The sequence below is a fragment of the Anopheles gambiae genome, chromosome 3, assembly GCF_943734735.2.
Source record: "Anopheles gambiae chromosome 3, idAnoGambNW_F1_1, whole genome shotgun sequence".
In the NCBI taxonomy this organism is placed as follows: domain Eukaryota; kingdom Metazoa; phylum Arthropoda; class Insecta; order Diptera; family Culicidae; genus Anopheles; species Anopheles gambiae.
The window spans coordinates 49,977,359-50,049,447 of record NC_064602.1 but is presented as its reverse complement, the minus strand read 5'-3'; the positions used below and the strand labels follow the sequence as shown (position 1 = coordinate 50,049,447).

Here is a 72,089-nt window from a genome sequence, read left to right as displayed (position 1 = left end):
TCCCAGTTTGAACCAAGTCCGTCATTTGCTGTGCTATTTTATGAAAAATTGAATAAACCTTTTCTATATTACCAAAAGCCTTGATGATAATGTATACAAATAAGAAAACTTACATTACTAAAACATCCTACGAAACTGAAAACAGAGATTTGCTATCCGCGGTATTACATTTCGCTAGTTGTGTACAAACAATTATGTATCAATCATATTGTTTTACTTTCTTTACTAGGTAAATCATAAACAGTAATAAACATCGTTTAAGATAGGATACGTAATCGCGCATGAATTGAATTGGCGTTTGCTTACATTTTTGCAAGCAGAAATAGTCTAGGCTCAAATTCTGAGGCTAGTTTAATGTATGGTTTTGTTTGGACTGTTGACAAAACATCAGCCAGCTAATGTCAAATTCCATGGAAAAAAAAACCAAACGTCTAGTATCGTGATTTGTTTCATAATCATTGAAAAACGTATTTTAAGTTACATCGAGTGCGATTGATTTTTCTCGTTCACTTGCTCGCAGTTATCATCGTTGCACAGTTGCAAAACTACTAATTTGCCTTGAACGTACATGTGCCAAGGACAAAATTTGTCATTCATTGCTATTCCTTTTCTTTACTCCCACATACATAAATTCATCGCTTATCCTTGCAACATTGGTGGCCCTGCCATGAGGGCATGAGAGTCCCAGAACGGAGAATTGACATTTGAGAGTCAGGACCGTTGTAGAATTTCACTGCAAAGCTAGAATGTGACGGTTTGGTGATGGAGAAATGTGTATCCCATTTACTACTTGGTTCAAAGGACTCCAGAGCATCACAGGCATAGTATTTCAAGATTATGTTTCATCCAGTATGTGCCAGTCCGGCAAATGTTAGGGAAAAAGGCAACCATGTGTAACAAGCTATCGTACAAGTTTAATGAACTAACCAATCTGTGACTACGGTGACGATGACTAAGACCGAGTGTCCTGCTAACTGTTCGACTGCATAACGACAGTCCTTCCGGTGGTAGTACTTGTGGCTATCGAAACGAACCCATTGTTCCCTCGACCAGCCTATGCAAAAAGCGGCCCACCACTAAACTACGCCTCATAACGGCCCACTGTGGCGAAATGTTTCGGTCCGGGTTAATCAGAGCTACAGCATCTACTGGCATTCAACAAAACGTGTAATCCTGTAAAATTAAATGAAAATCTCCATGTCTTCGATGAATCTGTCGCGTGTGGTGGTGCACCGCTCCAAATACCTGGCCAATCTGGGCCTGGTTGAATCTGTCACCAGGCCCGGCTTTGCATAGTCGTTGTTCCGCTCTGGCAGGTACAATACGTCCCAAAACCCACCGGGGATAGCAACCGCAGCATTTCGATTGCACAAAACGATACCACGTGTAAATAGATTCAGCAGCATATTGATGCTTATTTATGCATCGGGTCTAATGGAATTCTACCATCATAATCATTCGTTGGCAATTTCTCGATACTTTAGTCAACATTAGGGAGGCAATGTTGGTCGTTCGATCAGCAAGGGGAAAAAATGCTTTGCAATGCATTGAACCGAAAGAACATCTCACTTCGTTTGTATTATTTCAACACACACACAGAAATACTTTTCAAATGCAGCTTCAAATACATAGAGCTGCAATTAAACAGCTTACAGGGTAATAGTTTTTTCAGCTGTAAAACAAACCCTTCAACACAGAAACAAGACATTACGTAATGATTTCAACTACCTGGTTTACTTCATTTGAGATAACTTTTGCTAAAACTCCATTGCAACATCATGCAATTTTGATAGGATGCTTAATTTAAAATGCAATTCTAAAATACGTTCTGGATGATTCTAGCCACAGCTTGAAAAATAATATTTCATTCAAATATTTTGAATTAAAGCTCTAAGCCGTGTTAACTTTTCTACCAAACATACTTTTTTAATCGATTCACAAATCAAACTGACTTTCACTGGCTCAAGCAATTTCAAGCTCCTAAAATAACACAATCAGAAACGAATAAAAATAAGTTTAGTTTAGTTATGTTTCGATTAGTTGCAAATTCAAAAGTAAATAAATATTATTGGCCTTTCGTTAACATTGCCTGATACATATTTTTCAAAATTTTCGTTTCGTCTAGACACGGTGTCAATCATTCTAACGTACGGACACTAACTGCTGCACCCTGTAATTGTGGTTAAAGTGTTATGAAATGAGGGTTTGCTTAATTGGTTAATTAAAACAACAAAATCTAAATGGGATAAATAATCAATCAACATGGCACGATCTCAAACACATGCTTTATGTTTGCGACACGTTAGGGCAATTAACGTTTACCTTTTCGTGGCATTTTGCCTCCATGTTTTCACCAATGAAAGCGGAGTGTGGTAAGTAAAGCTGAAAACAGTTTTTAGTTCAATCGCACCGTACGACTAGTCTGTTTCTAGTGTTACGCCATTTGTGGGCAGCGGAGTTGTAGCGTAGTTTCGCAAACACGATGTGTAGCATATGGCCATTGTTGCAGTACAAGTGTCACAATTCACACATGGTCCCATTCTAAACGGTTTCCGCTCACCACACCCAATAAACGCCAAACAGGAGTGGTACCAACACAACCACTCTACTTTAAGGCACAATCTGTGTTCCATTTCGAACGAAGAACCGCTACGGATCACAAAGGTCAGCGATAGTGTCTAAGCAGGGCGGGTGAAACCGAAATCGCTGTAATGCTAATGAAATTAATTAATCACAGCGTGACAGTGGAAATAATTTAAAATTCTGCTTGATTTTATCGTCGTTTTGCTTTGCGTTTGGCCCCTAGTATGGAAACCGACCGCCAACAAACAGCAGGATCTCGAAGACCGGAAACGTTTCCCTAAAGCATGAGCTACAACACATTATTCCTAACCAACACATAGAGAAAGATTTACACATTCTAATACGATAAGCGGAAAAGTGGTACATTCATGCAATGTAGCAATTCTTGTGATAATTTCCATACGAATCAATGCACACTCCTAGACGTAACACTTGCAAAACAAAACGCTCGAATGCTTGCACCGTCAGTTTCTATATTGGTAGTAGTATAAAATATAACCGTTTCATTTGAATCGAATATAATATTTTTCTTGAATTCTAGTACATACGGGTAATTTAATAAAAAAATCAGGGTAAAAATTTTCTTTATCAATAAACTATAAGACCGAATCATTGCTAAGAAAAATATTTTTACTTTTTATTAAACATAAAGATATATAGTATGATTTAGAATTGATTTGTTTTGTTTCGTTTATTTCTCCATACATAATTTCAAATGCGAATGGCTTTGCTTTGATTATTGTATAACTGTTCGCATACTGTTTGCATAATTTTAAACAAAGTGATTCTCACACGATTGCAAATATGAATAACAAGCTTGGGTACGATTGTAAGATGTGCGTTGAATTTGAAAACAAATCAACAATTGCTTTGTATAATGCTTTCACCACGCCACCTTACGTGACTCGATACAGACGCTTTAGATGTATGCTAGTTTGAAGTTTCGTTTGCTACCATAAGAACTGCCAGGAAGATTCTAGGATGCCCACAACGAAAGATAGCCCGAGAACTCACAAACCATCCTTCCCGAAAACTTCTCGCCGTCACCAAAGTCAACGGCAACATCGGTAGCCGCACTGGTAGCAGAGGCAAGTAGCAGCTGCGGGAAATGAAATTAATTTTATCGGTTTCTGATACTTCTGTTGCGGAACTGCTCGGGGCAGTCATACGGGTATAAACATGCTCCGTGCCACCTACGGCACCTGGGCTTGATTCTCGCGACGCCATCGATTGAGCGAAGACGAACATGTAGGAGCGTCGATTCGTATGCGCACCAAAGTTAACGTTAGTCCCAAAGGCGACGCCTGCTACGGAGACGCAACGGCTGCTCCGTCACAGTAGATGTCTGTATAGTAGAGACGCGGTAAATAACTCCAACGCCACCGGAAATTGGATTCTCATAATGAAAGCAGCTCCAAGACAAAGTTCGTGGAAGTTGAATTACCGACGCGCAAACGAGCTAATTTGCTTAACAGTGCGGCTTGATATTTCGCTCCGAGCTGACAACAGATCTGATCGGATAGATGGATGGATGGATGGATGGATGGATGGATAGGTGGAACTTATAAACTGTGTTTGACGAATCATGTGTACATCCTTGTTTATGTATCTTTGCCTATTATCATTGCTTACGAGGCACCTGCTTTAGATAACTATGCATTCTGTCCGACATAAGGCAATGTTGAATAAATTGAGATAGAGAGAGAGAGCGAGAGAGAGAGAGAGAGAGAGAAACATAGAAACAATGTAAAACTTTCAAAACTACTTCTGTTGTCGTTGAAATTGCAAAACGACCTTTCATATCATCATAACAAAATATAATATTCATGAAATGAACACTTCTAAGATTATCCAGTTTACTACTTAAAGATATCCTCGCAGGTAGAACCGTTCTTGGCAACACTTGCATGGCTTTATTTTAACACAATCCCATTTGCTCATAGTTTTCCTGTTAGATTATCTCAGGAATTATTTTGGGTGTGTACTTACTAGCAACCAATCGTTTCATTAACTCCCTGCCTTAATTCCACACCTTAACGAAGAACTACAGCAAATCCTATGAGCATCCAAGCAACCAATAGGGGATGAAAAGGAAACCAAATTCATGGAAAATGCAGAACCACCTCTTAGCCATAAAATAAAAAGCTTTTCAAAATAACACACAAGCACATAGGTTTACGAAGCAATCCTCCAAGCGCTGGTTAAATCGAACGATATCGAACTTTCATGGCCAAGAATGTTCATAGACCTTTCCCACATTTGTGTGCCTTTTATTTATTTTTCCACCTTTGGGCTATCGCTGCTGATCGTTTTGAGGTGTTTTCTAGCACCGATTCAGTACAGTTCAGTTTTTTGCTTCGAACACGAAACGATCTTGCCCAAACCACATACTGTCTGCTTCCCATGCTACGCGAAGAATCGGTAACGAATGCAACTCTACCCGGAAATAGAAATAGTAAACGTAGTGTATTGTGCTGAGGGAACGATTGCATTGCCTTTAAAATGGTTCAAACCGACCGAAAGACGAAGCGTTAATAAATAATGCATTTCAGCCCGTTTCTAACGACAATCTTTAGGCACTGAATGCATTTTAGCATCGCTACACCTGACCCTAGTACATATCAGATTTTTTGTTTGTGCGGTGACCTATCTTTTATCAATAAAACCTATGGTTCTTTAAACGTTTTCTCACTTTACTGTACCATATTCAACATGTAGGGTGTAGCAAAAACCTTCTTCCTAATTGTTATACCCTTACAGTTTCCTATCCTTGCATGAACGAATAAAAATGTTTAAGTTTCCACTAACAAATGCATCGATAGAGCTTTGTAAAACACAAATCAAACAAAATGTCATCAACTTTTAGTATTTATTATGGAGATTGACAATAAAATAAGGAAATGAAGACGCCTAACATCAAATTCATCTTAGGTGATGACTAAGTCCGATTTTAAATTTGTGTTAGTTGTTATTTTATAGACAAATTTATTCTGTTTCAATATTATTGCATCGCAAGTTCAGATTATTCAGCTACTTTTTTCAGTATTCGTACCCTCCTCCCCCTCCATTTCATAACAAAATTATACATAACTAACACTTCAAATGTTTTTTTTTCTTCCAGATTTGTATCGCTCCATAATGATTCTGAGGATCTCATCATCAGCTACGCAATAATTAAAACAAATAATAGAATTGATACAAATATATTTTTATTGTTTTAGGTGCAACGGGACACATCATACCTCATAAAAAATCGGAATATTCGTTAATAACGAAGAGGTTGCCACGATATATATGTACCTTTCAATGCCCTGTGCTTTTCTTACTATATATTTAGCTACCCCCCATTGTAAACATTGTAAACAAATGTATAAATTTGTTTAAATGTCAGTGAATCGTATGCGATTAAAACTAAAAAGATTAATTTCATGAATGGACACTTCATTTTTCACAACAGCACCAGTACTAGGGCTAGTTTGATTTGGTAAACAATGAGGGTAGCCGAGCTCCGATCGATGGGAAAAGGAAATAGAAATGATTTGTTATAGAAAATATTAACAAAACGTATTAGAGTTTACAGCCGGTCTCGTAGTACAGTCGTCAACTCGTACGACTTAACAACATGCCCGTCATGGGTTCAATCCCCAAATAGACCGCGCCGCCATACGTAGGACTGACTATCCTGCTATGGGGGGAAATCAATTAGTCACTGAAAGCCAAGCCCAAAAGTGGGTACAGGCAGGCCTCGACCGACATCGGTTGTTGAGCCAAAGAAGAAGAAGAAGAATAGAGTTTACATCAACAGTACAATAATATTTATTTAATGTTCTGGTTAAGTACTGTTACCTTGTTATCACTAGAACACACACAAGAAGAACCCAAGACTCAGGTCACTGTAGGCATTAAAAAAACAGAAAAAGAAAATGTATCAATATTCAGACATCCCTTCAAGAAGAATCTACAGAAACACTGAAACATTACAGATACAGAGATTTTACGACCCTCGTGACTACGACGGATGGTCATCAACTTTAAGGAAGCGTTCACGTTACATAAAAGCGATTTTAATATTAAGTAAATAAGCAAGAGTGAAAACCTTTCGGATTATTCGTTCGAGATATTTATAAATAATAACAAAGGTTTATTTTTCCATTTCTTATAAGAATCTAGTTTTAAAATTCCACTAAAGAAAATGAACAAATCTAAATAAGCTGTGTACAACTTTATAACTGAAAATGCTTATCAGCTTATATATTTAACTAATATAAACTATCAGAAATCCTTCTCCTTTTCTTTTTTTATATTAAATTTCGCAAAAAGTGAAAGAATGACTAAAATCTCGGAATGAACAATAAGACTTTTTAGACCATTCCCCTTGAACAATAATGAAAACATATAACATAACATATAAAAACTACATTTATTTGTCTAAACAGCATCTTTATGAGAAGTAATAAATCAATAGTACTCCACAACGTCAAAACATATCTAATTAATCCTAAGTCCAAACCAAAAACAGCATACATGTGCAATAATGTATTCATTTAGTAACAAATTTATTCCATTAAGCAAGGCGGTCGATGCTGCTTTTCTCCGTAAAAAAAATCCATCAAAGAATTGCTGACTATTTTATTCAAATCTTTGCATCGCACTACCACAAGTGCTGGGCATACCGATATATATCCTAACTACTGCCAAACAAGACAAAGAGCATTTTGTGTTACATAAAACAGATTATTGAATGAATTTTACCATAAACCACTGACCTGACGCTTTTGCGGGTAAACACAATAGGTGACCCAACAGAGAGTTGAATGACGATAACTTTGTTTGGTTTTTCATCGTTTGCTTGGACTTGCATCCGGTCTCTCAATATGCTACAAATCACCGCCTCACTTTTTTATCGGATATGCATGCATGCATACATTTGTGTTTTTTTTTTTGTATAGCGCTTTTCTGAGTTTGCGAATTATTTTCATACACTAACAGCTACAAACGATACAATAAAATGAGAGACGGAATAAAAAATGATGAGCACATATTCATCTCCTGAACAGTAGGGACAAAACTGATGCTGTGTAACAGAGTTGAGATTTCACCGTTAACACTATATTGATCAAGTGATGTGTAGGTCATGAGGAAAGGAAAGAGAAGGAAATGGATTACAATGGATAAAAAAGCTAGCTGAATTTCAATGAATTGTTCGATTATTGACTGAATAATTGATGATTTAGCTAGTAGAACTTTTTTGTTGCTTGGACTGTTTTCATTATGAATGCGCTTTTTTACGACATTTCAAATGATTTTTTTTTTAGTTTTTGAAGAAAAAATGCATGATTGCTCAGGAATCGGCTATGATGTAATACGTTTGTAGAAACGTTTTTCAGTATAACAACACGTTATTCAACAAAACATAAAATTAGTTACAAAAATGACATATTGAACATATTATAAATTGTTGTAAGTCTGACATCGACTGTATTCATTTTATTGAGTCTCATAGCTCTCGGAAAGCCGATCTCCAGAGTTTTAAATATGAAATGCACCATTTTTATTATTTGTCTCATGCAGGTAGCCCTTAAAATAATAAGTTAATGTTATTTTGGCCTTTTATTTCCAACAGTCGCACTTGAATGAATTGCGATCATTTTTTAATACTTTATGTTTTGTTGCTTTTTCAGCAATTTCCATTCCATCGAAAATCCTGTTTGGCATACTATTGACCAAGTTTATTTTTAAATTTTACTTTATTCAATCTATCCAATATAGAATGTATGTCTATTAAAACAGGGAAATTGCCATATCTTTGAAACATGCCCTTATCGTAATTATTTTCTCAATATCTCCTACCAGATTACTTACTCACTCACTCACTTACTTACTTACTTATCCGGTGCTACAACCGCTTTGCAGTCTTGGCCGGTCGCAAGAGTGTCTGAAACCGCTCACGGTCTCGCGCCTTCGTCTGCTAGTCCATTAGCCCGACGTTCATTGCGGACGCTTCCTCTCAATATTCCACCTCAATTTGGGCCTACCACGCCTCCTCTGTCCTTGTAAACGGTTTAAAAAGAACTTTGCTGGCTGGGTCGTCCGTTTTCATGCGGACAATATGGCCAGCCCACCGGAGCCTGTACAGATAGAGAGGTCGCCGTACATTTCGTATAGCTCATCATTATAGCGGCTCCTCCATTGTCCTTCCACACTAACGGGGCCAAGGATGCTTCTGAGCATCTTTCTCTCGAACGCGGCTAGGAGGGTTTTGTCAGATTTGGACATTGTCCATGTCTCAGAGCCGTATGTGAGTACTGGTACTATATAGGTACTATATAGTCCCAGCTTCGTCCGTCGCGACAGGTTCTTGGAGGTGAACTGCTTTTTCAGGCTGTAGAATGACCGGTTGGCAGTCAGCATCCTTGCGCGCAACTCAGCTTCCATGCTATTGTAATTGCTGACCTTTGCCCCAAGATAGTTGAATTCTGGGACGACATTGCGTTCACCAATCTGTATATCACCAATCTGTTCACCATCTGTAGGTTTGTATTATTTATTGGTAGGCCCGCTGATGTTGCCACCATCAGTTTGGTCTGTGCCCCGTTTATATGCAATCCGAGGTTTTCTGCCACCTGCTCGATCCCTTGGTAGGCTTTTGCTACATAGGAGAGCCAAAGACCAATGATGTCTATATCTTCAGCGTATGCCAGGATCTGGGTTGACTTATAGGAGATGGTCCCCGTAGTCTCCACCCTCGAGTCACGGATGACCCTCTCTAGCGCCAGGTTTAATAGGAGACAGGCAAGCAAAAGGCCCTGAGAGTTTTCCATCCACCTTCATCTGGCGTGTGACGTCGGTGATAGTCATTCTAACTAGCCTTATCAATTTGCCCGGGATTCCAAAAAAGCTTATAGCATCGTATAGTTTTACCCTGGCAATCTGGTGCATGGTGAAGATCTCATCAATAGTTGATGTTCCGTTTCGGAATCCTCTTTGATAGTTTCCGACTATCTCTTCGACGTGCGGGACAAGACGATCCTGAAGGATCAGGGAGAATATTTTATAGGCGGTATTCTACACTATAATACCCCTATAGTTGTTGCAGTCCAACCTATCTTCCTTCTTGTATATGGGGTAGATGATGCCGAGATTTCAATCACAAGGCAATGATTCGCTATCCCACACCTCAGTAACAATTCGATGAACCTCGTTTTCTAGTCGTGCCCCTCCAGTTCAGCTGCGATTCCGTCGGTTCCGGAACCCGGGTCCCTTGTTATGTTTTAGCCAACGAATATCTTTTTGGGTTTTGTCAATATTAGATGGCAATAGCATGATACTAGCTGGCATCGCGAAATAAATAGTTTAAAATTAACAGTCGTTAAAAATTAACCAGAGTCGTTAAAAATTGCTAGAATTTGACATCGCGCACGCATTGAGTTCATTTGTTAATTTTAACGACTGGTCCTATGCCGTCGTTAAACAAACGACTGTCAAGAGCGTATGCGATACAAATTAACAGTCGTTTAATTATACTGCTCGAATTTTTTTCCCCGTGTTAGCCTATATGGGATATCGAGCAGTCGTTAACTGTTTTGACGATCGTTAATTTTAACAGGAATGAACAACAAATGAACTCGGTTAAACCAAAATGAACTTTAAACGACTGTTAAAATATGTTCATTTATTCGCGATGCCGGCTACTATCTACTGGTGGAGCCTCTAGCTGTTCATTAAACTGGTCGTTGGGTAATTCATCAAAGTACTAAGCCCACCGAGCCGGTCTCGTAGTACAGTCGTCAACTCGTACGACTTAACAACATGCCCGTCATGGGTTCAATCCCCAAATAGACCGCGCCGCCATACGTAGGACTGACTATCCTGCTATGGGGGGAAATCTATTAGTCACTGAAAGCCAAGCCCACAAGTGGGTACAGGCAGGCCTTGACCGACATCGGTTGTTGAGCCAAAGAAGAAGACTAAGCCCACCGCGAGGAGCCCTTTGGCTGGTTACTAACGAATTTCCATCCTTGTTGCGTCAGCAGGTTTCCTTAAGTATAACGTTGTTTCGGTGACCTGCCATCGCTTGGTAAAACTTTCGTGTCGGTCCGTACGCCTCTCTGGTTTGCTCGAGTTGCCGCATGTTTTGCTCTTCCAAAGCATGCTTCTTGGAGCGGTGAACTCGTTTCTCTTCGCGTCTGAGCCGGGTATATTCCTCGTCACATGCCCACGTTCTATGCCGTTGCTGCATTGCTCGGTATGCATTGCTCTTACGTTCGGTAACTTATCTGCATTCTTCGTCGAACCAGCTAGATTTGGTGTTTTCACGACGTGGTGGCAGTATATTTATTGAACAATTAATTATTTTTGGTTTTCGAGCATTCCACCTCTCGCTCGCTCTGGCTTTCATATCTGTTTTTTGGCAGTAGAGACTCGTCTAAAGCGGTTTTGAATGTTTGTTGGACAGATTTGTCCCTTAAAGAGTCCGTGATCAACCGGGAATTTCTACCAAATTAGGATTAATGATTATAGTAAAATGTGTTAGTAGAAAGAAAATGCACAGAAAATATACAAACGGTTTTCCGGCTCTGTGAACAGCATTATTAAAAACTTGTTATATGTTTTTCAACAGCTATTATTATTTGTGACAGCTGAGCTGTTGAAGAAACGTGAGGCAGTTATTGGAGAAACTGACACTATAAACTGACTCGAAAAACAGTGTACAGCAATTATCCGCAGTACACGATACTCGATATACGCGAATTCGCAATACGCGATTCCTCTAAATTTGACAGCTCCATGTGTTTTTTGCAATTATTTTAATTCTTTGAAATATTGTATGCTCTTTTTGGATTTCTTTAGTGTTCTTAAAGCATTTTGCATTAAATTTGTGCAAAAGATACCTGTTTTACAACAAAAAACATTAAAGCATAACTCTCTGGGGATATATTTCAACCCTCGAACCGGTAGTGTACACTATTTTTCCATAGGAATCCGCTATACGCGAAAACTCGAGATTCGTAATTGTGCTCGGTCCCGTACGATAGCGTATATCGGATAATGACTGTATATAACCATTTCTTTCTAGCACACAATTTGAAAAACTTGTTCTCTGATGGAAAAAGCTAATAGCAGTAGTAACAGAAGAACAATAATATATCAAATAAAAACAACGGTTTTCTTTTTTGTAATCTTGCTTGCACTTCACGTTGTTTTTCTATTATAAATCAAGAGCATTTACCGGGCAATTAGAAAGCAATATCTCGAATCAACGAAATAGTTATTACTGATATATTAGGCTTTTTAATAAACTTTTATAAAACAGATAAAACTTCCATTCGTTCAAAGTTGGTTCGTTTGATACTTTTCCGTTTGTCTCAGATAATTGGCGGATATATCGCTTCTGTATCGTATCATTTTTCGTACACGGCCGTACTAAAAAACAGAATTGAGATGGTCCAAAAAAGTTATAAGCTTTGCAATCAGGAAATTAGGTTGGACAGACGTATCAACGTTAGCATCCTACAATCAACGCTGGCTACGTCTGGGCCTAGTCCTTAGAAACTAGACGCTGTAGGCTCAAGTTTGCTTCTTAGATGGGTTATTGTTCAGAACGATTGATGATCCGTATTTAGTCAGTAATCTACGTTTTACAGTCCCGCGTATCACTTCGAGGTATCGTCAAATTTTACACGAAAATCGCGTCAACACTCTGTATAGCAGTAACGCATCACTCAACGCATTGATTCGTAGATTCAATCAACATCCCGGGCAGTTTGACTTTACCATGTCCATACCCATGTTCAAAAACTCTCTGCGAATAACACAATTTCAAATATCCCTCGTATACTCATCACTGAATCGTTTGTAAATGTGAAATGTGTTTGTATCTAGAATTTAATTTATACTTAACATAAGCTTATGAGACATAGACACTGTCAGAATATGGCCGCATTGGAAACCCTCTTGGCCGCATTCGATAAGACTCTTGGCCGCATTCGATTCTAGAAACCCTCTTGGCCGCATTCGATAAGAAGATTCTAATTGTATGATGAACATTGATTCAAATTTGAGTAATGACAATGAAAGATCCGCTACAACATAATAAATGTACTGCGATCTCACTACCGTGCGCGCATCAAGCTCGTCAGCATCCTTATCGTCAGGCTGATCATTTTACACGTATCGAACCGGCGACCCAGCTCGTGAAGTATGTAAGGTCGTCCACAAGAACAATGGGGGGTAGTACGCCCAATATAGAATGGCAAGTTGGCATCACCATTAATGCCGGAATTACGAAATGGTACAGCGGTTGTATCGCCGAATAAATAAGAATGTAAAAAGAGCAATTAAATTTTCTTTTTTTATTGGATTTATAAATATCCCTTCCACTAAATAGCCTGTCACTTAAATCACGAATCCTAGATGTTTTTCAGTAAATGTTTTCCGTATGAAAATTTAATTATTTGTTATGTTATAATAAGAGCTTCAAATAAATGTTAAACTTCGATCATTGTAATCATTATATCATTGTATCATTTAAATCATTGTATAGTAACTTTATTTAATAAATGCAAATTTTACGACAGCTACATAGGCATTACCTGTGACTTGTTGATGTCAACCAACAGGTCAGTCAGTCGTAGGAGTTCGTCGTAAAAGTTGTCGCCGATGAATATGAACTTAGCGATAAAAAAGCAAAGCGGAAAGATAAAAAAAAGAGCTAGTTCAAGGACGAAGTGATAATTTGAATGAATAAAAATAACTAATATCAGACCAGGATTAGAGCTAGGAACTCCGTAGAATAGTAACGTACGTTAAAATATTATTTCTATTGGCCGCAGCCATTAAATACATTAGGACACCTAAGAGTAATTAGTGGTTTTAGTAATATAGGTAGTAAGGCTTAAAGTGTGTTGACATAGACATAAGGCAAGTTGAAAAACAAGGGTGAGGGTATTATCCATAAGGACAAAGCATATAAGAATTTGAGGATTATGAAAATAAAATTAATAGCAAGGCTTTCCTGAAGCGATTTAATACAAGTAGTTCCGGTATTCTCTAAGCACAGTGTAGAAGTTATTCCACTTGTACACTAGGCTGCGAACCCGTCAATGCAAAAATATGTGAAAAACATATCATTGCTATGACTGGATTGTTATAAGCGTATTCACATCCGCGGAACCGCGTCGTGTATTTGTGGCCTTATACTTTATAGTCTTTGTAATGAAGGATTTTAAAAGAACTATTCAGAAAGAATGTTCAAGATCAATCTTCAAGACAAGGAACAGGAGCTATATCAATAATTGACATACTACATCTAGTAAGATAACCCCCATCCCTTACCCTATGGTCGGAGTGATCTATGGATTATCATGCAGCAATACCACTTTCCTGGTAAGTTAATCCCTCAATCTCTTTCGTCTGCTCTTCAACATCGCTTTGGAAAGTGTTATTCGAAGCCCGTGGCTAGATACCGACATCCATGGCACGATATTCTATCGGGTTTCTTCAATTTCTTAGCTTCGCGGATGACATCATATTATTGGCGAGATGTTTGCGAAGGTGAGTATGCCTCACTCACATGCAGGGATGTACCAAATCGGGTATTTTCAATTTCGGGAAAAAAATCCACGGGTATTTACCCGGTAAAATCTGTATTTTCCGGGGTTTTTTCAATCGCCCAACAGCTAATAACAGTTTTTGCATAATGGATGTAATTGTTATCTATGACATGGCTACGATGGAACGGTATCCAAAGGAAATTTGAAGTGAGAGTGTCAAGCATGGATGCACGAAGTTTAAGTGATTCCACTAGAACATATATTAAATGTAGAACATAGAAAACATTAAAAATACAACGCCTAACAGAAAGTGCTTAAGCACTTGTATTATTGGGTGGGTGGGTGTGTCAACACAAACCTACAGGGCCGGAGCCACACGTAAGCGACCCAGAGTCGTACGAGTCGGCCCGATACGACCCGGAGTCGACCCGAAATATCAGGTAGGTTCAGTCGCTTCAATGATGCACCAATGATTTCGGATCGAGTCGGGCAAAGGGAATCAGTGGTGAGTCCAGCGAGTCCGGGTTGACTCGAATTATCAGTAGTTGCGAGAAATAGGTTTAATACCTTACGCGAAATCGCAGTCGATGAGAATAAATTTTTTAATAGTGTGTATCACTAATTATTTCGCTTGCACTGCACTGTAAGCTAAAACCCAACCAGTAAACGCCTAAAATTTTAAATTTAAAAATCCCTGCTGTCAGACCATGTGTCCCAGAAAGATGACAAAGTGTCCGAAAAAGTGTGCCGCAGTTTTCCGATCAAATCCGCAGATTCCGGTATCGTTAACGTTTTCACGTATCGTCCCGCAGTCATGCAATTGACTCCCGCCGAATCATCAAAGTGTCCCGCGGTATTGAGTTCTATCAGAAAACCCTGTATGAAATCCTATACAGGCTTTTGACACTTAATTCATTACTACGTAGCCGGATAGTCTATCCTTGCTACGGGAGGACGGTCCATTCTAGGCTGTAACCCGTGACGGGCATGTTATTGAGTCGTTCGAGTTGATGACTGTACAACGTGGCACTACCTTCTACTAGATTTTGGGGGATACCAAATGCAACGGATAAAACGCTTTGATTAACCACGATTCAATTTATTGTTTGAACAATACAATTTCAATCCAAAGAAATTGTATTTACTCTTGTTGATTGAAGGCGTGGAAAACATTGTGAAATATAAAGTCGTCCATTTGAATGTTTTGATAGAACAAATCATTTGCACAACATTTTAAATGAAAAAAAAGGTGTTGCATCTCGCTAGCAATAAAACAACATTTTTTAATATTTTGGTAAAGCAACCTTGTGTTAGGCCAAAAGCATTAAAAATTTAATGCAATCGAAAATACCCAATATTTACCCGGGTAAAAACGGAAAAGGTACAAACCCGGTAAAAACTTAAAAAATATATACCGGTTAAAAAGGTATTTACCCCACGGTACAACACTGCTCACATGATATCGATATCGTCGGCGAAATAACTGCGAAGGTGTGTACGCATCACTGTTACCATGTGATCACAGTATACATAGACATGGGTATTATTGTAACCGGGTGATCAGAGTACACATGGATATGTGAACAATAAATTCAATTGTCGATCAGCCTTCAAGCTTAACAGTTGTGTTTCATTTGCTCAATTTGTACATTACAATTCTCACACACCCCGACACAAACAAGAAACAGCAATAATTGGATTGAGGATCAACGTAGCTGCTGACCCGAGATTCAACCTCATTGGGAGGTAATGTATTACTTGTCTGCGATAATCTTCGAACTTCAACATCAGCAGCGAAATCCAGAGACGAATTTTGCAAGGAAAAAGTGCCTACCATAAGCTGTACCATTTGATGAGAACCATCGGAGGGTCCTGCGGTACTATTGTCAACTCGGACGACTGAATAACATGCTCATCCTAGGTGCAAGCCTTGTCCTTGGACCCAGGACATGATATTTGTATGAACTTAATATGTATCGAAAGGCTGTACAGGCCGGTACGGCCCGTTACCCTAAAAGAAAGTTATTTGTTTCAGCTACCTTTTTGTAGAAATGTTGATGCGGCGTTTTCATACCTCCGGTTCTACAGTGGCGGCCACATAAAGCATCTATATTCTGGCTTTGAGGCTTCCTGGACAATTCCTCGAACCAATTATTAAAAAACTTTACTCACACGTGATGACATTATTTAGCTTAGCAATCTTTCAGCCAAAAATTTGGCCAATATATGAACAAATATAAAAAAAGCATGCAAAAGCATGAATCTATTGAATTCTGACTATAAAGTGAAATCTCGTTGAGATGAAACCGACAGCTTAGAGAGATATTCATGTTGAGAAAAAATAAATTCAAATGAAGGTGTTGCTATGAAGTATGGATAAAAAACAAAGTCTATAAAATACAGAGGTCGATGCATAGCTCCATTTTGGTCCATTAACATAGGATTTTTTGACAGTTGGATGAAAAAGTGTTTACGAAAATTTGCACACAAACAAGCACTTTGGTCGAAGCCAACTAGTCGTTTTCTGGATAATATCAACTACAATAACAGGTAAAAATATACATGATCATCTCATGAACGTGGCATGAAGTAGTTTTTTTAGTAGTTTATCACTTAAAAACTACCACACTCAGGAAACTAGCCTCTTAGTCTTGGTCTGCACATGACTTCGTCATTATTTTGGGCACTCATTTTGTTACAACCGATAACTGCACAATGTTCTATCTTTTCTTGATATTTGTAAATCTCAAATAAATTTCAGTCTTAACTTCTTTAAGATGAACATTTTGAAGGTCCCGTCATATTCCATATATTTTGTGTCTCTATAAGATGAATGTCTCTCTAACACTGCTTCTAGACGACCAAAAAAATCTTCCGCGAAAATGTTTGGCCACACTTTCCATCTGTCAAACCAAGATCCATGAAAGCAAGGTGGATTAATTAGATCAGGTGGTGGAGTCTAGTGCATTTTGACAATTCGTCGTTTACATTTATTTTATTTAATAATATAATTTATAATTTATCTACCACATTTTTTCGATTCTATATACTTTAAATTCCTAATTCGTGATTTCGTTAATTCATTATATAATTAATTGTGTTTTCGATATTTTTGAGGATAAAAACTAAAAAGTCATTTAGTTTTCCAATTTTTACATTTATTCCTCATTATTTACGAGCCGCATGAATAATTTACGTAAGATTAGAACTCGTGCTCAAATGATTTTACACTTCAACCTAAACAAATTATCAAATCTTTTGTTAATATATCTCATTTTTTAATAAATTCAATAGCCACACAAAAATGCACGTATAAACAAAAAAATCTTTCCTATTTGTGTGTGGAAACCATTAGTTAACGGTTTTAAAATGACGTAAAGTGCCTCAACTATGGCGTCACCCCCAAAGGCCCTTATCCACCACTTGATATTTTTAATCCACCTTGCATGAAAGAGAACAGGTCGATGTGTTTAGAACAAATTGACAGAAAGCTATGAGAAAATCTTGACAGTTAAATTAAACATTGTGTATGGTCGTTGCTATGGAGCAAATGGGAGTCTTTTTTGCTGATTTGGACTCATTGTTTGCTCCTGATTGCAAATATTATTTGTTCTATGGCTGATTTTATTCAAGGATCTCTTTTATCATTCGCCGGTTTATAAGCAAAGGGCAGTAAGCAAATTGTGTGTACCAGTGTGTGCCGATTGGATGTTTCATTTTACTCTCTGTGTTTAATTGAAAGTAAATAGGACATGTTTTACCCAGCTGGAGCATGAACTGTGCTGTTTTATGCCTCTTAAACTATTCGTTCCTCCAGCAGTACCGTTGCAAACGGTAGTGATTCGTGGTCACGGAATGGCAATGAGGTTATCTGAATACAAAGTAGACTGCAATTACTTATCCTTTATTCTCCAGAACTGATTGGCCGCAAAAAATTTAACCAATATAATCTTCCTAATAGTAAATTCGTCCACTTTTGCGTGTTAATTATTAGCCGTTTGTTTGTAAACACTTTTTTATGAAACTGTCAAAAGCGAGCTAAAATGGCAACCTAGCAACGGGCTTTGCATCGACCTGTTCTCCTTACAGGGTTTTCGAGGACATGTCAATGCCTACTTACGAACAATTCTATATCTCGCTGAAAGAGTCTATTATATGGCTGAACGAATCTACAACTCGCTGAACATGTCTATATAATCCTCGAAAACCCTGTAATAGATCTTTTGGTTTGGATGACAGTTAACAAAAATATTGGTCAACGGATGCAATGTTTTTCCCGCGGTTTCTGGGATACTTCATAGCACCTGCATTAACTTTCCTCAACATGAATATCTCTCTAAGCTGACGGAAGACCTCGAAGATTCACTTCAGAGAGATTTCACTGTAAATGGAAAAACATTGTAAAAATGACCGATAATGCATGCAGGCTTCTGCGTGCACCACAACAAAACCTCAATGCAAACTTCGATAAAACGATTGAAGCTTTTTCATCAAACTATTAAAACTTTCCAACGGGTTTCGATGAAATGTTCTGGATAACACGGCCTCTTTATTAAATATACTTTGGGATAAAAACCAAAGTGTATGAGACCTGGTGGTCTCGTAGCCTGTTTTTTATAACCAAATTTGAATGTCACTTTCGACAGGACGGGTGAAAACTTTTCCTCAATCAAGCTTTCTGGTGACTTACCTAATACACTCTTCGTTATTTTTACTAAAATACCTTCAAAAACACATAAGATCAAATTGAAAGCTACATCAAATCTGAACGGTTTAAAATTCTTTTTTGTATCAAAATAATACCGTCGATGAGGAGAAAAATATATACTACGTATGTGATGCTATGAAAAGCGAACCATTCCTATGGAAATTCACAGAGTGTATTTAGAACAAGAGGTCGCGTCTCATACAAATTGACAACTAATTCCGTAAACAAAAAGCACCTTTTGACAAAATGGGTGAAATGAATTTCCATAGGAACGGTTCGCTCTGTTCCTCAGCGCGGTAAGGAAGGAAGAAATTTGAAAGTTTCGGTTTTGTTGATTATTAGTGATTGCCTTGCCTTATCAACAATATTAAAGTAGTACACTCACAGGTATTTTTTATACAATTGCATAAAAAAATGTTTTGCTCGCACGTTTTTTGAAAACGGATCACGTGCAGCATTGTTGTCTTCGCCGGAAAGCAAAACTGGGACAAAATAAAGGCAGCGCCGTGGACCCCGAATACCATGAAAACTATTCGAAATGAGAAGGAAAACTGGTTCAAGAAGACTTTGGTGAAGATGAAAGAAATATTAGTCTAGCAACAATAAAGAGCAATTATTTTCGAAAATTATCATAATTATTAGGGTATGCGGTCCTTCCCAGGGTGTCCTTCGGTGGCCAATAATCGATGCCCAGGACGAATATTTCAATTGATTTCAATAGATCGCCTAGGAAACTACATTTTCTTTTAAATAATCATGGTTTTTTTTACATGTTCATGTCTCTTGCCGTAGGTAACTGTCAAATTACAGGTACTCGGAACACGCAGTAGATACAAAACACCCCTTTGAGCTACAGCCTGATCATGTAGTGGCAAGACGCAGATTGATCTATTATTTGACTCGTGACTCGTTATCTATTATTTGCTGGATGACCCTCTCTGTACTTAAACGTTCTATTGCTCATTTACAGGGTTTCAAATCATATAATGGATTATTTGAACCGCTCGGTGGAATATTTTATATGATTAGGGGATGTGTGCAACGTTGCTATGGAGGTTTGCAAGCCTATAGGCGAATAAGTCAAACGCTCAGGGGAAGATTTAAAACACCTATGGTTTTTTTGCAACCAGCGCGCGGTTATAGCACTTAGTTTGGTTTAATCTAGTTTACGTAATTACAGAAGTACCTATCCTGTGGAAATGATGGATAACTGAGAGCTCAACTTGTTCTTAAATATCTCTTCCTTACAATCTTAATGTCACTGAATTATGATAGTAAATGGGCAATGGATCCCAATAACATTGCTCTGATAAATTACCGTTTTAATATTAAGTGTTAAAAAAACGCTAACAAAATGAGCCTGAAGGCGGTTGATCAGGAGATCACCTCCGGATTTAGGAGTGGGGTTTGGGCTTAGCTCTCGATTTATTGTTAGCATCCAGAAATTATTTGGATTAAATTAACTAATTTGAATTATTCAACAATGTATTGAGCGTTGCTCAAAACTAAAATTTCAGAAAATTGAAACAAAATAATTTGCTTGAAAAATGTTAGGATAATGCAAAGCAAATCGTTGAACGAATCCAAACATATTAGGAAGGTAAACAATAAATCACGAAATTTACCAATTCAACTTTATCAAAAATCTGGAAACAACCGGAAACCCATGTAAAACCCAGTATACGGTTTTTGTCGTTAAGCACATAGACGATCGAAGTTTCGCTAATGAAGACAGCAATTTTAGCTTGGAGCTAGGATTTCTTGCAAGCTTGCTTTTGTAATGTAAGTACAGGCGTCTCCCTAGTTACGACCCCCGCGAATTACGATGATTCGCAGATACGACGATTTTGATTTTGACAGTTTAAAGATGTCATTGAGAAGAAATTAATGTATTTTTTGTTTGAATATCTGGGCTGATAATCGTTACACTCACATTTCCAAAGATTACACAATTACCCGATCTTGAATATGTATATAGTGTATACGGCGTTTGGAATATAATAAATACATTATTGAACATTCTTTTAAATAAAATACACGATATCATAGATTCAAACTCTTCAACTTCAGTTATAAACTTTATATGCACAGATATTCGACGTACGACTTTTTCGCCTTACGCCTTGCTTTGAGAGTTTTTTTCGGTCCCAAATACAGTCGTATCTCGGGGGACACCTGTATTTTGCTTTACGAATTAAGCACGGTAGCAAAACGGATTCAATAGGAGCCATTTGGTTTCGATCAGAGTAATCCAGATTAAATTGGAGTCAATTGGACCTGTATTCGCTCGGAGTAGCCGGATTCGAAGCCATATTTATTTTGGAGTCGGTTCCGGATTTAGAATGTCGTTGCCGGAGTGGATTCACGAATCCAATTCGGAGCTCCCATCACTAAATTAGTTGTTTCTAATTGTCATATTTTTACAGCATTTAGTACCATTATTTCTTCATGTAGGTGATGTACTCACTAATTGCTTGCTTAAAATTCAATACATTTTGATTGGAAGAAAAATTAATACAAGTTAATACTGTCATGGCTGAAATTGTCTTGATGTGGCAAAAAAACAGGAGTATTATAACATTGTTCAGATGATAGCACGACTGATCTCCCATGTGGAATTGTACAAAAAGGCAAAAATCTTAAGTCATTTCTTCAATAGTCGTGGCTATGCATGTTTTTGGTCTGAACACTGGTTGCATGGTTTATGAGTTACTACAGAATAATCTGTTACCTGAAAAAGTTTTAAAACTTCTGGTAACTGGTATAGAGAGTGAAATTGGAAAGCTTTTTGTTAAATTTGAAATAAGATGCATTTGAATGTTCATGCGAAAAAACATTGTTCAGTCAAAAGCAGTGATGTTTCATAAAAAAGAAAAATGCCTTTCTGGTTTTTGTAAATATAAGCTTTCTTTGTAAAACATGAAAGGATATGATGTATTATAATTAACTCATGGAACTATACAAAAATATGAAGTTTAAAAAAAATCATCACCTTATTTTTGAAATCTGCATTCAGTCAACTGCGGGTTATCGAGCGTGAACTGTAATTATGCAATTATCATACTTTGAAAGTTTGTGGATGAGACGACAACCTGCTTCTGTGAGCTCGATATGCGTATGCTGGGGATATCGAGGTGTGTGATACCCTATGTGGATCGTGGCAAAAGAGATGAAGCGCTTATATTCTACCCACCAGGAACAATCAATTAAAAACGGAACAGTCGTGAATGTGTGAACGATACCCACCGATAGGTATACCCCTCCAATGAAGAGGGTTTGTAAACGGATACGTCTTCCACTAAAATCTATTTGACACTGATCCTACCTGTATTATGTCGTTTTAAATATCTACTTCTGCTTCGTTCACTATTAAAAAATTCCAATCATTTGTGACGAGCTTTAGTTCTTGCAGGTGGAGAGTATTTTTTTAAGTTATAAAGGGCAAGTTTTTGTTACAGCCCTCGCATTTGCAAGAATTACATTATATCACTTAATGCGTATTGTTTCGTCTTTCTATTTATTTCCATAAAAATATTTTATTCTATAACATTTTACCTGACAATAAGCGTTACAATTCGCTTGTGATAAGTTCCAGTTCCTTGTTACCTACATTTCCTCAATATGATACTCATGTACGCTTATAAAGCCGATGTGTCATGCATTTTTGTAATACAAGCATTAGATTTCGGTTGAGTTTTTCTTACTTTATGTTATTCTTTACTCTAAGGATATGTATCGATGTTGCTTTTGTTTGTTGGTTTGGATGTAACTTATTATTGATAGCTGCATATTTACAATTACTAGCTAATTTTCTTTTCTAGCGTATATTTCCCTACTATATTTTCTTTGTATAGTTTGTAGCAACATGGTTTGAATCATTTAAACATATTTAATCAAATAATCTGATCAAATCAATTACATACAATGATAGCTTTCAACAGAAAAATAGCATCTGCTATGCCAAACTGAATCTGAACATTCGAAAAATTTGTTTTACTATTGGATAACTGTACTATCTCATTCTAAATGTCATGTTGCTTCTATTTTCCAACCAAAAAGCAAAACAGCTACAGTTATAATAGTTTTCATATTTATGAATATCATTTCTTTCAAACACACAGCCCCACTGACTCCAGTTGTTGATATTTCGTAGCTGTCATCATTTCGATTACCACCTATTATTAAATCTGCATCCAAATTCGTGAAGAATATGAAAAGAAAGAATATGCATTATTTATACAACCAAAACCATTTCAAATTACAATTGTACGATTTTACCTTTTCTTTTGCTATTGCTATCCATTTCTTCATCGATGAAATCATTAGCTTCATAAAAATGGCTACCTTTTCGTGATTTATCTAAAAAATAAACAGTATAAAAATTAATCATTTTTCATCATTTTATGTGTAAATATACAATTTGAGGAGTTAGACACCCAATGGTTAAAATAAATTATTTATTATAAAAATTGGTAAAAATATATACACATTTGCATATCATTATCGGAATGCCTTAACCAAATGCTAACATTGAAACTATGTGATGTTTTTATTCACACAATCTACGAAAAAACACAATATGTCTTTTTTTTGTTATCAGTCCGGCCCGCGAGAGGATTCGACTGATTTTGAAAGAGAGGAAGTAACTTTTACTATACAAATTACTAAAAATCTTTTAAAATTAATTGTTTACCGATGTATAATGCAACTCTTATAATTACAATGTGCAATGACGGGCCAAGCAGTATGGTTGAGCTAGAGTTCAATATTCCCATATGTAATAAAAACATTATTTCAACAAAACCCTTAAACATTTCAGAATGGAGGAAGTGGCATACGAAATTGTGTATAAAGATCATAAACCAAAGTCTGGTTTTGCATGCGACTTTACTACTTTCGCCAACACAATACATCCAAGACAAAAATTGTGTAATGGTGAAAATAATTCATGCATTTTTGTCGTGATAATATTTTTTTCTTCCATTAGTTCTTCTAAATTTCACACATCGAAGAACAAACTTGTCTTTTGCCCGAAATTTGACCAATTTTTTGACCGAACATAAACTTTTATGTTATGTCTAAAAGTCTTTTAATATTTAAAAAAAAAAAAGTTTTTAAATTCACAAATCATTGAAAACTAAACAACACTGATTTTTTTTATTTTTTCATTTTAGAGAGCGATTTTTTTATGATTGGACTCGATTTCAATCGTTAGTCGTATATCATAGGAAAGGTAAACATTTTTCATACGTTTTATCGTTGAAATTAGCTGCGGCCATCTGTGACCCCGCAAATTATTTACCTTCTTCTTGAAAAGAGCTCGAGCGATTTTGACAAATGTTGTTGTAGGAGCCATACACCACCACCATGTAACTGCTAGGCAGAAAATGGTATTTGAAAAAAAAAAACCAGGCATAAATAAAACAGTTTAAAAAAGGACTGAGGATAGAAATCAGCTCTTTTCAAAACCAACCGTGGGAAACTCGGTTTTTTTAGCGCATTATACATTTAAAAATCGTTTTTAGTAAGAATTGTTCCTTATTCCGTTTTTGTTTTGATTTCTAATAATTGTTGTTGAATTGAATGTATACAAACGACAATAGCATGAGGAATTGATTTTCATTCCGGCGTTTGTGTGACCGTTGCCCACTGTGCATTGCAAACAGTGCCATACGGTTACCACACTTCTTTTCCATTTGGTGCTTCTAGTGAAACCAACAGCTTTACTGATCTTAAACAGCTCAGTATATGTTGCTGCTGCATGAGAGAAATCCTATTGACTTCTAATGATAACGTGAGTAAATGAAACATCAAATCGGCACACACATTTACAATATGAATAGTGACCAATACTTATCAAACGGATAACAAATAATAATTGAGGTCATCGGATTGAATCAGTCATATGACATCTAGTTAATTTTAGAAATCGAATTACAGAAAATACAGACTGTCTCCGACCCCCTCGAATTTCACTGTTTCCTACCAACATAAAACTAAATGTTCGTGTAATGGTCCTTAAAGTGGTAGGTTTTACCTTGAAGTGGTAGGTTTTAAATTAATCATTTGAGATGATTCCAACTGAAGATTACAACGTGGTCAGCCCACCAGAGCCTGGCGAGCTTGATACGTTGCACAATAGCTCATTTTCTTATAGCTCGTCATTATAGCGGCTCCTCCATTGTCCTTCCACACATACGGGGCCAAGTATCTTTCTGAGCATCTTTCAAACGCAGCTAAGAGGATTTCGTCAGATTTGGACAGTGTCCATGTCTCAGAGGCACCTTTACTATATAGGCTATATAGTCCCACATTCGTCCATCGCAACAGGTTCTTTGAGGTGAACTGCTTTCTCAGGCTGTAGAATGAACTGTTGGCAGCCAGCAACCTTGCGCGCAACTCAGCTTCCTTAATATTGTCGTTGCTAGCATTTGATCCGAGGTAGGTGAATTGTTGATCAACCTCAAAAGAGCGTTCACCTATTTACACGTCATCCCTACATAAATTTGGATTTGGCTCTAGGAACTATTAAATCTAAAAAATCGCGTATCTCGGTGACTGTCTCTAGTGAAACAATATCTCATTTGTTACATAGCAACCTACACTAAATATGTCTAAATGTAAAGAATGTTTAGTCTAACTGTCTGAAGATTCTAGCGGTGTTCTCTCAATTTGTCCTATATGCGATCCATCATGTTGACCACTTGAAACCACCTTTAGTTTGATTAGTCACTTTGGTTGCATCATACATTTGAAAGTTATTCAAGAAAACAACAGTAACAGTAGTAAAATTGCTAGGATCTAATGCCAATCCTGTGATACAGTCGTCAACTCACACGACTTAACATCATGTCTGTCATGGATTTAAACCACGTATTTTATGTCCCCCGTATCAAGCACCTACTATTCAACTGCGCGGTATTTAAAGACCTTTTTAGGCCGGCATACCGCGCTGTGAGTCCACTGAGTTCAAAAAGTCTAGCTGAATGTTTTACAGAAAAAGGCGAATTATGGTAGCAATACGTATGGGTCGGTAATTTGAAGGAAATTTTGAATAGAGTCATAAACAAATAATACTACATTTAATTCATGTCTAGGTAGTGTTTGGCCAACGGAAATGAGTCAAAAGCTAGGCAGACGAGTCGTTTTCGCGCCCGTCAAACGACTTTTTTCTAGTTTTTACATGTTCATTACTTTAATGCTTTTTATTAAAACGAACTTAGATTATTTTATCATACCTCATCATTACTTTAACTGACCCACGCCTATTGCGACCATATTTTACTTTTGCTCTGTAAAATATTCAGCCCTTTTTGAACATGTTTGGCCCGTATGGATCTTACTCCCGATAAAATAATAAAATTTGGCTGACTAAACATAATTAACTAAACACGTGTTATGCCATGATTATTGAGACTTCTGGTTGTAATTAATTGCAGAAAAAACTGTAATTACTTGTGGTAAAAATTAACTGTAATAATATAAAACCGTTAAATAGAATATTTTCCGTAACTTTTATCTGATAAAAAGCTGTATATAAAAAACTATGGTCTCCGTTTCAATCAGCTAATGCAAATTTTTGACTAACTCTTTCGTTCAGTAAAAACTACCAAATGAAAACGCTCATGGAAAGGTGTTCGACCAACTCATTATGGCGGAACGAATGTACCGAGAGATATAACGATACCATGCATGGAATGTCCTATATCATCGGATATTAGAGATGCTTTCGTTTCTGTTTTTGATAATATCACGTCAACATACATTTTTATATAATGTTTAATTCTTCATTCAAAAACAGCTCACAAAAAAGTTTTCTGCAAATACATTCTCTATTGGCTGTTGTTTTCGTATAGCAATAGCACTTGTGAATTTCCTGGATTCTTACTTGCATTATCTTGCTTTACTAGCCTAACCGGTCTTTACAATATCAAGTCAAGATTTAACAAAGACACACTTTATGGTATAATTGATTAGCTTTTCCACCATAGAAATATCAATATTACTAAAACAAAAAAAAATAAAAGCACACCCCAAATTATCATCCAATTTGCTACGCTCATCTTCTACACAGGAACATCCAATTGGATTTGTGTCAGATTTCAAGTTTTCATTTAACAGCACAACACATTCTCCCGATTAGTTTTTCCAGCCAAAAAAACTATAAAGGGCTAGTGCTGGTTTTATGTCTCGTTTTATTCGATGGTCGGAAAACAAATTTTACTCTGTCTGCAAACCATACCATAAGAAAATGGTAAGACATACATGAGAGACCTACGAGAATGCCTGCAAATCTCACGGGAGTTGTTTAGAGTCGCCTTCAAACGAACCTTGTTAAAGGGGACCAGCATTTGGCGAATTGGAACCGCCTTTTTTGTTCACAAACAAGAAAACACGTAGCACTGATTTTGTTGTTGTTGTTCTTGTTCTTTGACATTACTACAATCGTCAAATATTACACTATAACGCTTAACTAAGGCAAACAGTGGTTTTCAATACAACTGTTCACCACATCAAAAAATATGCAACCTAAATGATTTCTATGCATCTTTAATAACTTTCGTTTTTCCACATATACATCAATAGTCACATAACAAAAATAAACTAATTATATATAGACAAAACTTTTTTTAATTCTCAACAGCTATATCCGCTAAACCTCTGAATACACGCAAATTATTTTATATATATACACACATATATGCACAAACAAAGTAAAAAAAATCTAAAGAAATTAACGACAAATAAATTGTTAACAAGTATTTGATTTCTTTAAGAATGGCTTTTTTATTGTTATGGATTTTTTTTTCTTCCAGAAAGAACGGAAAGAATTGTTTGTGAAAGCTTTCTTAGATAATGCAAAATTATTTTAGTATCTATAAATAACAGCATTCCGGTGCTATATCCATACGTCGAAACAAATCGTCGAAAAAGGGCTCAAATCAATTGGTTTGCACACAACTGTTTTTGGATTGCGTTTGCCATACGTTTTCGTTTTCTCCTTGCGACTGTTTGGCATGGAAACAAACAAACGGCAAAGTCCAAATGTACATGTAGATACGTAAGTTAATACTGACGGAAGGCCTTTGTGACCTATGAAGTCATAAAAAATGCTCCACATGTGTAAAGCCGTGTCTAATGAGTATTATTTCACAAATGAGGTTTGGCGTCTTGCGCCATTCGACTCCCGGAACCGAATTGACCTTACTGCACAGAGAATTACCGAGTTCGTGTATGTGTGCCCAGGCTTCTTTTGCTGAGCGTCTAGCGAAACAGAGCTAGCCGGCGGCAATCACAAATAACTTGTAATTTTCAACAATCGTACTATGCGGTCAACATGTACCTAATTGTTAGCCATAATCATTTTTGCTACAAAATGTGCGCATATGTTTTTGGCTAGCCAAAACAGTCGTACACAAAAAAAAACACAGGAAACAGGAAATGTATTGAATCCCACTCCACACACCAAATTGTTCTAGAGCATACGATCAGCTCCAGTAAATATAATTAGACACGTCCTTTCGCTGACCTGTAAGCCGATAGAGTTCGTAAGATTTTACAGGTCATTTGCATGTTGTTTTTTTCTCTCTCTCTCTCTGGTAACGTTTCCTCGTCGCGTCTATGCTGCTAAACCAAACTACAAGACTTGTATAATTTGTACGATTCATTGCAATATTGCTGACGGTAAGCTCTTCGCAGAACTATTCATAAAGAGTAGGGAAATGCAAACCCCTGGTACCAACATTTGAGATTTACAAGGCAAACCATGTGTTTCAAACCCGCTGACCATTATTTGGTTTCGGTACGTGTTGAACAATTGCCTTTCTCCTATAGAGAATAGAATTTCAACCCTTCGGCTTAGTGTACCACAGTAAAATATACACAATTCCCTAGGGGTGTAGCGTTTAAACGCCTTTTCTACTTGACATTGACACCTCCACCGATGAAGGTATACCTTTCATTATTTTGAAAGAGGTTGCGGCTTTGGCTCTATTACTTTTGCTTCTACATCCCTTGCTACGCCATCGGTGGCTAGTAAATTTTACTAATTCCCCAACGAACCACTGCTGAGTGACTGTATTTTCTCAACGCCGTGCGATTGCGTTCCACTCTCTTAACGAGTAGGGCTTTTATGTGCCATTTCACTTTCACTCAATTTTGCAGCGATAAACAATAATACACGCCAGCGAGACGCTGATCGGCTAGGCGTCGATTCACATTTTTTATTGCATAGCCTAAACGCGTTCAGCGAAACAAACCTCTCCCTCAGCAACCACCTAGGAGTGCTTACCTTACCCCTGCTTACCTCACAATATAGTGCTGTTGAGCATTATTTCATTAGGATGACTATATTTCATAGCGGAAAATCTCGTAAAACCAACCACTGTTTTGGTTTAGTATCAAACGAAAATACGTCATGCAGATCATAAACGCTATGTCTGCCAAAGTTCTGGACGATTGTTTTGATCATGCAGCACATGCGAGCTCAAATAAAATGTCTTGCAACACAGACGCGTCTGTTGGGTGAAAAAAAACCCATTTGCACAGTTCAGAATTATATTTTTATTGTGATTAATGATGAACTCGGTGGTTAAATCACTGCGCTAATGCTCCTGGATACCAGTCACTATACATTGCACACACAAATATCGCACACGACAGTCAAATGAGCATTCGCACACTTCCTCTCACTACACGCGCTTTGTAATTTGAACCCAATTTTCCCACACCGTGCGACCGATCTGATGGCGGAATAATTGCTTTGAATTATTATAGAAGGAAACGCACACCAACGGCATCAAGCCGATGAACTGGTTGATTGCTCAATCACAATAGTATGTTATCATCATTAATCTTGATTTGGTTAATGACTATTTTAACGCTGATTAGTACACTTTTTGCCAAATATTTACAGCAGTTTTGGCTAGTGAAGGTTGTATCAAATTATAACACTAATGAAGGTTTACATCAACTTCAACAGGTAGACATTTATTTGCTTTTTAAAACGTTCCACTATTTTTACCTTCCCTATCAACCCTTCCATAAAAACTAAAAAAGAGATGATTTTTTTAGTACGTGACATAAATATTTTAATGTTAATACTTACTTCTTCGTTTGCCATCCACTGTTTCCACTGAGTTGATAGCACTTTTTGGTAGCTCTGTTAAAATGAGAAAAAAAATTGATAATTTTAAAAACAACACTTCTCCTGCATTTCAGAAGAATATATTAAAGCCTAGTCAAAGCAGAAAACGATCATATTTATTCGAAACCAGACACAGGCATTTCTGCACTATGCGATTATTATCACTAATTCGATAAAATGTTCAATTTGAATGTATGAAAAACAAATCAACAAAAAAGTCTTTTGTTCTTACACAATGCAAGCTCTTGTTTGTTAGGTACGAATAACACTATCAGAAATTGTGTTTGTTGCCTGAATGGCGAAATAACGCCAACCGGAAAAGAATTGCTTAAACGGTCTACATAACAAGATTCACCATAAAAAAGAGGGACACTTTCGCTAGCGAACGAGGCTCTTTGCTGAAGCAGTTAGAAAAGGAAAAGAGCTTACTGTATAGTTTGATGGTTCCGTCGGTTTCCCCTAGGGAATTTTTGGCGATACATTTGTAGGCACCAAAATCGGCTAGGCTCACAACCTTGATGCTAAGCTTCATCACCACTTTGTAGGCATTGTCTATCAGAACCGGCTCGTACTTGCCACCTGGAAGAGAAACAGAGAAAGAAAGAGAGAGAAATTGGAAACACAAACAAAATCACTGCTTCGTAGCAGAGAATACCAAAAATGGTATCAAAATCGAAGATTCAGACGTACATGCTAGACACAAACTACTGTTTTTCACACCTTCTGTCAAATTTGCATAATTATTCAAGTTGGAGTTACCTTCTCTGGATCTGTCCAACTATCAACTAGGATCTTTGGCTCAACTGCGAATAATTTGTTCATAATACATCTGAATTCGCATACGTGTCGTAAGCATGCTAAACGTACATATTTGGGTGTCATAAATGGGTACCTGTTCGTATCCTACTTTCATCTTCTTCGTATCCACAATCTTTTAAAAAAAGAACATAGCTGCTACTTGAATATACACACCGACAAATCCGTCTAAATCTTATAATAGTGACACCCTACATATTTCTTACATCAACGAAACATTCGTCGTATTTAATCCTTTCGCTAGCCATTCGCACTAAAAACGAATTCGTTGCCTTGCAACGCCACGTAACGTAACCACCCTTGAAGGAGTCTAATAATGTGGCATTAACCTAATTTCAACCCAATTAAGATATTACTTTCGACACAACCATATACCGCTTTCACGGTATTCTGACGATGGAGTGAAAAGGTTGAAAATGAAAACGCAAGAAAAAACCAATGTCAAACCGCAACCACAATCTGGTCGAATAGAACAAGGAAGTATCGGAAAACACAACGGGCATAAATTATGCTTATCAATTCATTTATCCTAAATCCAGTCGCCTGAAGAAGGTAGCCCTAGCCTGGCGTATTCAGTTGGGAGGGTTAATCTCTTTTCGTAGCAAACTTCACAGCAAGCGGAATGGAATGGTTTCGAAGAAGTCAAAGGTTCGAATCAAAAGGAATTAGTTGGGATTGACTATATTTTGCTGTCGTCATTAACACTTGTTTGATTTAAGTCGGACTTTTCCAAGTATTGTTTTGAAATAACACCTCAAAAATACGCGAAACAAGCCTAACTGTCATGTCTTCCAATGCTCTAACAGCAATAAAAATACAGGCTCAATGCTGTTTATTAACTATATCAACAGTCGTTGTGTGAACACGTGTTATTCTGGACAATGTATTATGATGCACTAATATACCCAAACATTCAATTGCTTGTGGGGTTTTGAACCGAAACGCAACTCCAAAATTGACATTTTCAGTCCGCGTTATGCCGAGTGTTGCCCGTTGTGCAAATTAAGCCTATATTTTGGAAACATGCATCGTTTCGCTGTCGTGTTTGTGGTACGCTTTTATACTAAATTATGTTAGTTTCAAATATTATTCTATAGCTACGGTTTCTGAGTGCAAGTATCAAAGATTCCATTCATATCTTGTCCATCTAAGTTTCACACTGTCACACTTCAAATACGAGCCAAAATTCTTCCTTCACCATTCCTTACATAGAACAGCCGCCGTCATTGAAAGCACGTACCCCGTAATTGTGTGTTACGGTTTCATTTTTCCCAAGGACAATAAGAGCAAAACAAACCGACCTCTTTCCCTACAGCTCACCTACATGCTGTTAACATTCACTTATCCTCTTATCACTACTGTGTAGCTACAGCAATACCTGCGCTTTGCGTATCTTTACCCAAACAGTGATTTTCGTTCCGCTATTCCCCATCCACGAACATTCGCTCATTTTACGCTTTTGCTAAGAAAGTAGAGCTCCGTTCATTGTTTCTCCCTCAGCACGTAACAGATACGTAATCAATGAAACGTGATATGTAAAAATTATGATAAGAAACTATCTGACGCAAGCTAAATTTTCATTCTGTGTGTTGAATATAGCTCAGCACCAAGTACGCCAACAAACTGCATCGAGTAGATACAGCCAATGGTTTTTTAAACTCAAAAGGAGATTTCATACTCTTGCAAAAATATTGTACAAATTATATTATTATATTTAACACTTACCTTGGGGAACAATATCTCCCTTCTCGCGGGTCCAGTAGTTAATTGACTTAGGGTATGCTTCCGAGTGACACTCAAGAGTCATCCGTTGACCTTCAACCGCTCCAACCAGTTGATTAGGTACCCATATCATAGGAGGAACTACGAGCAAATAGGGGAACTGAATTATTCCAATCCGATTCACCTCAAGCGCCATCGCATTCCGTAATCGCCATATGGTATGCGAATACAGATCGTATGATACTTACAGTGTACGATCAACATTACCCGTTTGCTTACTGATGGTGGTACTCCATTGGACGCAATGCACAGATACGCACCCATGTGCAGTCTGTTGACTTTTGGTATTGTAAACGTTGGACCTTCGACGGATGATACTGAAAGCGGACAATAATTTAACGTCAAACGAAATCAATTAATGGAGCCTCACATATCACATTATATTGTTGTTCATTGTAGTACTCAGAAGCTTATGTAAGAATTACCAATCCTAGTCGCACCAAAGCAAATATATATTACTATATGGCTTGATACCCGGTTCGTTGAAATGCTTATCTTTCTTGTTTTATTCCTAAATGCGTTCACATACTCTTTCAAATGACAAAACAGGAATGCGCCCTGAATGCACCGAAGGTGCAAATAACAACTGGAATTTTCACACAACCGCAACATAACTCCTAAGGCCAAAGACATAAGGTGAAGAATTCGTAACAGCATGCGTCTTCCTGTTGCTGACTGAAGCACCGATGTGTAAGGACGGAAAAAGGGCGCTTACTTATACTAAGAGGTGCTTTCAGTTCTTCTCTCAAGGGTAGGACTGGTGTGAATGATAAATTTTCAATTGGCTGGAAAATTGGATCTGGGAAATAAAGTTGTCATAAAACAAAATTATTTTTCTGTTTCGTACGCTGTTTGGATCAGCTTTGCCATTCGACACTATTGTGTGTCTAACCCTTGCTTTGGGAGAATCATATTCAACTTTTATTTTGTTTGCTATCTAATTCGAATAGAAAAGGGAATTTTCTTTACTAGAATATGAACCAACATGCCAAAACACCAACAATTGTTAAAAAAATATCATGCTTAGGTCATTTGACAAATTCCTACATAATGTGTGTAAAGGTTCAACAAAATACTAAAATTGGTTACAAAACTTATTTTTCTCTTTAAAAAACACTTTGCATTTTATTAGCTTCTCGTCTCTGGCTTCTTCAATCATCACCCATCACCAAACTAGCCACTACGAATATCTGCATGAGACAAGCATGGGAAAAATGATTCAATCGATTCCAAACAACACCACTTTGCGACCTTCATGTAGAAGGTCTCACGTTTATCTCTCGTTCCGCTCCGCCTATGGCTGATTTTGTATATCGGCCAATCCGCATTTGGTTATATCTTGATCAAATAACAAAGATCTACAAATATTGACAACACTTCTTTCGAACCTCTTCCTTTCCGAACAGTACCGTAACGAATGAGCTCGAAGTTTATTTCACTTACAACGAGTTTTCCACTGTTATCCACGGTCATGGCTCATTGATCCGTCTTTCACGCGTGCAACCATGTTACACAGAATCGACCACGGTTGTCCGGGCCAAGTGGCAACAATAAAATGTGAAAAGTATTTGCCAACTGTCGACGGTAAATTAGCCCAATTACACCCAATCTCACCTTTTGCCTCCATTTCCGCCAATGTTTCCGTATGCATGTTGGGCGTTGGGTATCCATGGTTTTGTGCTCGTGTATCGCTTTGTTTGCCAGTCATGATGCTTCCAGCTACATTTACCAAACAAATAATTCATTTGCACCTATTCGTTAGCTCGTCTGATGACCGATGGGATTGTGGAATTGGTTTCGGCATACTGACAACGATTAGGCTGACTTTCTCGTTTCCAATCACCGAGCTTTCGTTTTCAATCAAATCAAACTTAGCATGATTGGCGTTCTGAGTGTACCCGTGGTGGTTAGTTGTTTATTTTTGTAGCATTAATCTCTTTCTTGTCTGTTGATTGTACAAAGCTTTACTAAAAACGAATAATAAGAGTAGACTGCCAACAAAATTCATTCGTCGAGGGAATTTTGTTTGCCAAACGTAACCGCTTGCACGTTTGCTTCCCTACCCTATACCTCCCTATTTCCACTGACCGTAAAAAGTTCACAAACGCAACGAGCTATTATTGAAATTAAACTCATCTCACCGATTCGTATATCACTCACTGGTTGCAAACATATCTGAAGTAATTCGAGCAGTGGTGCTACCATCAAAGACGAGTGGAAGGAGAGTAGGTGGTGATAGGGGGGGGGGGGGGGGGGGGAATGGAAATAAAATGCCATTGATAAACAAGCATGATGTACGCTCTTGCCAACTCCCTCACATTGCAAGTCAATAAATTATATAGCCCATCAAATATCATTGCTTTACATCTCGACGCCCTTGTAGCTTCCAACTCTCGTTTTTTATTCCAGACGATACGGTTAAGCACATCTTTATTTTGTGTACTTTTTTCAGTTTTAAGCTCACTCATATGTTTTACACTCACTAGAAACTACGAGTATCAACTTGCTCTTTTTTTTTTTGCTCAACATATGCCAAAAGTTTCAAATTTAATGGCTGTGTACATAAAAATACGATACAGTTTAAATTTATTGCAAACCTTCACCAACCAATCGTACTAGTTGGCGGGGTTCCTTCAGATCAACTTTGCGGTGGCTCTACGGTTTATTACGCCCACAACTCTGTACTCAGCGCGGCATGTTGTTTTATCACTCTTGTATCGCGCACAAACACATTGGTAAATCATTTAGTAGATTTATACTCATTTTATTTATTTGTGTGTTGCACCTGTTGGGATATATGATGAGAAGGAGCATCAGCTTACCTTGTTCACCGTCTTGAAGTGAGATGTTATCTCCAGCCTCACGGCGCCACACAATTGCAGGGGCAGGTGATCCTACAGCAGCGCATCGGAGCGTCACGTTGCTGCCTTCTCGTACCACCATGTCGGTGCTCGTTGGATAGTCCAGTATGTCCGGTGGCACTAAAATTCCCAGAAAAATACCACCATGTTATGGTTATTGACAGGATCTTAACAATATACTTTAAATCCTCCGATTTCAATAGTTCTAAGGCTATAAACTGTTTTTTCGCAACTTTTTCTACTAATCCTTTTCGATTTCGATCAATTGACTTTTTCCTTCAATCTTTTCATCTTCGTGTCATACCGGTAACGCTTTACGACTTACTGAAGTTTAATTTTAACACATAGCCTGTTAGTCAATCCTTGCTTCCGCAGCACAGTCTGAATGCGAATCGATCCTCGTTTGACCTTTATATGCATTGCTGCTTCAATCACTAATGGTCAAATTGAAAAGAAGCGATGCAACGAACAAAAACCAAATACAAACACATGTACTCTTTTTGTTCCCATTTAATTGTCTTATTTTGTTTGTATGCAATCATTTGAATTGTATAATTCTTTAACCACCATATGCGCTTAGGCCTAACACAAAAACATTATCGTGTTGCCATAATTGTAACTTAAAAAACACACGAGTAACTTTCCAAAAAGCGAATTCTAGCAGCAACCTTCTACATAACCTTTTCTCGAGGCTGCACTTTTTCATTTACACAAAGAAAAAACAAAATCACTTTGATGACAGTGCAGAGGCGTTCAACACGTTTAAACGTCACAAAATGCATAACTCATGTACTTTCGTGAAAAATGGCCGCTGTGCCTGGATTCGTTTGCTTCATTGTATATGCCTATATGGGTTTTATTTATCAATTACGTAACACGTACATAAAGGAAAGGAGGTATCGTCATACGTTAGTTCTGTTTTGTTTGATCGAGTGGATCGTACATTTCGATTTTTGTGCTAACATTATTTTCAAAGTGCTAACAATATCACTGTCAATGCACTAAGAGCTACCGTTTGATATGTATTGCCATCTGGTACAATAACTAAAAAGAGGAAATCAAAGTGTAAGACAATTCAAAATCTAAACATAAAATGGTATATATTTTTGCAATAGGAGAGAGGAGTTCGATAAAATACAATTTGAATATAACGTTATTGAAGACCGTTTTTACCGTTAGTTGTTTATTCAACTATCTGCGAGAAGTTTCCTTGTGCTTTTAATGCTTTCGTCAAGACTGCTGGTTTCGTCAACAAAAATGGGCTGCTCATGAGATATTCCCGTGGCATAAGGTGGCCAATTTAAATATATCGTGACTACACGTAGTAACTCGCGGTGCATAAGTAGCGTCCTGCACATTCCAATTCATTCTTAATTACAATTCTCTTTCGATAAATGCACTGCATTCGTTTCATTGGCGGAAAGCCGGTAACGTTGCAATTCACATTACATTGTGACTCACTGTATTATTTGAATATGGCTTGTATATTCAAAGAGTCCTCGCATTCGGATAATGTTTAATAACTTAACGTATGAAATAATTTCAGCACTAACCCTTGATTGAAAATGTAAATTTGGTGATATCATACTTTCACAAACTTTTCATAAATATGTACCTACAACATCCAAGTAACCCATCTGACTTTTCATTGGATCCGTATTGATTTGGCACATATACCATCCTCGATCTGTTTCACGAATGTCCTTGATGCGTAGTTGCCAAGTTTTTTTCTCAGTGTATGTAATTCCAATGCGTTTGTTTTTCGTAATGACATGATTTTGGATGGTAAGGATAGTTTGCGTGTCGACCCGTAACCAAGCGACCTATTAGCAAATATAATGTAAACAATATATATTAGATAAGTAACTATGATATGGTATATAATTCTAAATACAATTGAAAATTATTAAATTTGCCAAATATATAATATGCATTAATTTATCATTAAGCCCAGAATCGTTTGAGAAATCATAAAACTTAAAATCTTGAATTTAACTGATATTGTATTTCATAACAACCATTATTTAATTATACTAGTAGTAATCAAACCTTATAAGCACCTAAATCATGCACTACACATGTTAAGGTCGCTTCGCGTCCAACGGCGGCGGTAACATTAGAGATGGGTGTACTGAACTTCGGATCGGTTATCACTGAAAGTTAATAAAAAAAGGGATTTTATAGGAATTTTAATTATTGTAACACGTGAATATGATAACCGACAAAATAACTTATCATAAAATTTTATATATCTTTAAATATATAATACATATTAAATATATAATATATCATAGAATATATATAATTCCGAACCATAACATAACATAATAACATCTCGACCGTTCTATATTCGATTCTGGTCCAAGACCCAGCTACCCATACAGGGGGTTTTGCTTTGGGTTTACTTATTATTCACAGATAATTAGACCTATTGTTGGACAAAGTTGGTCTGTACTATACAACAGCATTTCAAACCAGCTGTATGATAAAAACAACTACAAAATTATCTGTTTAGTTCTCTTTACATTTATCATACCACGTTCATTTCAATATGTTTATGAGTTTCACGTATATTTTTTCCCGTTTAACAGACCAGACCGTGAGTCTTTTCTCCGTAGTTTTTATAGGTAACATTGACGAGAAAACGAGAAAGAAGCTACATCATCACGCAGCTGACAATCTATTAAGTAGTCTAGTGGTGTATTGAACCCAGCTAATGAAAATCGACGTTTAAACGAAATAATTGAATACAGAATGGATGGTGCCATATACGCTTTGAAATGATGCAAAAACCAACCTACACCTAGTATGGTTTTCTATGACCTCAGTGGGATTGAAAAAGAGAAACATCATCCACAGCCCGATGCATAGTGGCTCGACTCGATAATTCGAGTATCCATACTTTGCATACACTATTTCATCTGCCACAGTGAAACTCACGCTCATGCCGATGAATGCAAGGAGCTATTTGATTTTCCCACATAGCCCATGTATTTGTTTGTCTGCCAATATGCAAGCAGTGGCCTAGCTAAACTACACTTAACACAAGCCAATGCTTGGGTGCACCGAAACCGAATAGTGTGTTCCTATATCAATTGCGTTCCAAATCTCGGAAGTATGAATTTGGGTAGCGTTCAGTATTCTGGCACTGCAATTTGTGTTATCATGATGATACAAATGCCGTAGGTTTGCACATTGTACAAATAAACATTTAATGACACTTTTCGGATTGAATTTGACACTACGCGTTAGTAAGCGTAGTTTTTTCTGTGAGTACTAATTAAAACTATTTGCTAGCAATATGCTAAAGGTACATATCAAACAGTTTAATATAGATGTATCAAGTGATTTTTATATCATGAGGTGAAGTATACGTTTGAAAAACTTTTACTCTTTTACTAAAGATTTGTTTTACACTTTTACTTTTTTTTTTTTGTCCATTATAAGCTATCTCTAAATTCCGAAGCCATCAGGACTTATTCGTTCTTAATTGTGTAGTTTTCAAAAAGAGTTTCTAATTTCCATACTTTTGCTCCCTTACCCCTTTTCAGCCTGATATTATACTTTTGTTTTTTTGCGATCATTTATCGTTTTTATGTTCTTCATTTGTTTGAGCTCTGTAAGCAAGGAAAAACAAGTTGAAGTGTAAAAACATATCCAAATGTCTATTTCATAGCTTTTTTCATTTACTACCTAAATGATTCATACTTAAACACCAAATTTAGGTTTATATTTCTTGTTTCCAAACTAAGTCAATTTTAGGGCTGTCCTGTGGTACAGTCGTCAAGTCGAACGACTCAATAACATGCCTGTCATGGGTTCAACCCTAGAATGGACCGTTCCCCCGTAGCAAGGATTGACTATTCGGCTACGTGGTACTGAATAAAGTCTCGAAAGCCTGTATAGCCCGGCGTGTCCGCGTAGGACGTTACGCCAAATAGTAGTAGTAGTTGAGAGTCGATTTAAATTTAACGTGGAAATAACCCTCATCTTCGTAAATACTCGTGTCGCAAATACATTTCACTTTTCTCTCTTGTAATATTAGAAAAATTATTAAATAAATCATATTCAACTAAATGCACAAAATCGTTTTTATCTCCAAACAAACAAATTAATTCCGCTCTACAATGATTCTCAACCTGATGAACGATTTGAAATGCTATGAATTGTTGAACAGACCATTCCAAAATTCGCTTACAATTTATAAACTCTGCGCTTTCACACATGCTTTGATGGACATAAAAACGGTGCTAACAGATCATCTCTGACACAGCGCAAAGGGTAGCAAACAGCTGCAGGACAGAATTATTTTACAACCCTACTGCATGCATGGTGGTCAGAGATCACCGTAAGGTACAAAAACAGCAATATATAATAAACTGAAAAGCAAAAATCTGCCCTCAATTTATGTAATGGATTTTCTCTGCTCTATATTCTCTCTTTTGTCAGCCCATTCATCTTTTTCCATCCGTGGGTAAGCCTTCGAACAACTGGACGGCTTCTCCTAACATTATGAATGCGTCCATACAGAATGCGCTTTGCAGATTCACTCTGCTACTCGTCGGTCTGTTGTTCTTTGAGTGGAAAATTCTACCAAACATTCCATCACTCTCACTCCTGTCATAGTGATATGTTCACAACCTTCTCAGTACCCTGATCTGCAAGCGTTCAGGTGTAGTTGCATGCGTACGTGTATGCGAATCGGAAACTTGAGCAAGCTACCTTGGACCATCAAAAGGCTTAACCAGTGTCTCTCACTAAAACACGAAATGCTTACGGGCGCCCAACGGTCAGTATGCGTTAGTTTTTAATCCCTGCCACAAAACTTTACTCTAATCTGTGGTGCAAGGATTTTTTTTTTACGTTCACTACCAATAGCGACCTACACTGACCACATGCGACAAGGTACGCCGTTAAACACTGGACCAGACAACAATTTCATAACTGCAGCTCATTCGACGATCGCACAAAAACAGTTTTTGTGGGGTCATGTGAAATATTATCCAAGCTCAACAGCTCCAATACTGTCCTAAGGTAAATAAAACTAATCATATTAATTAGAGCGTTAGGTCCAGCTTCTCTTACGCCATCGCTCTACTCGTCATTGCTAAATCTGTTCAAACGAGAAATCCTGTTACAATGATTTATTTTATGTTATAATGTCGTGCAATGTTTCCATATTCGCCTCTTATCTTAGGGGTTCTCTTAGGTATGAGAACACGTAACGAAGTAAAGTAAAAGTATGAACGATTCTTCAGAACGGTTTTAAAGCAGTGTCTCTTTCCATCTACTTTCCAGCAGAAACAGATCTACAAAAATCTACAAGGTTTAGGTTTGCAAAGATTCTTTCAAGTTCTTTTTTATTCAAATTATATAGCCGACAAGTGTGCATGTTTTTTTCTGATCTACAAAGTTTTAAGAAGTTTTAAGTTCTAATTTAAGGAAAAGTTGTTTGGTTTTTGGGAATTACTTCCCTACACTACAAATTTTACGTTAATCTAGGTTAACGTTAACTCTTAAGTCTAAAACTTCCCTAAGTGTTGCATTTTTAAAATAACTATCCCATAGATTTCAGCCTACACCCATAGAGTAGTTTCTTACATCTCAGCACGACGGTCAAACCATATTTACGGTATTAATGTACTGGAAAATATTAAACATATGTTCGCGTTGCAACATAAGTACAATAAAATAACGTCCATCCGGTATGATTCGGCGAATGAAATGTGTACTAGTGATTTTGTACTTATTGAAATTATCACACATTTAACAGGCACAGATTGATGCAGTAAATTGTGGAATTATCAGTTATGCATCAGGGAAAACCACGACGATGTATCATCTCTTCTATATGTGATGTATGTTCATGATGGTAGTGTAACCAGTCAAATGGAGACGGCACCTTCTATAATCGCAATGTGCGGTTTTATGTGGACTTTAGCCAGTAGTTAAAGCTAATTTTCTTCTCCCTTCACCTCAACCAATACATCCAGTATAGCCGAAGTGTAATATTCAGATATTGTGTCCAACATATCTATTCCCCTCCAAATCGACCAATTATTATTCGGATCCAGACGAACTATATCAATTACAGAGGGACAAGAAGAAACGTCAATACATTGTTTTACATTCATGTCACAAAATGTGATAAGAATGTGTACACATTTGCATTTGGCTGCACGAAAAGCTTACAGCGGCATCGGAAAGCATTGCTGTTTTCTACGTATGTGCAATTAAATATATGCCCACTACGCCATTGCTGGCTGCGCAGTTTCAAATCAATTAGGCTGTTCGTAAAATGCAGTCCTTGTATCTTTCGCAACAGCGATGCCAACCAAAAACCAAATGCAGTACAATGGTTACAACAGAATTGGATTTGTCCATTTATTTTACATGTTCATTACCACACTAACAGTTCACCACTCAGTTAAATATATTGCAACACATCACGTTCTTCAATTTGGCTGATCAGAAGACGATGAACAAAATTGCAATATTTTTTTCAATTTACTTCCTGACCGCTGTGATGTGATGTAGTTTTAAAGCGTTAAAGTTTTATAATCAAATAAAAAAATTATAAAAACTAATTTGTGCGTGTTTATGGGTATTCCTAATATTAAATATATACGGAATGTAATAATTAATTCTTTAAGTTTGTGTCTTATTTAAATAAAAATTCGTTTGCTTTTTTCCATCATTTATATCAAAAGAATAATTTGGTTATTGTTTTACTTTTAAGATACCTGTGAGGCCATTATACAGCATTACTAGACTTAATTCAACGACAGTTAGATAGTTTATGTCCTTGGCGCGAAAGGTCGATTTAAATGAGAATCAAATAACGATCAGGTTTTGCAAGAGCTGTAGCAATCATTATTGGACCAGTGCACAGCGGGCAGTTTGGATCAATTGTCGAGAAAAAACGCTGAGAAAAAGGATACTTTTTACATGACTCTTATAATTTTTAACTTCGAAACTATTCGTTATATAACTGCAAAAGTTCGGATTTAACTTAGTTTAATCCTCAGTTATTGAAAAAATCAGTACTTTATCAAAATGAAATTCCACCAAAAGTGACAAATACTAGAACTAGAATACTAGAAGAACACTCAAGAGGTCAACGGAAACCATACAAGCCATACAAATGTGTGAAAGTAATGTTAAAAATATATTTTTTTGGCAATTCTCATATATATATATATATATATATATATATATATATATATATATATATATATATATATATATATATATATATATATATATATATATATATATATATATATATATATATATATATATATATATTATTTACGTTAGCTGATATATTAGGGAAGTTTTAGACTTAAAACTTAACGTTAGCTGTGTAGTGTAGGGAAGTAATTCCACAAACCAAAAAACTTTCCCTTTAATTAGAACTTAAAACTTCTTACAACTTTTTAGATAAGAAAAAAATCATACTTATTATACATCATATTAAACAATACTAACCTGTTACTTCGGAAAATAATGCTGGACGAATAAATATACAAACTAATAATATTAGCCAAAATGTATTAACTGTAACGCAACAAAGCATTGCTTTCACACGCATCAAGTTCGTACTGAATAAAGAATTAATTATACCAAAACACTACACTGATTTTAATAAATTCACATAACCACATTTCACTTCGATGATAACATCGTGTCTTAGGTCACCAAAAAACTATTCCTTTTGAAGCTTGATAATACTCAGCCTCCAGGGGTTTCCTTGAGTTTTTATACAACATCGTTTCACTTATTTGAACTACTCAATATGATGTCACTGCAAGTACAAATAAACATAGTTCATTACACTTGGTTAACTCTCTGGCGATTATTTAAAATATGAATGATTATTTCATACGGAGTTGTCACTCAACTTAAAATACATCTCTACTAAGAAAACTTATTGCAAGCTAAATATTTAAAATCCAAACTAAGTATATTTCTACAACCTAAAACAAGCCAAAAGTGAGTGTCGTATGAGGTTTCCATATTAGAGAGGTTTTAAGTTCTTGCGATCGTGTAGGGATCATTTGATTTTTTTAAAGAAAGGCTTATGGCAACACATATTGTTCCAGTTTTTCCCACAATCAAAATTAAATTTTCTACAGGCATGTGTAGAATAAGATTAATTTTTTTTTTTCAATATTTTTGATTAAAAAGCTTTGGTTTTCCAATCCTTTTTTAAGCCTACTATATGCACTTAATACATGCACTTAAAATCTGTGGCCGCGGCACATGAATTTTCAAAGACAAGTGGTCCGTGATTCTTAAAAGGTAAGCGCGCACTGATATAGGGGATTGAAGGGCTACAATTGAAACATATTGTGACTTTACGTTACTCTGCTACTTATATGATACATGCAATGCAACCTGGATTATACAAGCAGGTTGAAACAGAATAAATTCCAAAGGAAAAATTGATCAAAAAATCGTATTATACTAAATACAATTTGATTAAAAAAAACTGGTTCCGTGGTAAAGTTGTCAATTTGCATTACTCAACAAACATGTCCATTATGAGCTTAAGCCCCGTATGGAGTACATGAACAGGTTACAGCTAGCTTAGCTCCCTTACCCAGGCCTAGACTGACTACGGTCATTGTGTGCATCCAAACGAAAAGCGTTTCACATAGAAAATGTTCAACATTCAAATTTTACCTGTCATTTGAAGATAATCGTGTTTGAAGATGTAAGTATTTAATCTGCATTATTTATAAAAAAGTTTCCCAATTCTTTTGACAAACATAACAGTTTCACACATTCATCCTATCCTCACATTCTCTGACCGCATCAACAACCGATATTTGCATATATCTTCCTTGTTCATCAATTGGCTGCACAACGTTCCCTTTTAGACATCCTGTGGTTCTCCTACTGCATACTAACCATTTGCTCGCCGTCCATGAATTAGCCAAAGGACATGCGTTTAACGCCAAGAATGTTCTGCCATTCCACTTATAAAAAAAATCTAACACTGCAGGTTGAAAGCAAGTGCTAATCTTCCTAGGGGGTCAATCTTCTTCGCACTTAGCAGCGCTATGAATACAACTAACCACACTACTACTAATACTTGAGAAAGTAGCATTCCACATGGATGCGTATAAGCAATCGATATAGCACAAAACAGAAAGCGTGTTCTAGCATCGATCTACCATCTGTCCAATAGCTTAACGTTTTCGAGTGCAAATCATCCTCGTACCAGGAACATAAATGACACACCGGGCTAACTGCTAACGGCTACGGCAATCAACACTTCCAAAAAGGTGATTGCAGGTGGTATAAGAAGGTCAGGCTCGAGGCCAATGCGCTGGCCTTTAGCTCCGACACTAAAAAGGGTCCGTTTCGATCCATCCCGATAATCGGTCGCTTACGGGCATCATCTGTCTACTGCCAGCTGAACGGTTGAACGAGTTTTGCATGAGCAAAATTTCTTGTTTTCGCATCAATCCCATCTCGCCACGATACCAATTCGGTGTTCATCGAAATGCTGGGCAATGTGATCACGATGTCGATGCGTTGAAACTCATATATTAAACGAAAACACCAACACAAAACTACTCGATCCTTGGTGACACCGATTGACATGCTGTTTTGGCGGCATCCAGCACCTCGTACGACGCGTAAAATTACCAACGAAAGGTGTTACAAGGAAGAACCTCAATGTTGAAATGAACTTTGGCACTTGATTAACGCCAATAACCGGACCATACCAAAGCATGCTCAACACTCAACTCGTTGATATGATACGTTAAGCACGGTAAACGCTCTCTGGATAAACTTTGTCACCACAATCACAAAAAAAAAATGCAAACTTTTCGTGATCTGTGCTTTTGATATGTTGATGTGAGCATTTCATACGATGCTATGGTACCAACATCAGAGTTACACTTCACTTTCGCCAGTAAAGTATGACAGTAAAATTACACTACATCAGAAATGTTTGCTGACCAGTTTTGTTTTTCAGTTTACTGTAGGAATTTTTAATCCATTTTTCTAGCATCTTCCGACATTTTCACTCCTGTTAAGCACCGCATTTCTCGGGTTTCCATCTGTAGCAAGCTTGTCGTACACTTCTGCCATGCAAAACCAGTTACGATGCAGTTGGAGTAATGCCAAGGCGAGAATTCACATCGGGTCTGATTTGAGGTAGAGTATGGAGCTCGCGAGGAGTTGGCAAAATCAATAGAACTAGAGCTTAAGAGCTACGTTTGTCAGCTGGTGGTTGCGTTTCTCGTTGTACAAATTGATTTTTTTTCTAATGAATGTAAACACCAATGCCTAAAGTAAACTGCTCCCTTGCTACTGACATGACCCAAAGGGTGTTCAGTCAGAGAAGTTTGTTGGGGTTTCATGCGTCTAGCACACGCACTATAATGATTGTTAGCTCATACCATGTTTTGCATGTCATCATCAATATAAATTCAACTAGCTTGTTTCAACTGGCTTGTCAATCACGAGCCTATTACCAACAGTATTATGCGCTGTAATCTAACGTTTGATGGACATTTGCGTTAAAATTTACATTTCAGACTAGAAATGTATTCAATAATTGCATAAAACGTTGTTTTAAATTTATTTTTGTAGCAATTTTAATCTGTGCACGTTTAACCTGTTTAACCTGCAATACTCAGCCAAAATGAAAACTGTACAGATGTAAACTCATTCCTAATACTGATGTTTTATCACCAAATAATCATATTAATATACTTTTAGTAATCTAGTATCAACTGAAATAGGTCTCAATTAAAAGTGATAATATTGTTTTTATTCAATTATAATGACAATATGATTTTATTACAAGTACATGAACATTGCATATTATGCAATAATATTAACATATTATGTTACTACATGCTAGGATTCATGATGGTTTTACATATTCTTAAGGCCTACACATTTTTAGCTTACTATTTAGCTTTTCAAAAAAATCCTTGCCAACAGTACAAACCAACTAAAACTATTAACTAAATCTGGAGCTGTTGCAATTATTATGCATCATGTTCTATCACGCGGAAGTACAGGCAATAACAAAACGCAACTGCACCAAGAGTGCCAACTACAGCATCAATTATACTCCGACATGCAACTACACAACAAACGCGAACAACAACTGTGTGAATTATGCATAATCGTTTTGGGGTTTGAATATTTCAACATATTCAAAACATCGTACTTCTTCACCCATGTCCGACGGATCAGATTTATATCGCGGAACAAAGGCCAAACTTCACTACATCATACCAGCACCATCTGACAAATGAACTCTGGGATTCGGAAAACAACATTCGGATAGCTCTATTCTGTAGTATACCTCATTCACCATCTTTAAACATTATAATTGACATCGTTAATGTATGAAAAACTAACGAAATGTACGGTGCAGTCATTTTCAAGGGATTTTTGCTCGTAGGACAAAATCTGTCTAAATTCAACGTTTAATTAGACCAGAACCGGCGTGTAACGTTACGAATGAATATTATAGTATTTAGAAGACCAATTGGCATCATATGAGCATACATTCTGCATAGCCATTTTGTAGATGAATTCAGTTTTAATAACCTAGGGTGTGTCATAGCTTAAATTATTAATAGCCTATCATTTCTAGTACTTTCAACGATTCTTAATTTTCATTAGAAAATTTTAAAACAACGTTTTTAAAATAACCGAAGCTCTTCCTTTGTAATAAAACAAATCGTTGCCGTTATGTATTCTCACCATTTATTTTGTACTTATTCCATTATGCGAGGATAAGTCATACTTGGTTAATAAAACATGAAGTGTATATACTTGGAATATTGTTAAATGCTAAATGCTGATTAGTTCCAGGAAATATGCCACGCTTCAGAAGGAACTAATGTGATTGTCCAGTGGTAAATTACAAATAATGGATTGTCGGACAAGTATGTTTGAAATGTGGTCGCAATGGAACTGCACGTGATATTTGATTGAACCTTAGTTCTCTTTCATTCTCAGAAGTAGTGCTGCAACGAACACATGGGGTTAATTTGTACTGCAACTCATATCGTTTGCTTCTTTGATTCTGACTCGCCAATACTGGATAACAAACTAAAACCTAATGGTAACCTTTTTTCCTATATCCTTCCATTGTGTGATTACTCTTCTGGCGCCAAAACCTGAGACACTAGTGGAAAATGTTATTGATTTTTTTTTCACCAGAAATAAACAGCACATTCAAAATTGTTGGGCATTGTTCCAACATAAATCAATTGATTGTACATCTGCCTTACCAATACAACCGAAAGGTAATGAGACACCTTGGCACCGGTTGGCTGGGTCCGATATATTATTCACACCCCTTTGTAGAAGCTAAGTGAAATGAAATGCTATAAGATAGAGGTTACCGATTGACAACACCTGATAACGCATGAAACTTACACTCCCGTAGAACTTGCAAAAGAAAATACCGTCTCTAAATGGCAACAACAAAATTACCGGTTTTAAAAGCAATTTTTGTCATTTTTAAATTTGAAAATGAAACAAGGTACACGTGGCGTAACACACTGACTCACTAGAAACACGATAGTGACACATATACACACGCGATATCTGAGCGCAAGGAAAGGAACACACGAAAGAAATTCCACAAATTGGAAAAAGTCATACACGCCGGAGATCGTTGAGAATAAGTTTTTAGCCTCCCCACACAGCCTAGGAAAGTAAGAATGACTTTTCACTAAAAAACTCAACCACACAGAAAACAACACACAACACAAGAAGCGACGAGCAATATCTCTGATTCGTGACTAAATTACAGTTCCTTGCCAAATGGGAAGCCGACACAAACTTTTATGATGGTTTGTTTTAATTCCAAACAGCACACCACGTCACGGAACGATTTCAGCCCAATCTGAACACTATCAAACGCTATATTTTACATACACGGTAACCGCAAAAACTAAAACCCAGCACTCGATCAATGGCGAAAGCAAACGAACGCACAAACGTGGAACGGTTTTGTATTTTTGTTTTCTAATAGTTTTGCTAGTGTGCAACTATACAGTTCCACCTTTTGCCACCAATCCCGTCAACTAGCACAGATCGAATGGACTGCTATGAATGTTGGCCAACGGATGAAATGTGGTGTCGCGTGTTCTGAAGCACTCATGTTTAAATTCTGGATGAGTGCTACACCTGACGGCGCATGTGTAGCAAAAGGACACTCACTAAACGGAAGATTTTAATAGTATCACAAATCAATGTACAATTATTATTTAACTAAATATTTCAATACAGTATTTACTAAAATATTCTATCACTATTTTTTTCTATTCAAATAATTTATCTCAATTTTCATATTGAACTTTACACAGTCATTTATATTTCTCATTTCCCCTCTTTAGAGGTACTCTCTAATACAGGTATTTGGTACTCAACGTTCCAGACCTTCCCCTAATCAACTAGTATGTTCCAATGCCAATTAGAATCAAATCCTGTCATTAACAGCCAAATCCGCAGCAAGGTAATGCATCGAACTTAAGCGAAACACCATGATAGATTTTTGTGTTACTAACAAGAGAAAACAAATATATTTTAAATATGCTTTATATAATAATACAATTATTTACCGTGGAACAAAATATATTTAATATATAAACAGTGACTTGGATAACCTAAATTCAAATATAAATACAAATACAACATTCATTTCAGAACGATTGTAGAACGATAATTTACTGTAGATCTATAAAATTTAACTTAATACCTGCCAAACAGTGTTCTAATTATTTATAAATAAAATTATATTTATCATCAAAAACAAACAAACATTGGATGTATATACCCTTGCTATGAGTTAAAAATTGTGAATATTTTGCGTAGTCTTAAAAATAGAGGATTCTTTCAAATTGAAATATTAAGTTCAAAATAAATAGCATTGGGCAATCCCGTGGTACAGTCGTAAACTCGCACTATTCAACAACATCCCCGTTGTGGAGTCTAGGGTTCAATCCTATAAAGTTCCGTCACAGCAAACATTGACTATAGCCTGCTGCGTGGTCGTGAAAAAGTCTCAACAGTCTTTACATGCCGGCATGTTCGCGTAGGACATTACGCCAAATAGAAGAAGAAAATAGTGTTATATTTATTAAACTATGCTAGTAAAAGAAAGCTATGAGATAATAAAGAAGGTCAAAAATATTTTAATATATTTCATGTAAAATTTTCCAAACAATTACTTCACAATGTTTCTAACATACAAGTGGTACACCAACCAACATGTTCTACTTGTCTGGCTCGACATTTATACTTACACATCGAGATGCTCGTTAATTATTGTTTGTCGGATGATCAGATGGATATGGAATGATCGGTATGTAGCTACTTTCAACTTCCGAATTTGCAAACCGTTGCGTTACTCAGTCAGTTGTATTGCATCTACTTTTATGTGCGTCGCCGTTACCTTAATGAAGTAACAAACTACGTAAACACTTCACTTCGACATTATCCTTAACTAATATGCTCATGCCTTAACATCAAACCTTATCAAACGATGTTCCTGTTTATTACACATGCAATAATGTTTTAATGGCATTGAAACGATTGTTTTCTATTTTTCGTGTATTGGTATCAAAACTCTCAACCAATTACAGCAAACGAAGTCCACTTTTCATCTTTGTACAACCCAATCTCAAATTCAAAACTTTACCTTTTTTCACAGATAGAAAAATGGAATTGCGATATGGAGAGAACAAACGGTTACAGAAAATAATAGAGGGTTAGCCACAAACGCTACTCACGCTTGCTAGCTGGCACGCTTTATTTGGCCCCGACACAATATAAATGTAGTAACACACACTTAATGAGCCGCATAACTGTTAAATCTCATTACTGTTGTTGCTGTGAAGTGTTTTTACAGTCATTCTTGTTATTGTTTTCTGTTACCCCGCCTCATCGCCTTGTTCATACCCCACCGGGAATACTTCAGCACAAAGCAAAAAATACACCGAATGCCTTTGTCTCAAACGTTCACAGGATCTTGGGCATACGGTTGTGTTTCTGTTTGTTTACACTTCTAACCACAACAATGTCCTTTCATTCACGAGCTTTTCATTTTTCTTCACATTCTTGTCCTGATTCTCGCATTACGTTCCGCTACCGATTCGTTTAACCGCACGAGATCAGAGTGCTCCATACCCTGCGAGCAATACAACGTGTCGGTTTCATTGTAGAGTAAGAAGCACGTCAATTGACTAGAAAAAAGAGGCATGACTTTTCTTCCCACATGATGAGCTCTTCATGCCGAAGCTCTTTCTTGTTTACAGCATGCACCACCACCTAGGTCTATTTACAAGAGGCATTAGCTTGAGCTTGTTCAGGGCAAACATGGTGGCCTTTGTTTGAGACACGTTGTTGGTTGATATTAAACTAAGTGTAAGCATGATTGTTATCACCCAGCTGGAATCAGTGTTAAGCACTTCATGACAATGACGAAACCACAGAAATCACGGACGAAACAATCGCAGGCCTTGATACCAGCAGCGTCATAAAATTCCGTCCAACCACGCCACGCCATTAACACAACAATTCAATTTTCGGCACAAGCTGAGGCGTCGAGAGGCAAACAACATGAAATGATAATAAAACAAATCAATCGTTTGTATTTATAGCATTTTCTCTGAGACTAAAAATAAGATGAACTCGGTTTGACTTGTCAAAGCATTCATTTTTAGTCTAGTTTAACATTGAAGGGATGTAACAATAATTTAAAAAAGGCCGGACAGAAAACTGAATACAATTTGTGTGCATTTTCATTATCATAAACTCTTAGCTGCATAGTATCAAACTCCGCCCATTTTCAAAAATATATTCCTTAACCATTTTGCTAATAGAAAGCATAACACTGCATCCTTTCTCGCTGATGAAATCGATCGCAGATCAGCTCATAAAGTAATTGGCACAATTCTTTCTATAACGCTGTCACTGTTCACCTTGTAATCACTTAATTATACCAACATCGTCAAAAAGCTCAAACGGGTTGTTCCATTGCCATTCTATTATCATCAAATGGTTCCTTAAGCTTATTGCTTTACTTGCAAGCATGCTCAAAATGGATAATCGCACTTCAACCACCCCTGTGGTATCGTTATTAAATCAAAATTTGTAATTTTATCGCTCAATTTCTCCCACCCCATCCATGATGTTAAGGGAAGTCGCGTAATAAATACAAATGTATCCATCCTTTGTTACCAGCCGCTCCGAATGATGGCGATAGTCAAGCGAACACAGAAAACGGAACGGTACGGTACGAAATGGAATAAATATTTATTCTACATTACGTCTGATATTATCATTATAACATCACGTCGTAAGTTTGATGTCAAATCAGGGCGTCGAATCCTATGAAACGAGCGGATGGTGTTCTTAGTATTGCGTATTAGAGCACAGCAGCATAGGGTAACGCGTGATGGTGGCAAATTCTTCTACATCTTAAAATTATATCCCTTTCACTTCATTTTTCAGTAAAGCCGGCATATTTTTCTTTCTTTTTCCCTCACCTGATAGCATCAACACGACACCCTAGCGAACGATCAAAACAGAATGGAATTATTTTGTTATTTCAGCCTCCGACTCCATCGCCACTCCAGCGCGATACTGCCAATGCTCGGAAGCATAATGCCGCATAAATGTAGTATGCGATTTGTTACGCGATGGCAAAGACGAGCTCATCCTCCAACAAGAAAAAAATCTCATAACCTATGTGTCTCATTAGCACTTACATGGATTTTATATCGAAAGATTTTGCCCTCCAAAACGGTTTATTCTTGTTGATATTCTTGTTTATCCTGCAAAGATGAACAGAATGCTAATGCTCTATACGCAATTTTACTACATTCCTTGCCCTACTATTCTTACGTTCGGTGGAAGGATAATATTCCCACGTTTCAACCTTACCCACACTAAAGCATTGCATAAGATTCCGAATAGCATCCATTTCAGCACATCGATGACTCGTGGGAATAATCAATCCCAATTCTTGATCTTCGTTTATTTCTCTTTTCCAGCGACTCCGCGTATTAGTTCTGATTAATGTTATTTTTCCACATGCTGAACATCAAATTAGAGTGCATCGCATAAAATTGGCCCAGCTTCCAGGCGCTTTCCCAATTCTGGCAGCTATACACCTTCGCATCTCCTCAGCCTCTCAATCGCCTTCGTGGCGTTTTATCATACTTGCAAAATTTGATGAGCACCAGTTGATTGATTGAACATTAACAATAGCAACATAGTATAACACCAGCGGTGGGTAGAATCAATCGTCCTAGCAGTACTACCGTACTAACACATGTGTGATTAATCTCATCATAAAATCTATTAATTACCATCAAGCGAATCAATCCATGTGATGCGAACATAGTGGAAACTCCATCCCTGAAATCAGTGCCGTCTGTATTCATTTCACCTGACATAACACACGACCTGTTTGGTAACGATGTTAATCAATATTCTTCACGGAAATGTGTTTCGTTGCACAACGCCTCACAATGATTGCCCTTTCCTTTATAATGTATTGACCTTCCCTATCACTTGGCTTCATTTCTCGTTCCCCAAAGACTGTTCTTTCGCATTTGCAAGATTAATTATACAACATCAAAGTTCAAAGTTCCGCAATTTGGTTTCTTCCATTTGAGTGTATTTGTTTTTTTTGTCTCAAATGGTGTGAACAAATCATTCAATGTTTCTGCTTATGTTCTGCCCAATAATGGTGACATTAAGATCTAACACATTTTGGTCATTTTATGTTCAACTAAGGTTTTTTAATTACTTTCGTGTTCTATGTTGAGCATGAAACATACTTAAAGGCAATTAATAAAAGGCGGGTTTCCAACCATTAAGAAAAGCGGGCACAAAAAACTTTGCTTATTTCTCAATGGTTTTGGCAAACCTGTGCTAAGAACTGAAGTATGTATCATTATTTCTCTCTGACCTACCTAAATTACAGTTTAATAACAACAGTTTAAAAAGCTTAACTTCCACTCAACCACTTCAATTTTTATAATGTGCCTGGCAGCAAATTTAAGCAGATTATTCATTAACGTATTTATATATTACAATTAAACGGTAATTAAACTTTACAATGATAGGAATTATTTTATAATATAAAGATTGAGTAATGCTATTCACGCAGGTTGCAATTGTTGACTATGTTTTCACATATTTCTTTTTCGGCAATTTTCGCCAAATATCATCATGACATGCCAGCTCAGACTGTATTGCTCTTGATAGTTTGATTCATGAAAAACACTATACAATACCAACCGCCTAACAAGCCAATCACTTCAATGAAGATGTGCTATAAAACGCAAACGATGCACCATTTTGTTCCATGGTAACCCTCACCATCGTACTATCATTTGCAAAGTGCAACTATTTATGCTTAGTTTATTCAAATTAACGGTAAGGGTGACCGAAGTTTGTGGTTGACACCTGAGAGCCAACCAATGCTGCACTGAATTTCTCCTCTAACAAGGTACATATAAAACACAGCATGAGCACTAGCTCTGACTGCTAACCATGTCCACTGCCGTGTTCCGGTCGTTCTCGACGTGTCCAAGCTAATGTTTACCAAATCAGAGCCGCTTTGCTTAACCTGAGTCTTGGGTAGCTCAATGTCAGTGAGAATTTGTTTAGCTCGCTCCCAACTCACACGTGTCCCTTTTACCCGCTCATACATTTTACGATGGAGAAGAAACAATTTGGGAACATTCTTTGAAGCAACTCTTGTTCAGCTCACACTCGGTCTCAGTGCACTTTTCGTACTTTCTGAAGATTCTGTAGGATCCGTTATTTTGCACAACTTTGACTGTTCATTGTTAGAGATCTGTATTTTAAGGACTGAACAAAACTGGATTTGTATGACTTTCGAAGCGCTGGTCATACGTGCCAACCTCGTCATCTCCGCTGCTAGCAGCCCATGTTTTGAACAATCTGAGTTTGCAAACCAACAACATCTCTGCGTTGTTACTATGAACGTCAATCCTTTCTATGGTGCATAAATGAAAACTATCCTTTACGATGATGACTTTCTCTCACACACAGGAATCCTCTGAGATGGAAAACAACGCACCATACAATAATTGTGCAGGAGTGAGAGCACGGAACCAACCGGACCGGCTAGCGTATGCGAGAAAGATCGAAATCTGCACTGAAACTAATTATTTGATTTAACTCATCCTACAATGTAAATCTCTGTATCAAAATGCATAAGAGAAGTCGGGTGAAATTCATTGTCATTTGCATTTTGATTTATTTATGTTTTGCCAGTGAGATGCCTTAGTGTCTTTACACGTTATATACATAAATAAAGGAAACTCGAGTATGCAATTTGTCAGAGAGAATACAAACGAACTATGCAGTCGAGCTATGTTATGCATCATTCACATGGCTAGGTTGTCTGAGTTAGTGTACACAACACATTGTCGGAATGTGTAAACAATTATCAAAAAAAAACATTTTTCGCCAACGGAGCAGATCATGTTTTTGTTTTATATGTTACTAAAGTAACTCTCACTTTTCGCTCTACCATTACAAAGTTTGACTCATACACTTGAATTACAGAGCTGCGGCAACACAACTCCAATCCGTTGATATCTCGTTATTTATTTCAGCTTGTCCATAGCAATCTAACTTACAATATCAATATTTATTTTATTTTTCACAATATATTGTCAGATTAAGGGATTTTTTCTAACACTTTCTAAAATTTAAATTGCATAGTTTTTCATTATTTTTCTTTTTATTTTCTAGATCTAGGCCACTCAAGGCTTCTAATGCACTTGAATTTATATAACTAGTTGGTGTAAAGAGATGAATGATGAAAAATACTCAAAATTTCTTTAATCGTTAAAAAAACTTGATGTGCTCATACCAGGACAGTCAGGTAACGAGGTTTGAGCCCATGGCGAGAATGTTTCTAAGCCGTGCGAGTTGATGACTGCATCACGGGACAAGCCCAGTAACTCAGTAAAAACTAATTCAAAGTATAAACTGAATTGTAGTATTTTTTTTATTCAGAAGGGACGGCTTTGCCACATTGATAACATGTATTGTAGTATATGGCCGGTCTCGTAGTACAGTCGTCAACTCGTACGACTTAACAACATGCCCGTCATGGGTTCAATCCCCAAACAGACCGTGCCGCCATACGTAGGATTGACTATCCTGCTATGGTGGGGAATCAATTAGTCACTGAAAGCCAAGCCCACAAGTGGGTACAGGCAGGCCTTGACCGACATCGGTTGTTGAGCCAGAGAAGAAGAATTGTAGTATATAGACTAATATAATTAACTGCACAAAATTAACTGTAAGAAATAATATTCGAAATTAATAATATCCATTATTATGATAAACAATGCGATAGACTATTAACAGTTGCAAACCGACCAGTGATTACAGGGTACGCTTTTCGCACCCTGTATATATCTAGCATATATCGTGAATATGTTTCACTAAACCAAACAACTCTCAAGTAAGATTATACTTCTAACTTACTCATTTCATCCCATAGTACTTTGTATTTTTTTACATCATTTCTTCATGTGATGTTCATGATATTACGTGCAATCAAAAATGGCTCGTTTATTTGTCCTTACAATTTCACTCATTCGTGACAAATAATCACGTTTCAATCGTATGTAATGAATTTCGTGATCTTTTCATCATGGATATTGTTTGGATACATTTTACCGTTTCCTACCAAATCATTCGAATACATATTCATTCGTATTCGATATATTCACTACAACCAGCGTCAATGGTTATTGTGTAAATGGTTTGCTTTATACCATAAAAAACCCTCCCATCGTATGTTGATATTTATCATTAAATATTTTACATTCACCATTGCCAGACAAGGTATACAGTATCAATTCGATGTCAATGTGGTTTTCACTTGTCATTTTGATGAAGATATCAACTGGATTGATTTAAAGAATCCTGCTTTTAAGATTCAACTGTGGCTTGTTTACTTCGTACATGTTCAACTACAGCCAAACACCGTACCTTCACTCTTCCACAGTGCCCTACTTTTAACAAGAGAAGATAAGACTTAAACGTGTGATCGTGAAATAAAAAGCCATAAAACGAGAATGTGCTTCACGTAAAAGTATCGTTTCACATCGAAAAGATCCTGGCAGACAACCAAGTAACGCTTGCTTGTGCTTGTCGAAAGTTACAATAAACTACACCAGTAGTTCTCGAGCTGCCATTCACTTTCGCCGAAATCATGTGGCGTTTCATCAATTTTCCACGTTTCCTTGAGGCCAACATGTACAAATTTTATCCTTCTTTCGTCACGACGTTAGGCCAAAGACATCATCACACCCGTCCCAAGGGGGTCAGTAGCATGGAAATGTTGTCAAATGAAACCATGCCGCTTCGTACGTACGCACTACGCTTGCTTCCACCTTTCTCGTTCATTCTTAGCTGTGAATGTTTACACGTGCCTAGCTGATTTTATTGGTAGAATGACGACTATGTTTAAAACCCTCGGCGTCCGATTCTGGCAACTGATATCAACGGTAGAAAATACATATCAACGAATGCATTTCAACGTACAAATTTACATTCATAGCACTATGTATGAAAGCAAAGTTTTTCTTAGCAATTGTATTTGACTTAAATAAAGAGCAGGAAAGCTACCGTACAGTATACCAAGAGAGTTGTTAGATTTACAGTTTGTTTAAGAAATGTTATGCTCATATTGCTGTTGATATGTCAATATGTTCATGCTGCATAATATTGTTATAGTTTTTATCTGAATGTTGACAAGACCTTACTATATTACAATGTTCAAATATTTTAAACTAAAAACTATATTTTAGAGAAATGATAAGAAATTAATCATGGACAAATCATTAATGTATAATATGTTACATTTGTGTTAGTTGAAAACCCCTATCACAACATTTTTGAATATATCTCAAAACTACATTACAATCAAATAACGTTACACAACTCTCTGATTTCTTGGTATAAATATTAATCAATGAACTAGTTTTATCAAAACTTTTCTTTTACTTTACATGTGGTTACTCGTCCCTAAATTCCCCAGTTCCTCCATTATTCTTGCTAATCATTAGCCACCGAACCACAGGGAAACACCCTTCTTTCTATCCTTCCCATAACTCAACTCTAATCATTTTCTGAGGCAGGTATGTTCAATAAATGTTAAATCCATGGCTGGCAAATTTTAATTTAATTTTCCCATAATTCATATCGTATCACGTCATCTTTATCAGCTTCAAAGTTTGTCTTTGCTAAACCATACCAAGCGAATGTAAACCACATCGTCTTCCGGGCCTTTTATCATTTTTTCCTCAATGAAACCAAAGTTTTCCCAGATAATTTGAAATAACTGCAAAATGTCTCGGCATTCCAAAGTCGAAGGGTAACCGTTTGAGCTATTACAACTTAACTATTTCTTTCCATTCGCGACATGCACTTGTTCGACGACCCAGCCAAACGAGCGTAAACAATTCATTCCCGTTACATAGATAGCGAAGACAACACAACTGATTGCAGTAACTCATACCGGCAACAGTCTGCGATTCCGCCTTTCCACGCGTCGTCAACGATTGGAATTTCAGTTATAAAAACTACTATCTTACGGAAATTGGGCTATTCCTGAATACTTCACCTGGGAAGGTATGGAGAAACGGGTATTGTATGCTCATGGGATTCATCACCGGTGTGTGCGGGCTATAGGCGTTTGGTACTTTCACGAACGCTTCCACAATATTTGTGTTGGATTTTCGTCTTCGAGTTATTTCACCTGAACGGGGACGCAGGGTTCCTTCTTCTTCCGTGGAAATTTCTCCTCTACAGGCAGCATGCAGTTAACCGTTTCATTCTCTTCGTGCGAATCCGTTTCCGTCGCCCCACATACATTTTATTTCGGAATTAAATAATAATAAATCTTCCTACCGGCAACAACATTTGTGCGCTTTCTCATCGCGTTCAACGTGCATGAACAAAAAAAAACTTGGCAATAATAATATCAATAATGGAATACTTAAGACCGTTTTGTAGCCTTCCAAAGGCAACGTTACGCGCTCGCATAACGCACAACTAAATGAGAGAAAACTTCCCCAAAGTCGAATCGTCAAGCGATGCAGAGCAAATTCAAATCCGGAAATTATAATAACAATTAATAGGTGAAAAGTTGACTTTGCCGTTTCTTTCCATCTCCCTTTACGCGATCAAAATTTCTGAACCGACGCTAATAATTGCAGGACGAACAACCACCAACTGCGGAGTTCAAGTTTCGCTTACGAGTGAGAAAGTAAATAAATATTTTAATGTCTTAACGCTTTAAGAGGCGATTATGTGGAAGAGTTTTTGTATTTATATTCATGAATAATGCATTTTTGATGATGAGAAAACTAGAAAAGGTTAGTCTTTGGATTAAGATTAAATTTCTTACAGCCATTATCAAAAAACTCCATAGGTCTATGCGTCCTTAAGGCTACCCTTACTGACCAGACCAGTTGCACTTAGATATATTGTCCACAAACTTTTCGAGGATTCTGAAGTGAAGTAAGACATGAATGAATAATCGGATGATACTTTCATTGAGCAAATGGGTGACATTCTTTGAAATCTCATTGCAATGAGAAACTTAATGAATACCAAACATTAATTTACATAAACACACGGCCCGCAATGGTTGATATCATTCAGCTAAGCAGGAATTCAAACATTTTAACCCAGATGCTCTAGTGGGTGAGAGTATATTATAAGGATTAGATCTCTGCCCTCCGCAGAGTGCAATGGTTTAAAAGCACAATCTCTAAGATTTTTACAAAAATCTTCATCAAATAACAATTCCACATACTTTTATGGGGACAGTATGGTGGTTTGTGCCGAAAACGTGACAGCTTCTACACGACCGAAAGGGTTTAGTTCCTAACAAGAACATTTACCGACTGACTGACCCAGTTCCATTGGGTGGTAATAATAAATCTAGAAATCTTATAATATTATCCACATAAATCGGTCATTACACCAAAGAAGAATAAATAGAAGGACTCTTACTTGTTTTTAACATGTTAAAACATCAAGCTAGTTTTATACACAAAACCATCGGTGACTGCTATCGTAATGCTAGGAATGTAAAAATCGATATCGTATTTAAACAGTATAATCAATCCATTCAAAAATATTTTTAACTCGTTCCATCCAACCCATGGAAACGGTTATAAACCGGCAGCATATAATTATATTCCGGTATTGTCAAATAATACCTGCTTATTACACACACCTAATGAGTAGGTTATTTGAAGTATGCAACTTCCCAGGAGCAGCAGGCCCAGTTTTACATAAAAATCATTTTGGATGGTTTCGAATTCACGTACCCGTTATGGTTTTATAAAATAATACCTAAATGGATCCATGGTATTTTGATTTTTTTTTATTGTTTAGAACAGGAAGCGCCAAAATACAGCTCACGGACCGAATCAAATTCATTTCGCGATGAGTCAATTTAATGAATTCCATCTAATCAGCTTTTATTTAAGTTATATTTTCTTGTTTCTTTCCTCGCACGATAGCTGTTACATGTATGTTGGCAATGTATTAGGTACATATATTTAGGTTTATTGGAAATGGTTTTATTGTACATCAAAATATGTTGCGTCTGAGTGGTACTTAATAATTTTTAAAAGCCTTATAGACTGACCTTATAGACATGTTCGCGTAAGACGTTACGCCAAGTACAGGTGGTTGATTTTCAATTGTATGTTAAATGATTTTTGATAATAAAAATAAGTTAACGAGTGCAAATAAAAAAAAAGTGTGAGGATCATTTATCCATACAATATTTGGAGTTTGATTAAATTTATACATTTATGTTTATAGCGATTTTGAGCCCATCGGCCATATTCGCCTGTATTTGGAGTAATGCCTCCCGTGTCGCGTGTCGTTCGGATCGGCCAGTAAGGTATTTATAGCTGCAACGATTCTGGTTGCTTGCATGTGTAAGGCACATTGTAAATTCAGGACGGGTCAGTTCAGTAGCTAGGGTTCCCAATGTTCAGCGGTGAATCAATCTCCCAGGACGTCTCATGATGATATTTCATAATCAGTTCACTCCTCATATTGTTAAGTTATATACGTGACCACAGAATCATGAGATTGTCCTTATCACGAAATGATTCATCTTCTTGGTATATAGACTTAAACGGTCATGGCATTCTATTCAAAAAATCTGGAAGGGGGGTCTTGAACCGGAAAGAAATTGATAGAAACAATTAGAAAATTTCTTACGTAAGTATGTTTGACAATCCTTACAACACTCTCGTTACTATATTGCGCCACTGTGTTTACCTTACAACAAACGCCAAATTTTGTGACCAAAAGAGCCAAATTCAACTAAAATTTTTGCAGAGTTTGATGTAAAGAACCAATTAGATAAGCCAAGATTAAAAATATGTGAAAATTATATGAACTATAATAACGACTAAGAGCCGCCATCTCGAAATCAATGAGCCACATGCGGCTGGTGAGCCGCTCTTTGCTGATCGCAGCCTTATAGCGATTAAGTTCTTTTCAAAAAGATGTCAAAGATCTATTGCTCAGTTTATTATTATTATTTTATTTGTAAAATGTGTGTAATAAAACATCCCAATACTTTAAGTTTTACAGATAGTAACCTTCTTTTCATCTCGGTCGTTATAGCAGTCACACTTAGATATTGTCATTCCATTGGTAAACCTTTAATTTTTTTTCACATACCTTTATGATTTAGAATTGATGCAAGGATCAGTTTTTTGCAAAAATTGGCTGTTTTCTAAAAATTTTATAATTCATAAGATTTGAAATCAGACTAAGAGTAAATTAAATTGATTGTGTTTATTTATCTAATTTTTAGCATTACTTTATCATTTCTATTTGTATTACGTTTGTGTTTGACTTGGTTTGTTAATTTGTCACCAGTTTGAATATATTATTTGTCCTTTAAGATGGCTGTGTGCGTTACCAACACTTGGGTGACAGTGAGCTTTAGCTGCAATGCAATGGCTCAGTTATGGCAACGGTATCCTGATAAACTGAAATAGCCTTTGACAGTGAACATATATATACTCTTCTACAAATAACTGTAAATTGTAATTTAATTGTGAAGGTTCAAGTAACTTAAACCTGTGAAAAGCCGGTCTCGTAGTACAGTCGTCAACTCAAACGATTTAACATAATGCCCGTCATGGGTTCAATCCCCAAATGGATCGTGCCGCCATTCGTAGAACTGACTATCCTGCTGTGGGGGGATCAATTAGTCACTGAAAGTCAAGCCCACAAGTAGTGGTACAGGCAGGCCTTGACCGACAATGGTTGTTGATCCAAAAGAATAAAAAAAACTGTGAAAACTTTATTCTTGTTCTATTTGGTGTAACGTCCCTACGCAGACATGCCGGCCTTTACAGGCTTTCAAGACTTAATTCAATACCACGTAGCCGGGTAAGTCCTAATCCTTGCTACGGGAGGACGGTCCATTCTAGGTTTGAACCCATAACGGGCATGTTATTGAGTCGTTCGAGTTGACGACTGTACAATGGGATCGCCCCTGTGAAAACTTTATATTTGCTAATGATCAGAATGGAATATTTGACGTTACCAAATCAAACGTATTTTCGCGTCTACTTGTTTTTTTGCGGTGGTTATAAAATTTTAAATCTTTTTTCTTCTTCATCTCTTTTTCTCGTCACATTTCCATACATACATACATACATACATAACGGTCCATACATGCTTCCTAAACTTATTAATAAACGCAACCGGATAGTCAATCTATGCTCAGTAAACAAGCTCCAAATGTTAATCGAACACATTCGATGATTTTTTTACATTCATTTTGAGTTTTTGACGTAACGTTTTTGAAGTTGTTACTAACAATAACATGTAAGCTACACTATGAAGACGGAAAACCAGCGATCGATAAATATACTTACGCCGACCAACACACTACATTTGGTGAATCATGACTCTCCATACCAATGCAGACAGGTACGAATTATTGACCCCATCTAGTACTAAACCTTTACATTCAATGCCTTCCGGATATGACTCTCGTTTCGTTTGTATTGCTCATTGTCGCGCAATCCATTCGACCATGGGCAGGACATGTTTATAATAATACACACCTAGAGGTAGTTTTCAAAGCTAAATCAAATGAAATACGTGCTTACTTATTGAATCGTGGTCATTCTTGTACATACCACGATGCTCGCACTATAACGGTTCTCATCAAGCTCACACTCGGAAGCTCTGCAAAGGTAGTGCCTTACCCAAACTTCATTTCCATCATGTCCAATTGACCAATGTTGCAATGCTAATTTCTTCCGAATAGCGCACCAATGTCGTGCGGACACAAGCTTGAAATAAAACTAACATCCAATATGCAGGAAAGGTTGGCAGCTGAAAACATTTTCCGTCACCACTTGGCTTCCTGTTCTTGGAAAAAGGGGGCTCGATTTAGGAGGGCACATTACCACATCGGAACGTGGAACTATTTTTATTAGGTTATGCCAGCAATCAACATGGCCATTTTCCGAAACGTCTTGAGAACGTCATCGTCCCCTAGTGCACCACGCCGGTCAATTCTTTGGCCACCTTCTGGGACAACGCGGTAGCATTCCACGCCACTCGACGCGATTTGATTCCCATTAAGGTTTCGTTGTTTATTGTCCTTTTTCGCGATTTACGATTATTAGTGTCCAGTTGCTGTAATATTCATGATATTGCATATAAATCGTCGTTAATATGTTTAACTTCCCACTTTCTGCAATGAAAATCGCCACACCTAGCAAAGCAAACGGAACTAAACAGCTCTCCCTTCCCTACAGGTAAGTAGGTATGAAACGCTGAAACATAAACGGGGTAAAATTGCCTCTGGGGGTTTGTTCAATATTAGCTGCAACTAAAGCTTACACCACACACAGGAAAATGGCCATACATTGTAGGAATGCAATAGTTTTTGATTCTTTACGCCATCAACTTTCATTAGAATTTCCTGTTAATTTCGTTATCTGTTAGTCTAACCCATTTTCTTGTAATGAAAGTTTAACGCTACCTATATTGCATTCTACATATACCGTGGACATCAACTGACCCTCAAAATAAACTTTCAAAAACCTTATTAAAAATGTCGACAGCAAGATTCTTTTGTGAGTTAATCTGATTGTCTCCAAATTTGTCTAAAAACTATTTAAAAAATAAAAACAGACCAAAAATTAATACATTAATAATACATCACATGATCTTTTTACGAAACAAAGATGTATGTATACAAAATAAATATGTCCTGCTTTCATATTTCAGGACAATACTATGCTGTACATTGGAATTGTAGTAGTATATTTGCTGAACGTAAGATGTAGTCCATCCATGGTCATTGATTGAAAATCAAAATGTTAATAATTTACCAGCTCTGCTCAGCTCTGTCTTTCCCACTTTCCCTCGCCCAAACTCTTTCCCCTTCTCTCTTAACCGGATAATAAATAAGAACTATATGCAAGGGTACAATGGTATGCCAGCAGCATGTGGTATGGTACACGTGGAAGCTACCTTGGCAAAATAGTAGCATCTGGGATGCAATACGCGACACGTTTATTTCATTATGTTTCAACTCATTCCTCTATTATTCATGAATTATGTGCTCAAGACAATCGAATTCATAACTTTATTAAATCGTTCTCTCCTCGAGCACAAGGGTACAACATCGAGCCAGAAGGCTTGCGTTGGTGCATTATGGAAAGCAGCATCTATTCAAACAATAGCAATAACAATCAACAGCTTCATTTTCATCAGACGTGCAGCTGCGGATTATTGCAACCGCAAGCAAACAGTTCGGCTGAACTCTTATTTCATAGTTTGCTTCCATCTCCTGCAGTCCGATATGCCTAGAGAAGCTTCATTTGACATTTGTTATCATGACATTTGAGGAAATAATCAAATTGACCCAAATCAAGTTCAATAAGCGCGTGTCTGGCTTGGATTCTGAACCAAAGGTTAAATTTCACGAGCAATACAGACATTGGTGTGCCAAACCTTAGGAACGTTGATTCGGTAACAATTATAATGCCATGTTTCTTGAGGACGTTGGCATGCCTCGATGTATTCAGTAGGGAAATAAACTGAATTTTAATTCAACTACCCACCCAATCTAGACACTCCAGCAACCATAACTGTACAATGTAGGTGTATTGCAAAAAATTAAAAAAATCTTTTTTTTTTTTGAATATATGACATACTTTCATGGTAGAAATAAACATTTCTGTTTACAGTCATGTAACAATTTTGTTAAGACCTGGATATATCAAAATGTTTCAGCAACATTCGTTTTATAGAAAGGCTTTCAGATATTTATGTTTAATTAAAAAAATAAATTGAAATAACATTTTTTATTACTTTAGCCAGCCTTATTTTATACCCGTTTTGAATTTCACACGCATACGAAACTGATCCTTCATAATATAAATATGAATTAGACCCTAACCTATTGTTTATCAAAATTAAATGCGGTAAAGTACAGGGCTATCAGTTTCGAACACCTACCAACCTAAAAAAAATAACTTTACCGATTTCTCTACAAATTATTATTTAAAAAATATTATAAAACCTTGTCCAATTTTTCTTTTACCCGCTCTTTGTGCATGTTTGTAAACAAAATATAAGAATCTTACCCGCTCTTTGTGCATGTTTGCAAACAAAATATAAGAATTCCAAAAACTGTTTCAATTAAACAAGACATATTTTTTCATTGAAAATAAGCTTTTCAATAAAATCCTCATTTTGTTGCAAACAATCCTCATTTGTTGCAAACGCCCTATCCTCATTTTGCTTCAAACAATCATTCGATTTGAGTGTCAGAAGACATATGACTCTAGATAGTCGAAGTCTATCAAAGAAAGAGTAAGCCTCTGAATATGCTGTTTCAAACAAGCGTTTGAACAACATAGGAGGATACATCCCCTCTCATCAAAAAGAATAAGAAAAAGAGTGTCATCCGACTTATTCGATAGGTGTGAAAGAGTCGCATGCGAGCTTCTCTTACCGTGTGGCCAGACTTGGCGAAATATACAGCGAAATGAACTATTTGACAGGCGAAATATTTAACAGGTAAAGCTAAAGGGTTGGGGGAGATACAACATCCGCTTTTGAAAATCACTTAAAAAGAGTATCTCCTTATGCGGAACATTTATAAATGGGAAGAAATGATGAACTATTGTCTGAAAATTAACGAAATACTTGATATCGAAGTTTTTTAATGGATTTAATTGCGATTTTGTACGCGTTATTTGTTTACATTGCACATCAGCTGGTTGCTGAGATGCGTTATCTGACAGATATTTCACCTGTCAAATAGTTCATTTAGCTGTGTATTTCACCTCGTCTGGCCTTGCGGTTACACAAACATTTTACGAAACTAGAAGCAGCATAAGTCCAAGGCTGTACTGTTGTTTATTGTTGTTACACTGCAATTTTGTTACACATCATTACACTGCTATTTAACAAACGGAAACAGAATCATACATATGCAATTTACTTACGCTTCACTACTTTTCGTGAAAATGAGTAAATTAAATCAATGATCAAAATTATGCTGTCTTAGAAAACATGGATATTGAGTCGCAAAAAACTTGACGTGACTTTCTCTCAGCACTATTTAAAACTTGATTTTGAAGAGTTATTTCGTTTTATTTTTCAAGCGTTACCTGTTAATAAAAAACTTATCGTATAAAAATTGCTTTTTTAATATCCCTATTGTTAAGCTAAAGAGTGTTAAAGGGTGTTAAAGTTTTGCTCACGAACCGTCTGAAAATTAACAACTGTGATTCCGTAAACGGTTCGTCAATGTTATACGTTCCTACTTTTACTGAATAAACCAATTAAAATAACGTAAGGACGAATGGATATTTCTTTCCCGTTGTTCAAACAATATCATCAGCATAGGGGAACATGGGGTAATATGCACCCTTATTGATTCTCTATAAAAATCGCGTTTTTGTTACAAAAAACGTAGTCGGTAGTCAAGAACGGACTAAAATATGGTCTTTCTGTGAGTTATGCTGATCTACATGCACATAAATGTGAAATATTAGCAAAACATTCATCAGTTCGAGCACGTTTAGATGTAATTTTGCTTTCCGCTTTGCTAAGATATAAAAGTCCGAAACTTGTTGTGTTTTTATGCGTGGAATACATAGTTCTATTAATTAGAAGCAGAACTTTGAATAGCACATAAGTTTGCCGGTACAATATGCAGATTTACATGTGTTTTAATAGAAAATCTTTTAACTATGTACTAGGGCATAATGCACCTAGCAGAATGGGCAAAATGATCCAATTAGTCAGTGCAAACTAGTATGGGTTTTGTTATAGTTTGCATTTGTTTTGGTGGGGTTTGTCCCGATGTTGTGTTGTGTTGCTAAGCTACGTTTCGACCTGTTGTGCATTTTGCCTCAGCACAGGTGCATTTTGCCCCAACCAAACAAAAAGTGTTCAAACATGATCTGTTTAGAAAATGATATGTTCATGGTTCCTTGGGCAACACTGGCCAAAGTTCCTTATAGATTCGGATTAGTTGATAAAATCAACAATCACAAGTGAAATTCATTGAAAATTCCTTAATTTTCATTAAGTGGTGCGTATTACTCCATATTCCCCTACTTTTTAATTGCGTTCATCCACCTCTATCACTGCTAATGTTTGTGTCTTCTTTAGCAATGAATAGTTTTCAATTAACCGTAAGCTAACTGCTGCCATTCTGCTGCGTGAAAAATATTCCTTTATGCGCAGGAATTACGAATTCAAAAGCTCTCTTCCATCGCTAAGCAAACATACAAATTCCTTTCAAATGGAACAAAATGCTTTAAAACTGGCAACTAATGAAATGAGGGAAAAACCGTTACCTGGACTTCCGGAATATGATGCTGATCCAGTTGCTTTTATTTTTCATCTATTTTCCTCTTCATCCTTATCTGAGGTTTTTTTTTCATTCATACAAAACTATTTTTTGTCTTACCAAAAGCACGGTTTATCGTGCAACGTAATTATGCTGTGCTAAACGGAGAGTATGCTCATCTTTGTCGTACAAAGAAAGCAGAGCATCAAATCAACTCCATTTGTTGCAACGATCAATCAAGTAAAGGGCTTAAATAAAACTCTTGGCGAAATTTTCCTTTTAATAGTGGGAACTGTTTTATATTTCGACACTTTAAAAAACGTTTTCCGCAGTTTCTCCTTTGCTCTTGATGTTGCTACTAACTTTGTTTACGCTTGCGCGCGTCCCTTTTTCTTAACGACCTCAGTTGACCCTTATGCTGACCGCGGCCGACCTATTTTCTGATTCGTCCCTTTAATGCGCAAACTGGTTATGCTCTTCTATCCAACGGCTGTCTCACTTTAGAAGCATTTCGAAAGCTTTGCGCCATTCGAACGGATGATTCGAAAATATGCTGTTCGAATAGCTGTCACCGCCACAACAACAATAACAATAACAACTTTGACTGTCAATTAGGGACCTCGTGTTAACATTCCCCACCCCGTGAACACGTCTGCTTGCACGTACTTGTTGTTCACTAATTTACTGTGTAGGGATATTGTGCTTGTGGTTCTTTATGTTAACTGTTCCTTATCTACTTCTACGTTTATTAGTGCTAGCTTTACTACCGGACGTTTTAATTCCTTCCCTGACGCTGTGCGTATTAATGCTTGCCTTATTGTACCGTCTGTTCCCGGGAACGTTTCTTGAACAATCGCGCGCATCCATTCTTTTCTCGGTCCCTCCGTGATAAAAACCAAGTCTCCCGGCTTAAGCGGCTTGCACGGCTCAAGCCACTTTGTACGGCGGTTTAGTGTTGGGACGTATTCTTTCAGCCACCTATCCCACATTGCTTCGGACAACACGATTGCTCGCTTGTAGCTGCTCTTAAGGGCGTTTGCTAGGTCTGGTATCACTCGCAGTGTTTCTTTTCTTCCTGTTGAGCTGCCTAAAATAAAATGGTTCGGTGTTAGCGCTTCATTATCCGCGGATGTTTGAGGCATATAGGTCAGAGGTCGGGAGTTAATCAAGTTTTCGACGTCCGTCAGCGCGGTGATCAATATTTCATCGTTCAACCTCCTTCCATCATCCAACGCGTTCAATCCCTCTTTCACACTACGAACTATCCGTTCCCATACCCCACCCATGTGTGGTGCCGATGGAGGATTGAAGCTCCATTTAGTGTGTGTGTCTGTAAAGGTGGCTGCGCAGGTAAGAGTAACTTCCTTTAGTTGTCGTTTTAGCTCGTTACTCGCGCCTTGGAAATTGGTTCCGTTATCGGAAAAAATCTCTGTCGGTGGTCCTCTACGGCAAACGAATCTTCTGATGGCCATTATACATGATTCAGTCGATAGGCTATATGCTACTTCGAGGTGGACTGCCCTCGTTACTAGACAGGTGAAAACAGCCACATATCGCTTTTCGTTGCGGCGCAAGTTAGTAATGTCTATTGGTCCCAGATAATCGACTCCTACATTCGTGAACGGACGCAGGAAGGGGGTAAGTCTTTGCGCAGGTAGTTGTGCCATTCGTGGGTTTTGTGATTTACATTTCTTTACCTTACAGCGTTGGCAGTTTTTCATCGCTCTATCAACGGCTGCTCTCAAAAAGGGAATATAGAGACGTTGTCTAACCTCATTCACTACGGTTTCCCGATTAGCATGCCCATATTTTTCGTGATAGTGACCCAGGAGTAATGACGTTATGGCATGTTGCTGAGGCAGAATGATTGGGAATCGTGCATCAAAGGGAATATGGTTAGCATTTGCGGTTCGTCCATTGACTCTCAATATTCCCATCTCATCCATAAACGGGTCGGTGTTGTATAGGGGACTCGTTTTATCTATGCCCGGTTTTGCTTCATCATTTGTTTGTTGCGATAGAACTTTTAGCTCTTTTTGATAGCATTCTGTTTGAGCGAGTTTAAATAGGAGTATTTCGGCACGTTGAAGTTCCTCTGATTCTATCGGGGTAATCGTTGCTCGCTCTACTCTTAGATTAACCTTGGCTTGGTTTTCGGTAGCCTTTAGTGCCTTAGTAGTCTCGCCTTTTAGTTTTAGTTTACAGTTCTCTACGAATCTGTTGACAATTACAATTGTTCGCAATAATATGTTCCACTTAGAAATGCGGGTCGGATCAATAAGAGGCATGGTTGAAGGCGTAATGGAATGGGTTAGCATAGGTATTCTTCTTTCTTCCATCGTTGGTTCTACGGTCTTTTGCTCCGGCCAGAGTTCTTCTGGATGGTAGAGAAACGATGGACCATTTAACCACCTACCCTTTTCGTTAATTTCTGTGTCCTTGTTCCATTTTGTGAGACAATCTGCAGGATTTTCTTTTGTAGGGACATATCTCCAATTAGCATTGTCGGTGAGTGTTCGAATTTCTCCGACTCGGTGTGCTATGAATGGCTTAAATTCCCGAGGAGGCGATCGAAGCCATGAAAGTACGACTTGGGAATCTGTGTGTATGTACCTTTCTCTCACATTATAATCGTGATTTTCACACACCGTTTTCATCAATTTCGCTCCCAACAGGGCTGCCTGCAACTCAAGTCTTGGTACTGATAAGTGTTTCAAGGGCGCTACCTTGCTTCGCGACATTACTAATGCGCAGCGGATTTTACCTCCATCATTTACTCTAAAATACGCCACGCAACCATAGGCTTGTTCGCTCGCGTCGGTAAATACGTGTAATTGCATAGGTTCTTGGGGTATCGATCCAGTGCCTTTGAAATACCATCGTGGTATTTTTAGCTCAAATATGTTGGGAAGTGTAGCGGCCCATTTTGTCCATTTGACGAATTCCTCATCGCTCATTTGTTCATCCCAATTAATGTGTGCTCGCCAAAGATCTTGCATAAGCAAGCGACCGTGAATTAACATAGGAGCTAGAACTCCCAAGGGATCAAAGATGCTCATAATCACCCTTAATGCTATTCTCTTTGTTGGTCTTTTCCCCTCATTCACGTAGGGGATTAAGTCTTTGTGCCAAGCTGAAGAAAATTGGAAAATGTCTTCTGCCGGGTCCCAGACCATACCGAGTACTCTTGTCTGACAATCATCAGTTGTAGTTTTGAAAACTATCGGGTTTTGATTCGTTTTTCGTTCTTCCAGATGCTCTAAAACGATGGGATCGTTGCACACCCAGTTTCGCATATTAAAACCAGCTTGGGAATGAATTAATCTAACTTGTTTTGCACGCTCGATGGCTTCTTCTCGTGTATCGCAGCTGTCGAAATAATCATCCATATATGTAGATCGTTTTATGGCAGCAGCTGCTATCGGATATTCGTTCGCACATTCGTCTGCGTTACGATGCATTATGTATTGAGCTGAGCAGGGGGAGCAAGTAGCTCCAAAGGTGGCTACATCCATGAGGTATGTTTTTGGATCTTGGTCCTTTTCAAATCGGAACAAAAACCTCTGGCTATGTGTGTCTTCCTTTTTAATGCGAATTTGGTGAAACATCTTCTCTATGTCTCCTCCAAACGCAATTCGTCTTTGTCTGAATGTGCATAAAACTTGAGGAAGCATTACTAGTAAGTCAGGACCTTTTAGGAGTTGTGAGTTCAAGGACATCCCACCTACCTTTGCCGCAGCATCCCAAACTAGGCGTTTTTTTGTTGGTTTCTTTGGATGCGACACGATGTTAAGAGGAAGGTACCATACTCTGTTTGGATCAGCTGAACGGAGCTCTTCTGGTGACGCAATATGGGCAAATCCGTTCTCCACATAGTCCCTAATCTGCTTATGTACCTCTATTTTAAGTTCAGGGTCCTTTTCTAACTTCTTCTCCAGAGCAAACAGTCGTTTCAAGGCCATCGGTCTGCTGTCTGGGAAGCAAATACTATCATTTTTCCAAAGTAGGCCGGTTATAAACCTACCGCCTATCTTAAATGAGGTGCTTTTTAAAATAGTTTTTGCTCTCTCTATATCTTTGGGCTCCGGAATCGGGCCAGTAAACGTCCCTACATCGTCTAGCAAGAATTGTTGTCGTAGCAATTCGTTTAGTTCGCGGTCAACTTCTACCTTTTCTGTACCCTCGTCGCGAGGTACATCGCGGGCACATTTATCTACTGTTATCTTAACCGGTAGAGTATGTAGGTAGTGTGTTTCGCTCACCGATTGTTGTGGAATCACCAATTCCTCCTGTAGATCCGTGTTAGCTCCCTCATCGCGATGGGGTTCGCGGGAGCTCTCCGGTAGGATCTCTTGTAGAAGATCGTCTTGCGTTCCCTCGTCGCAGACTTTTCCGCGGGAACTCTCTTCTAGTTGCTGGGGAATTTGATGCATTCCCAGCATCGTCCTTCCTGTCTTTGCGTTGTTTGGCCCGTAGATGGCCCAGCCCAGGGCGCTCCTTACTGCGATGGGTTCGTGGGGTAGACCGAACCGAGTTTCCAGAGGTCGGATCAAATCCACATCATTGAGACCGATCAGCAACGATGGTTTCCGGTGCTCCAGGGATGACGTTGGAAGGTGCTGCAAGTGTAGAAAGGATCTTATCAGTGCGTCGTAATTTACGTTATTGGACGGTAGACTTAGCTGTTTCACTGTGT

The 72,089-nt window shown here is 37.3% G+C and overlaps 1 protein-coding gene and 1 long non-coding RNA gene across 7 annotated transcripts in view; one reads left to right on the top strand and one right to left on the bottom strand.

Moving 5' to 3' along the window:
* The window catches only part of LOC133393023 (uncharacterized), a 23,526-nt gene extending 16,659 nt beyond the window's left edge, over positions 1-6,867 (top strand). Inside the window, exon 2 of the long non-coding RNA XR_009765961.1 lies at positions 5,705-6,867. This is a non-coding gene — a long non-coding RNA (uncharacterized LOC133393023). The remainder of the gene's footprint in view (positions 1-5,704) is intronic.
* A 15,474-nt stretch (positions 6,868-22,341) lies between these two features.
* Positions 22,342-48,573, bottom strand: LOC1279644 (lachesin). 6 transcript variants are annotated; one of them, XM_061655995.1, is made up of 12 exons: positions 48,379-48,572; positions 47,727-47,822; positions 42,940-43,255; positions 37,498-37,601; positions 37,064-37,271; positions 35,410-35,568; positions 32,776-32,904; positions 32,531-32,668; positions 30,419-30,568; positions 29,951-30,004; positions 23,122-23,202; positions 22,342-23,030 (listed from the first exon to the last, which is right to left on the bottom strand). In XM_061655995.1, the coding sequence occupies exons 3-12, from the start codon at positions 43,040-43,042 to the stop codon at positions 22,873-22,875; spliced, it is 1,284 nt and encodes a 427-aa protein (XP_061511979.1). In that variant the 5' UTR covers positions 43,043-43,255; positions 47,727-47,822; positions 48,379-48,572; the 3' UTR covers positions 22,342-22,872. The 6 variants fall into 6 exon arrangements, with proteins under 6 accessions (XP_061511979.1, XP_061511980.1, XP_061511976.1 ...); XM_061655996.1 differs by lacking the exon at positions 47,727-47,822 and having other exon boundaries at positions 48,506-48,573; XM_061655992.1 differs by lacking the exon at positions 47,727-47,822 and having other exon boundaries at positions 47,875-48,572.
* Between the last annotated feature and the right edge of the window lie 23,516 nt (positions 48,574-72,089).

What these genes read in the sequence shown, in the direction of transcription:
- LOC1279644 (XM_061655996.1), bottom strand. Translation starts at nt 43,042, where the DNA reads ATGCGTGTGAAAGCAATGCTTTGTTGCGTTACAGTTAATACATTTTGG. An exon ending in GGGAGATATTGTTCCCCAAG is followed by an intron (nt 30,569 to 32,530) that starts GTAAGTGTTAAA and finishes TTTCTCTTCCAG; the next exon opens with GTGGCAAGTACGAGCCGGTT. An exon ending in AGTGGATGGCAAACGAAGAA is followed by an intron (nt 23,203 to 29,950) that starts GTAAGTATTAAC and finishes TTTATTTTTTAG; the next exon opens with ATAAATCACGAAAAGGTAGC.